The sequence below is a fragment of the Cibotium barometz genome, chromosome 23 (assembly GCF_041138505.1).
Source record: "Cibotium barometz isolate CiBa-2024 chromosome 23, ASM4113850v1, whole genome shotgun sequence".
Classification (NCBI taxonomy): Eukaryota; Viridiplantae; Streptophyta; class Polypodiopsida; order Cyatheales; family Cibotiaceae; genus Cibotium; species Cibotium barometz.
Genome location: NC_141068.1, coordinates 21,622,249 through 21,694,337, shown reverse-complemented (window position 1 = coordinate 21,694,337; position 72,089 = coordinate 21,622,249). Strand labels below are relative to the sequence as shown.

At 44.2% G+C, this 72,089-nt stretch overlaps 1 protein-coding gene across 7 annotated transcripts; it reads left to right on the top strand.

Moving 5' to 3' along the window:
• Window positions 1-26,164: 26,164 nt before the first annotated feature.
• On the top strand, window positions 26,165-64,055 carry LOC147625740 (uncharacterized). Of its 7 annotated transcripts, XM_086817279.1 has the most exons (9): window positions 26,491-26,523; window positions 26,749-26,791; window positions 42,561-43,732; window positions 44,572-44,661; window positions 44,850-45,080; window positions 45,345-45,427; window positions 45,509-45,608; window positions 62,076-62,177; window positions 62,267-62,784. In XM_086817279.1, the coding sequence occupies exons 3-9, from the start codon at window positions 42,617-42,619 to the stop codon at window positions 62,324-62,326; spliced, it is 1,782 nt and encodes a 593-aa protein (XP_086673405.1). In that variant the 5' UTR covers window positions 26,491-26,523; window positions 26,749-26,791; window positions 42,561-42,616; the 3' UTR covers window positions 62,327-62,784. The 7 variants fall into 7 exon arrangements, with proteins under 7 accessions (XP_086673404.1, XP_086673402.1, XP_086673405.1 ...); XM_086817278.1 differs by lacking the exon at window positions 26,749-26,791 and having other exon boundaries at window positions 26,165-26,531; XM_086817276.1 differs by lacking the exon at window positions 26,749-26,791 and having other exon boundaries at window positions 26,450-26,531; window positions 42,538-43,732.
• Window positions 64,056-72,089: the final 8,034 nt, after the last annotated feature.

The following is a 72,089-nucleotide window of genomic DNA, read 5'->3' as shown; positions in this document are numbered from 1 at the left end:
GAGGATTGATTGTGCAGGGTAGAACCTCTGCCATCTTGCTCAGCCCCCCTTTTTCCAGCTTATACTGTCTTCTAGAATCTTTAGGCATTCAGGGCTGTGGTATTGGAAGATAACCTTTCCTTGATTTGTTTGTATGTCTGTTTGGAGCATTGTCCCTTGTAAATCCTAGGCATATGGTCCCAGCTATGTCAACTTTGTGCCTCTTTGCCCCCTTTGGCGGCCGGTGATCCTATAGCGCTAGCTTGAGTGATGGTCAGGTTCCCTTCAAACTCTGGGTCGGTCAAAGGTTTCAGAGGATGCCATCTAAAACATTAGCAATAGAGCATCAGTCGTTGTTGATTGGTAGGAGCTCACGGCACATGTGTTGGCTTTTTTTTGTTTTCTTGTGTTAGTGATTTTCTACGTTTTGGAGTATGATGGAAAGAGTGTTAGTGTGGTGGAGAAATCCACAATAAGTGAGTGATGTGGTGAATTATTAGAAATACGTGAATTAGTATATGTCGTGAAGCAACAAGGTGCAGTCAATAAAATAGCACCATGTGTAGTTTAGGAGACTGAAGACCTAGTTTAGGAGACTGAAGACCTAATATCAAACAATAATTATCAGCATGTTGAGAATTAGGGAACTCTTACATAAATCATTTAAACATTGAAGATTGTCCATAAAGAAAGGAATATGTTCTCATCGTTGATTTGATACTATTTTGGTGCTTAAGCTAGATGGATAAAAAAGTTTGAGCATATCTCTTCTTTCATTTAAGTTTGAATCTAGGAGCTCTAAAAATGTGTTGGACTTTACCAAGAGGAGAACTGTTTGTTTCCCCATTTTCAAAGAAGCTTTTCCAAGACTCTTCAAGAGAGAGGAATTCTTAAACACATCTTCTCTCTTGTTGGGGAATATCTTTTAGACATGTTAGGTGGGACTAACAGACCTTTGAATTTATGGCTTGGATTAGGCTAAAATTTCCTTAATTATATGGGTTGAGAATTGAGTCCCTAAAGCACTACCATTATTTGGGAGTAAGAGAATTAATCCTCTTAATTAATTATTTGGGTTGAGAGTTAAGCCTTTAAAGCACTACCTATATTTGGGAGTAAGAGGAGTTTATCTCTGAATTTGGGGAGACTTCTAGAAGTCTTCAGGACATGTGAAGACCTTTGTTCTAGTGATCACACTTATGAGTGTGAATGTAAATCCCTTCACCAATTGACACAAGTAAAGAGACCTTTGTTCTAGTGATCACACTTGTGAGTGTGAATGTAAACCCTTTCACCAGTTGACACAAGTAAAGAGACCTTTGTTCTAGTGATCACACTTGTGAGTGTGAATGTAAACCCCTTCACCATTTGACACTAGTAAAGAGACCTTTGTTCTAGTGATCACACTTGTGAGTATGAATGTAAATCCCTTCACAGTTTGACACCAGTAAAGAGACCAGACAATTTGAACATATATAAAGGCAACCAATTGAAGTGAAATCACATGTCAATGGAAAATTAAAGGGAAGGTGGTTGTACACTCTCTTTCCTTGGGCATAGAAGAGTACAAAGTTGAAGACTCAACATTCAAGATGAAGAAAACTATGAGAGCGCCTTTAAGAAGACTTAGAAAGTGTGTATCTAATAAAGGATGGTCCCAAATGTTTTTGGACCTTACACAATTTCATATGTGATCTTAAACATATATTCATGCTTACATTCATTTTGTAAAGCAATGTACATATGATATATAATAGTGAAAATGAGAATAAGAGTGAGATGGGTTCCACATCCACCAGCATGCCTTCTGTAGAAGCATGTGAGTCTCAACGTGGAGACTAATTCTGTAGAATCTATCTTGTATATGAAAGTGAGAGTGAGAGAGTTTACCACTACTATGGGAAACTTGGGTAGAACTCTATGTGTGACTTCCCCATGATGTTGTGTGATTATATTGCAAGCATAATGTGTGCACACACATGCATAGAGCACACACAAAGTAGTAGACAGTCTCATGCTACTTCAAATCAAAAGAGCATGGCTAGTTGCCCATTCACTTTAGGATATCACAACTCACCTAACTACGGGATTCCATCACAACACTACCCAAATGCTGCTTTAACCTGACGGCTACTTACTAGCAGTCAGGTACTATATTTTAAGCAAAAGAGTAGCCTGTCAACATACTTTTTTTTAAAGCGTGCCATAGAGATGATAAGTCTTCAGAATGTGTTTTTTCCTTTTTTGCACATAGGCAACAATGTTGAATTTGAAGCCAAATCCTTTCAAGAAGGCCTCTTAGAAATAAGGGCTGCAAAAGAAGGCCACTATTTTGAAAGTTTTTCTAAATTTTATAGATAAACATACATATTTAGTTAATTTTTCAAGGTCCTAGCCTTGAAAGGAGGTTTTCCTTTTTGTCATCAGCTATTCACGGTAGTTGATAGTGGACGGGAAGATAGGGGCTCATGCCAACCTCCTCCTCTCACGAGAGCTTGAGAGTAGTGAAAGGACTATGATGAACTTGAGGCTTGCGCCAACCTCCTTCTCACGAGAGATTGAGAGTAGTGAGAGGACTACGATGAGAGTAGTGAGAAGACTATGATGAGAGTAGTAAGAGGACTACGACAAGAGGCATTCACAGATGTGTCAATGGTTGTGAAGCCCCTCCCACTCTTGGGAGCAGAGCAAGTCCCATCTTATGTCATTTCTTACACGAGAGCTTTGGAACCAGTTCTCTTCCATGAGAATAAGGGATATCCTCCTTTTGCAAAACAACAAGATTGATACCTTTAGATGTTTAAGGAACACAATAGCTCCCCTTTTAGGCTTAGATACCAACTGTGACATTTTGGGATGTCATGTTCTTGATGGCAATTATGACATCCTAGATGCCATCTTACATCAAGAACACCTCACACACACACATGCACAAAGCACAAGGAAAGTAGTAACCACAACAAAATTAGAGATAGAGATTGGGAAATTGTTGGTACTCTGATTAAGATGTGATTATAAGGCTTGATCAATACTCCTATGAATAGCCTGTCAGAAGATCATTGACTTACATCTACAACCAAAACTAGTCAACTATAAGGCTTGAACAATACTCCTATAAATAGCCTCTCAGAAGATGATTGATTTATATTACGCCAAAGCCTAGTCAACTATAAGGCTTGAGAAATGCTCCTATAAATAGCCTCTTAGAAGATGATTGACTTACATTATGACCAATTCCTAGTCAACTATTAAAGATGTTTTCCATGCTCCATCCAAGACACACACCACGAGATCTCTAGTTATCCCCCTAGGGGCTCACTTATAGGATATGCCCCACACATGTAATCCAATACCCCCTCTTGTCTCCATGGTTGTGAAGTCAGTGTAGATATGTATGCCAACACTCCTCAAGAACAAACTCTGTAATTTAATCCTAAAGGAATTAATGCCCCACACACATAGTCCAACACCCCTTCTCGTCTCCATGTTGTGAAGCTGACATAGATATGTCAATGACAACACTCCATGTTGTGAAGCTGACATAGATATGTCAATGACAACACTCCTCAAGACAAAAACTCTGTGCATTAATCCTAAAGGAATTTCCATGTATTCATGTCCACGTACTACTCCAAACCTCCTGATGAGAAACTAACATACTCCAAGAGTTTCAGCCATAATTAGCGCTAACTCCAATCTCGAGCTATTCCGCATCCAACCAACTAGCTAGGTCATGATGAACAACTCTCATCCTCTTAATCTCGATGCCGCATGGACTTCCATCGAGGACAAACCCTTTGTGTTCAGTCTAAGAAGCTACCCAATGATCAATCTAGAGACATCAATGCCTCACATCTTCCTAGCTCATGGCATGTACTCCCAACCTATCAACGAGAAGAAATTGACCATATACCAAGGAGGCTGATCCCCCTCTCACTTGCATCTTCCCCCTCAGAACTAAACAGAAGTGGAAGTCATCACCAAGACTAGAAAAGGTCCAACTCAACCAACTGCCACAATAGCAACTACTATTTCTAAAGAACTCTCATCAATGTTTGAAGAATCAACTGACTTCTCCTTCTTTTGCTTAGCCTTCTTCTTCTCTGTCCCTGTCTTTGAGGTAGTTACCACATTGAAAGCCTTCTCATCACCATCATTCCCATCAAACTATTGCTTTATTCTCATCTCCTCTTCCAAGAGTAGTGCACCAATTTCCTTAAAAGTTAGTGGCTTGGACCTTTCACCCACCTTAAGAGATGTCATGAAGCTTCGATACGATACACCTTGGGTGATTACTTTAACAACATAACGGCCATGCAATCTTGGAACCAATCACTGCCAACTTATTCGTGATAACTTTTAGCCAAGTCTCCATCCTCTTGCTTTAGTCCACAGAGTTAACTTTGAAGATTTATAACTCTACTAAGGTTAAGGGTCTCAAACTGCTCTTGCAACATAGTCCATGCCTTAACTATAGACTCCGCCATTTGGATGAGCGGAATAACTTGCTGTTCTCTATGAAACCCAAAGGTAAAGACAATGATGATGCCATTTCACAAAGCTTTCCACGCCATTCTTGCACCTATCAATATTCCCAATATCAACACTAAATCAACCAAGCAACCTGCCTGCAAAACACATCTAATCACCTTCAGAATAGCCGGCTACAACCTTGCATGTACTTGAAAGTCCTCTCTCTTTGTCTAATAGCTCATATGAACAATCTTCGGACTTGGGCATCATCCATGCTACACTCTCCTTGCAAGGCTACTCTCTCATTGTTCTAGTGCAAATTCCTCTTCTCCACTTGGCCTTCCCTATGGCTACTTGCAACTCTCCGACCTGCTTGCAGAACACATCTAATCACCTTCACAATAGCCGGCTACAACCTTGCATGTACTTGAAAGTCCTCTCTCTTTGTCTAATAGCTCGTATGAACAATCTCAGAACTTGGGCATCATCCATGCTACGCTCTCCTTGTAAGGCTGCTCTCTCACTACTCTTGTGCAGATGCCTCTTCTCCACTTGGCCTTCCCTATGGCTACTTGCAACTCCACTCTAGGCAAAGATCACTCCCTCACACCTAGGTGCTCTGATATCATGTAAGCTTAATTGAATCAGAGAGAGAGAGAGAGATTAAGCAATTGTTGGTACTCTAAGTAGTTGTAAGAATGTTGCTGTGATTAAATAGCCTCTCAAAAGATAACCGACTTACATCCACAACCAAAGCCTAGTAAACTATTAAAATATGCTTTCCATGCTCCCTCTAAGACACACACCATAGGATCTCCAATTGTCCCCTATAGGGGCTCACAAACAGGAGATGCCCATACACGCAATCCAATAATAGGCACTATCCCAACCATAGGCTCGCTTCATCAAGCCACCCTTCAGCTTGGGAGAGATATATGTATGCAACACCATAGCATGAGGCCTTCAGATTATCAGATTACCTTGTAGTTAGACCATCGTGCGCGGGGTCCCATACAACATGTGGTACCAGTCTCTACAAAGCTTGACAACCCTAGACCCATCTTTGGGCTAGTCTAGATCCAGATCCATACAAGGCATGTTGTATGATCCCTCCTTATGCTTATATAGGACGTTGGTGCTTTTGGCACTATTATTATATCCAATCACTTATGTGATAATTGTTTAGCTCTCTTAATAGCCAACTAGTTATGTGTGTCACTCCCTTGGCCCATGGATATCAACCCATGCCCATGCTAGGGATGAACACTATGGAGTTTGCTAGAGCTAAGGGGTGGTCAAGTGGATTAAGCTCCTGTAGGAGTGCTAGGAGTGTTATTTACCTCTAGCAAGATAAATAAAAGAATAGTTTGTTCAAAAAATATTTTTATGATATTGCAAGTTGTGATGTGATTGTGAATAAGGCTCTAGAGTGACATTGGTACACTTATTCAGAAAATCTATTTATGATATTGCAAGTTGTGAGCTTTGCTATAATAAATTAATTTGGGTTAACTCTTCATCGTGACCAAACTTTGCAATATATTCTCTTAGGAACTTAAAGCATTACATTGGACATCCATTTGTTTGTGAAGTTTGAATCCGTTTTCTCTCTTCTCCTTACGCTTTGAATCCGTTTTCTCTCTTCTCCTTACGCTTTGAATCTCCCATTCATTGGTTTTTAATTTGACTAGTAGTTTCCTTGGGGCACTAGTCTAGCTTTGAAGCCATTGATTGTTAGAAAATTGGGTTGATGTAGGCTAATTATTAAGGATTGAGTCTATTACTTATCTTACGAAGGCATATTCTTCCATGCTTAAATTGAATCAATTGAAAATCTCTCTATAATCTATTCACTTTTGATTACCATCTTTTGAGATGCCTTTCTTGTGGAGTTTACAAGCTTTGTTCACATTGCTGAGTGCCAACAATTTACCATCCTTGTCTTGGTGGGTAGCTTTCACCAAGTGAAGCATCACACTCTTTGACCACACCATTTGCAACTTTCAAGGGTGACCTACCAACATCTAACCTTAGATCTGTCTCTCCAAGGAGACCTTCCAATTAGCCTTCTTCTTGCAATTGCAAATTAGTATACAACTACGAAATTCCATGGCTCTTTTTCTTCAATGTTGGAAAGAAGCTTACATAGAAGGTTCTTGGATTTCAATTGGACGCTAGGGAGTCCCACCCCACCATGCTCTTTGGGGCTACACATTTGGTATGAAGAATTGGAATGCCTATGGCTCTTGTTTAATGTACATAAGGAAGCCACAAAGACTATAGATGGTGTGAGTACATGTTTTACTATTGTGATTCTTCAAGCAAAGTGAAAGTTGAGGCTATTGTAGGAGACACATTTCTTCTTAATCTTTTCATAGAGCTATTCAAAACATTGTGTATAGGAGAGAATTACTTGCATTGGTAGCCCATGGGCGTGTAGACAAGTTGGTAGAATAGTTGGGTCCCATTGCGAGGACCTGGATTCGATGTCATAAGGTTGCGCGATTCGATGTCATAAGGTTGCGCGATGTGGGTATGTGTTGTGATATATATATATATCTTCCGGCAAACACAGAATTACTTGCATTAGAGGAGCCTTATGACCTGGCTAACCTTAAGTTGTATTTTTGGCATCAGCAGTGTTGCTCTCCTGTATATAGGAGCAAGTCTTCAGCCAAAGAAGGCCTCTACCAATCCCAAGGATGCATTTATAAGAAATTCCAACCAACAGGCCAGCCAGCCTCCGATAGTTAGTCGAACAAATTCTCTAAAGGAATGACTATAAGTGTATATAGTGTGCATCTCCTGTTGCAGCTTCCGCTTCCTGCTTCGGCTGGGCTGGTCTACTTTCGTAGTATTTTCTTTGGCCTTGCGCTGCTGAACGTGCTCTTTCGTGTTTGATGTCCTATTTCAGGATATTGACTGTGCTTTAAGGATGCTGCTTGCTTGATCTCTGTGAGAGAGACAGAGAGAGAGTTTTTGAAATGAAAATAGGGGTGTATGAGAAAGAGATATGCCTCAAGCTAGAGAGAGAAGAACGTGCTAGTTTGCCAAGGTTAGACGGGTATGGGGTCCTAGGGAGTTTTGAAGCTGAAGGTGATGGATCCATGGTGCGAACTCCGGCAGGGGTTGCTTCTTCCAAACTCTTAGTACCAGCAACACAGGCTGGCAGCCTCATTGGGAGGCAAGGGACAGCAATCAAATCTATTAAGGATGCATCTGGTGCAATCGTGGGCGTAATTTCTGTTGGTAAGGTCTGCAAGCTTGGCATTGTGCAGTACTCTTTGACTTTATGATTTATCCGCTTTCTGTTTCAGCAGGTTGTTTCACATCTCTTCCTATCTGATTCATTAATGGACAATGGTTTGTATGACTTTATTTTTCAGATCTTGATGACTCTCTCTCTCTCTCTCTCTCTCTCTCATTTCATCTGTTACCAGATTTTGAAACTTTTTGTCTCATAGACCTTTATGGTCTTTTGAAGATGTTTAATAGAACTTTGTTTCGTGTTCTCTCTCTCTCTCTCTCTTTTTTCCTTCTTGTAATGGGTAATATATATTAATTACTAAAAAACAACATACAGAAGGTTGCACGACCGCTAAGAAACATGTACAAAATCAGGCCACATGGCCACCAAACAAGAACGTGCAACTTGGAGTGGCAAGGATGCTGTGCGTACAGCTGTAGACCAAGGATCAGCCTGCTCCCCGGTAAGACATCCAGCAAACACCAAGGAAAAGAGCTGCCACAAGAGCAAGCCTCTCAAGCTCTCTGTCGAGGAGGCAATAACACTGTACGCATAGCTGCACACCAGGGATCAGCATGCTCCCTAGTGAGATGACCGGCCAACACCAAAGATGAAATCTGCCATAAAAGTAGCCCTTGTAGACGGCCTACACGGCCATGAACTCCATGCTGAGCATCAAAGAGGACAGCATTCCTCATTGTCCAGTCATGCCATAAACCCCAGAATCTCATGAAATTAAAGAGCATGTCGAAGTGTTGAGGATGGTGGCCGTGTTGCTGCCCGAAAACCCACTAACGTGGAGTTAGTGTAGCATATGTCATGGATCTCTAGATAGTTGAAAGATATGTCCGAATATGTCTAGCCACTGGACACACGAGGAACCTATGGCGACTATTCTCCGGGGAGGTAGTGCAGAAGAAGCATGTACCATCAGAGAGTGTCTTTTATGAAGAGCATCCACTAATGGCAGCCCACCAATCATCACCCACCGGATGAAGACCTTGGCTTTGAAGGGAAGGGCTGAGTGCCATCCCTGAAACACGGTCGTTTGCCACCAAGAAGTTGTTTTTCATAAATGCCATGTTTTATTTGCATGTTGATGCATCCACGATTTCTTTTTGATCTGCATGTGATGAACATCACTTGCGGAAGCATGCAAAAGAGTCACACATCCCAATAATGCCCAATCCTCCCATGGATTTGACTGATGTAGATCTGGAATGGGCTCAAAAGCAGCCATGCAACTCTGCAAACTGATCCCAAATCTCCTTATAACCACGTGGGACATGAAAGAGGCACCTCGCTGATCGGAAGGAAATCAGCCTGTTTTGTGAGGCAAGCATAATGTCAGACAAACACACAACAACCAATCTGGCCATGCGGTTGAATTTGGGGCGGATTTCCTGCTTGTCAGACCATGTGATCACACGCGATGTAGCCAGAATCTCTGTCTCCTCATGAGCAGTCAGCCAGCATACATCCAGGCGGCCAGCATAAAAGTCCCACGACTTATGCAAATTCAGCAATAAATGCTAAAATAAATCCCATAAATGTTGCATTTTATTCCTAGCTAGCTGGGAGGTGATGCGCTTGCATTCCAATGGCTGGGCAAGCCTTTTGCACACATCCCAAGGGCTGTGGGCAGCCTGTATGGGCTGCCCCATACTTGCCCTACAGCCATGAAAAGGTTGTAAACTCCTGGAATTTGCCTTATTCTTGCCCTAGGGCTGTCCTACAGCCCCTCCATGGTTGGTGGGTTCAGCCTGGGCCTTCCTGGCCCTCATGGGGGTGGTTTCACACTATATTTGCTTGTTGTAAGAGCATAAAATACATTTATACATAAAAAAATAAAAAAGCACATAGGATGAAGAATGTAACCTTCAAATCACCACTAACTTGAAATTAAAAATGTAAACCTGCTTGGGATTGCCCAAAAGAAGAAGAAGAAGAAGCAACCACTTACAAAAATCGTTTACTAACTTCATTATTTGCTAACTTACCTTCCCCATTCCTCCTGTTATTGACTTCATCATTCACTAACTAGCCTTCCTCATTCCTTCCTTCCAAAGGAACAATGACCATTAAATATTCATGCAATATCATAAGCATCAACAAATAGCTTCTCGAATCTCCCCACAACAAAGTCTTTTACTCGATCACAAGGACATGATCGATAATAGGAAGGGGAGAATGTTAGCCCATTTTGAGGTTGACAAGAGTTTCCACTATAATTCTGTTTTTTTTTTTACAAACAAAGACAGAGACACCAAAAACATGTATGATCAATCTTTAAAGCAATGGTGTTGTCCAAATCTACAACTTGGATTAGCACCGAAAAGATGGAGTATTAGTGGCAATTTCTGTTAGTATATAGCCTCAACATGTATCTCACCTCTATGTTTGGTGCACATTTATAAAGCCCCCCATTTTGAGAAGAAACCATTGCTGCACATGTCCTTGGGAGAACCCCGATTTAGATGCCAATGGGGTTGATTGTGACCATTGATGGTTAGGAGATGAAAGGTATGGATTCATTATTATTAGTAGGTGGTGGGGTTAGTTATCAGCGTTTTGATGGTGGTGTGATCGTGTCTATGCCGCATAACCACCTGTGTTGTATACGTGCCTACGACACCACTTGGAACATTATATATATAAGTGAACATAGTTATCACTCACAAGTTAAGGCATCCAATGCTTGTGAGTATCCACACCCTCTAAAATTAGTAAAACCTCCATCCAGAGTTTGTCTAGATTACCATCTAAGCTCTACTTTTGAGAGTGCATGGGTGGACAGTGCCATAACATTGTACCTATCTTAGAATTTTAAATTCTCTCCATTCTCTATTTATTGCATTGCCTATTACACTTTGTTTTGCTATCTATCTTTCCACTGTGCTATATTCTTATATGGTATCAGAGCTTAGGTGCTTTTAGCAAAAATAGTGCATAAAGTCTAGTCTTTCTTTGTATAGAATACTAGGAGTGATGGCTTCTATCTTGGCTTCTGCTGCTATTGCACCAGTTTGGTGCATTAGTCCACCAGTCTTCATAGAAGGTAAGCTTGATGGGACAAACTAAACTCTCTGGAAATTCAATATCAACGCCATTCTAGACTCTTATGAGCTTCTAGAAACTATTATGAGAACGGATGCAGAACTAGTGGGAACCCTCGACTCCAACAATAATACGAATACACTTCCACCAGATGCTACACTTCTTTGGGCATGGAAGAGGCACAATGCTAACTCACTTTGTGCCATTATCACTAGCGTAAATGATTTTGTTCTTACTTTGATTCAACATGCAACTAAGGCATCGGAGAGACTTAGATCATATTGAGAAATCAATATGAAACTCGGAATGAAACCAGGATTCGGAACCTAGAGAATCAACTTACTTCTGGCTTACTACTTGTTGAAGGAGAAGCTACTGAAGCATGTATCACGTGGATCAAAAATATGGGGGCACTAAACACTCAGGTTATAGTACCAGTTTGCTTGGTTTGAGGCTCACTTTTTCCTTTACATAGAAGCCTCCCCCTTTGTAAATGCTTAATAGTGTTTATGCACTGTTACTCTACTCCTATCCAGAGCCAATTACATTGAATTCTCTTGATAATTCAATTGTTTTTTACTAAATCCTCTCCAAACAAATTGGTGGCCACTCTTGATGCCAACAAGAGTAGAACCCTCAATCCCTCAGGCCAAAGGAAAGCTCACAAAACTCCATGTAAGCTAAAAATTCTACTTTTTAATTTCAAATCTATGGTTTTCTGATTTCTTTGGTTTTTTTTTAGTTAATTAAAGTGAATCTTGATGTTATGCCTTGATGAAAAGGCGACCCCCTTCTCTTCCTTAAGAATTCAGCCCTTCTTTATCCTAGAATAAGTAACAAATAAATTGATTAAACTTTTCTTATTGTTTACTCCCTAGAAAATGCAAATTGAGTAGATTAGAGTACTTTACTTCAATTTGGGGTTAATTTTAAATTGGAAATAGAATGTAAAAATTGAGAAATGTCAGCCATACAAAGGAGGTTAGGTAAAATTTTCTTGAATTTTGTGGAAAATAAAGTTTATTTTTATGTTATTCTAAAAGAGTAATCCCTACCGTTTGTGCATTCTAAAAGAAATATTTTTATTTAATCCATGTAATATGCATGGATATCATTGATATTAATTATTGAAATTAATTTCTATGCATAAAAAGATGCATATTGGAAATCTTTTTATTATAAAAGTGTTATTTTCATTGAATTTAAATTCTATGCATAGAAAGATGCACAATAGAAAATTTTTTTATTATAAAAGTGTTATTTTCATTGAATTTAATTTCTATGCATGCAAAGATGCATAATAGAAATTTTTTTAATATAAAAGTGTTATTTTCATTGAAATTAATTTCTATGCATAGAAAGATGCATATTGGAAATCTTTTTATTAAAAGTGTTGTTTTCATTGAATTTAAATTCTATACATAGAAAGATGCATAGTAGAATTTTCTAAAGACCCTTGATAGAGGCTATGCTGCATTTTCGGCCAATGCTAAAGGCAAAGACAAAGGTAGCTTATGATGAAAAGAATAAGCCAAGGAAGAAGAAGTTTCAAGGGAGCTACTATTACTTTGACAAGGTCACGCTATCAAAGACTGTAGGAGGTTGATGAGAAGAACGACACCCCAAAGTCTTCATGGAAGGGAAAGGAGTACGTTAACAACACCAAGACCGAGTTTGAACTTTAGGTCATCATTAAAGAGGTATTCTCATCTACTCAGGCTCCAATTATTGATGATTCATGGATTTTGGACAATGGAGTATCCCGAGAAATGGCCCAGTAAAAAGTACTGGTATAATACTTGGAAGCCTCTCTATAGGAACCCATGTGTTGTTAGGAATAATGCTAACTATCCAGATGAAGGATTTAGAACTATCTCTTTTATGGTAGTTATAGGTGAAGAGAAGAAGATGTCATACACCTCAAATCAAGAGGAACCTGCTGCTTCAGTTGTGTATGATGAAAGATTGTGGGCTTGAAGTATGCTTCAAGAAAACTGAAGCAGAAATTCTAGATGCTACTAGCAAGTTAGTCAGCAAAGGAGTAAGGCACAACAATCTATATGAGCTAAGTGCCCTTACAACATGACTAGAGATAAGAGCATGAGAAGGCTTTGGCATGAGCGTTTTGGTCACATCGGATTTGCAGTGTGTTGAAGGAGATATAAAAAAAGGGAATGGTAGGTAATTTGCCAGAATTTTTAGAATTACAGGAACCATGTGAGGCTGGCATAATAAGCAAGCAACAATGCAAGGCATTTCCATAGGAAAGCAACCATAGGGCAAAGACTCCTCTAGAGCTGGTACAAGGTGATCTCTGTGGTAAGATGTCTACTATTATATTGGGGGGATCTTCTTACTTTATGTTATTAGTCAACGATTACAATAGGAAGATATGAGTTCATTTTCTTCATGATAAGTTGAAGCTTTTGGTAAGTTTAAATAGTGGCATAAGCTTGTGGAGAATGAGACAGGAAAGAAGGTGAAAAAGTTTCTTATAAATCAAGGAGGATAATTCCTTTGAATGGAATTTGAAAGTTACCCGTAAGGAGAATGGCATTAAGTGCGCTACTCACACACCTTAGTAAAATGGTATTTTTTTACTATGTGGAGATGATACATGCTGAAAGGAAAAGGGTTACAAGACACTTTTTGGGCTGAAGCAATAAGCACAACAGTTTACATCCTTAATCGGAGCTACACAAAGGCACTCAAGGGTATCACGCTGCATGAGGGCTACTCTAGTAAGAAACCTTTAGTGTCTCATTTCAAAACATGTGTCTCATTTCAAAACATTTGGCTATGAATCTTATGTACATATACTAGATATATCCAAGAGAAAGCTTGATGCAAAAGCAAGAAGTGTATCTTTCTTGGGTACAGTTAAGAGTCAAAGGCTTATCGACTCTATGATCCAGATGTGAAGAAGATAATCAACCGAGATGTGGTGTTTGTGGAGCAGCCACACTTAGTAGAGGAGACATGTCCATCCACTCTATCATCAGCCGAAAAAATAATCCACCATGAGCCCAACCCACCAGCTAGACTTCCTCTTAAGGAGGAGGAGTTTTCAGAGGATGAAGACTTTCACTTTTTTGGATACAGTTAAGAGTCAAAAGGAATATCAACTTTATGATCTAGAGGTGAAGAAGTTAATCACCCAAGATGTGGTGTTTGTGGAGCAGCCACACTTAATGAAGGAGACAAGTCCATCCACTCTATCATCAGCTAGAGAAATAATCCACCATGATCCCAACCCAACAGCTAGATTTCCTCTTAATGAGGAGGAGTTTTCAGAGGATAAAGACTTTCACACACCACACCAACCTGCTATACTACTGCACCATATGGAAAGCCACTTTCAAAGTGGGCACAATAGCTCTTGTTGTGATAAGTGCAACCCAGTACCTGAGATACTAGAATATTTAGTGGACGACCATGTAGATCAAGGAGAATCTAAGAGTAGAAGAGAAGAGCATCTAATCTCATTGTCAACATGGCCTTGATGGGGTTGAGATAATGGGAGCAGTGAAGGATCTAGCCACCTTGGATGAAGCCTTAGCACATCCAAAATGGAAACATCATAAAGAACAACACCTGGGAGCTACTTAACCAACCACCAAATAGAAAGGTAATTGGTACCAAATGGGTTTGGAAAGCTAAGTATAAGGCTAATGGCTCACTTGAAAAATACAAAGCTAGGTTAGTTGCGCACAAGGATTTTTAGAGGTGGAGGGTTTTGAATTTGTTAAAACCTTTTCTCCCACAACTCGCATGACAACTATAAGGGTGGTACTTGTCTTGGAGGGTTTCGACTTTGCTAAAACCTTTGCTCCCACAACTCACATGACAACTATAAGGGTGGTACTTGTCTCGACCAATTTTTCACCTGGATGTTAAATCAACATTTCTGAATGGAAACTCAAGGAGGAGGTATATATAGCTCAGCCACCAAGTTTTGAGATGCTTGGATCAGAAAACAAGGTTTGTAAGGCTGAAGAAGGCATTGTACATATTAAAACAGGCACTAAGGATATGGTATCACCACAGGATAGATCAAATTTTCAAAGAGGCTAGGTTTATTAGAAGTGCTTCTAATGCTCACTTGTATGTTCTAAAAAGGCATAACAAGATTGATTTGGTTGTCCTATATGTAGATGACTTAAACATCATAAGTGACAATGGAGAAATGATCTAGTAAACAATGGATATGTTGAGCCGTGAGAGTTTGAGATGGCAGACTTAAGTCTTATGCACTTTTGTTTAGGGATTGAGATCTAGCAAGAGTTGAGTAAGATCTTCATATCGCAGTAGAAGTATGCTTGGGAAATTCTCATAACAAATGGGATGATCAATTTTGCAAACCTATGTCAACGCCTATAGAGGTGAATGTGAAGCTTTCTATAGAAGATTGTTCACCATTAGTAGACATCAAGAAGTACATGAAGTTGGTGGGGAGTTTAATTTTTCTCACTAACACTAGACTTGATATCAGCTTCATAGTTGGTGTGTTGAGTAGGTTTTCCAACAACAAGCTACAGGAGAGTCATTTGGAAGCAAGGGATGTGAGTGCTTAGGTACATCAGGAGTACCGCACCACTTATAGTGCAGATGACACTCTTATGGGATATTGTGATTCAAATTGTGCAAGAGATTGTGATTCTAGAAAATCAACTTCTAGATATTATTTTTCCCTTAGTTCAGGTGCTTTCTCTTGGACCACCAAAAGAAGCAGCCTATACTAGCACTTTCTTCTACGGAAGCCGAGTACAAGGCATCTTATTTTATTTCTTAGAAGTAGTATGGTTGAGGAGGATTTATGTGGACATGGGAGATTAGATTAGTGGGGCTATAGTCTTGCAATATGATAATCAGAGTTGCATGGCTATTGCCAAGGACCCTGTGTTTCATGCTCGAATGAAGCACATTGAGATTCAGTATCATTATGTGCGAGAGTTGATTAAGGATAAGATAGTGGAGTTGGAGTAATGTTCTACGGACCAAAACTATGCCATCTTTACCAAGGCACTTGGGAAGCACTAGCTCACTTGGCATCTTCATTAACATAATCTTCTTGATTAAGGATGAGATAGTGGAGTTGGAGTAATGTTCTACGGACCAAAACTGTGCCAACATCTTTACCAAGGCTCTTGGGAAGCACTAGCTCACTTGGCATCTTCATTAACATAATCTCTCTTTGGGCAGACATTGAGAGGGGCTGTTAGTATACACTCAATGACCGCCTCTCAGCATGTATCTCACATCTATGTTTGTGCACATTTATAAAGTCTCCCATTATGAGGAGAAGTCATTGGTGCACATGTCTTTGGTGGAAACCCAGCTTAGAGTAGATGCTAATGGGTTGTTATTGTGATTGTTAATGGTTAGGAGATGGTCATGTGTTCAAGCATTAGTTGGGGCTTGAGGGTCGGTTGGCCGCATTTTTTAGGGCAATGACTATTTCTATGATGCCACATAACCACCCATGTTGTATATGCATCTACCACACCACCTGCAACACTATATATGGACATTTATCATAATTTAAAGCATCCACTGCTTGTGAGTATCCACACCCTCTACACTTAGTAAAACCTCCATCTAAAGTCTAGATCTACTTGATAGCGCACAAGTGGGATAGTACCATCACATTATACCTATCTTGAAATTTTAAATTCTCTCTTTCATTGTTTATTGCACTTTCTTTTGCTATCTATCTTTTGTTGCGTTATATTCTTATAATTCTCACTTCTTCAAGAGTGTGTGGCAACAGGCTAGAATGGATTCCTTGTAACCACACCCTCTACACTTAGTATAACCTCCATCTAAAGTCTAGATTATCATCTAAGCTCTATTTGATAGCGAATGAGAGGGACAGTACCATCACATTATAGCTATCTTATAATTTTTAATTGTTGCATTGTTTATTGCACTTTCTTTTGCTATCTATCTTTTGTTGCATTATATTCTTATGATTCTCAGTCCAAGAGCATGTGGCAACAAGCTAGAATGGATTCCCTGTAAATGTACTTCATGCATACATTATGAGATTAAGAATTGTATAAACAATAGGCCATTTATGAGCCTTGGGTGTTCTATTGACCACAGTTTGAGTGTGTGTGAACACTTATGGCCTTGTATATACATCATTTTCTCTCATAGTGTAACATACTCTCCCATTGTGCACTTGAGTCTTGATCTTGCCAATCCTCTCTCTAATCTTCTTCTCTTATGCATACTAGTGATGAGTGTGTGTGTGTGTGTGTGTGTGTGTGTGTGTATATGTGGTGTGAGGTGAGAGGAAGGACGAGGACCGGTAGTCCAATAAAATGCTATGGTGTGACAACACTCGTAGGAGAGTGTGTGACAGAAACGGCCACCCAAGGAGGTGTGGAGCTCTTGAAGTGGTGTGCTCGAGCATAGTCCAACACAACGTGATGGTGTGACAATGCTTGCGAGAGACGGTGTGATGGAAATGGCTAGCCAAGGAGGTGTGGAGCTCTTGAAGTGGTGTGCTCGAGCGTGGCCATTGGAAAGATCTCCCACAACAGTTATAGATTACTAAGGTAATCTCTTGTGAATGTGTTTTTAAGAGAGTCCAAAGCAGGTAATAACTCTTTACTTTAAAGGTTATATCATTATATTCTAAGCACACCATTTAGGATCACAAGATTGTCTTCTCCCAATTCTTAATGTCATGAGAATTATAATTACAAAAAAAGAGTACATCTCATTTTTTTAATGACATCATTCTTATATTAATATCAACATCTCTTATAAACAACATGGCTAACATCCTAGCTATCATGAACACCATCAAAAGATATTCTTCTCTAGCTTATATCTTGATCATCAAAATAGCACATCTCATTTTTTAATGAAAATATGTTAATAACAATGTCTCTTACAAATAACATGTTTAACATGCCCGTTAGTCATAAAGACCATAAAATACATACGATTGCCCAAAGTAATAGGTACAAAAGTGACAAACAATAGCCCAAAGCAAAATAATAAAAATCATAGTTAGTAACGTGCCCAAAGTAACAGGAGAAAAAGCGATAAAAAACCTAGTAAGAATTAGGCGTTGAGGGGAATGGTGCTTCTACTTGAAAACACTCTAGTAAGGTTCTCTTTCTTTAGGATAGGTTGGTATATAAACATGTTGTGATTGTCATCCATCCCTAAGATCCTGAAGTATAAAAAGTACAAGTGTTTGCATATGTAACAAAAGATTGTCCCTCCCCCCTGACCCGATTTGTAAGTACAAACACATGCACCCTAGGTTCTTTGCAATTGTCACTCCCTACTTCTCACCCCTTTTAAGAGTAGACTTAGTGGACTCAATGATAAACACCTTGTGTTACCCTTTATTTATCACACTTTGCTTAAGAATTGTTGCACTCAAGGCAAAGGCCAATGTCGAATCGCTTTGCAGCCATCTTTGATACCCCTCTCTATCGATGTCCTTGACTACTTGTTGTGCCCCCTCCTATTGTGCATACTGCCAATGTCAACTAGTAGCCTACTGTAAAGAATTACTTTTGAATCAAAGGGAAAGAGATGGAGTTACTATTACATCACAGCCTCACCATAGCCATGGGAGAAAGGAGGGGAAGAAGAGAAGATTTGTCCCTGATTCACCATACCTTAGAGATAATGTGTATATGCCTACACACTCACCTAATTATGTGTAGGCCCGCTTGTACACACTGACCGCCCCGACTGCCCGGTCACCCAACTATCCCACTCTATGGTGGTTGTGGCACTTTGACCACTAGAGGCATCTCACCCTTGAACCCCACTAGCTCTCGCCGGCCATGCTTTAAGGCACATGCTTTGTTAGTGATCGAGCCGTAAGCGTATTACACACTAAGTGACATCAACCCCCTTAAGAATAGTTTTTGTTCGCGAAAACAAACTGGGGAAAAGATTTGGTAAACGTTCTTAGTTGATTCCATGTTGAGGTTTTCTCTAGCCTATCCTTCCACTTAACAAGTGCCTATCCTTCCACTTAACAAGTGCCTATTGATACACAGTATACCTTGTGTTCCTGTCTTTGTTAGTTCCATGTTGAGGCTTCCTCGAGCCTATCCTTTCACTTAACAAGTGCTTATCGATACACAGTATACCTCGTGTTCCGATCTCTGAACCCAAGAATCATCTCTGGTTCATGTGGAAGGGATTGTGTCTCCAAGAACTTAACCAAAACTTAGGATGAATTGCGTTGTCCTGATGGACCACTATTTTTCACATTGTCATGAAAAACTGGATGCATTAGAGAGCTCTCTGACAACTCAATTTTGTAGGCCACACTACCATCTATAACTCTATGACTACAGGAGATCTACACTGGAATCCATATATCAAAATAAATGGAGTAAATCCGTTGAATGTTTCAATTTATTTTAAGCAAATTCCAAATATGGCGAGAACTCTTTCTAATTGGGTTGCCTGTTTCCTAACATATACACGAAGCATATCCCTAGCACTTGGTTGACTCTCTTTACCTGACCATTAAGCTACAGATGGTTGACCGTACTCATACTCAGATTAGTTTCCAACTTTTTGAAGATTTCCCTTCAAAAGAACTATCAAACTTCCTATCTCTATTAGACACTATATCTATAGGTAGGCCATATAGTTTGTAGAGATGTTCAATAAAGAGCCTAGCAAGCGCAGATGTTTTTACATCTTTTTAATTAGAATAACTTTGGCTATCTTGGTCAACCTTACCCCTCTTTTTAAGAAGGGTTTTATCCACAAAACAGTCAAAAAAGCTATAAACAAGTGTATGTGTGCAAACCATATGATCATCTATGCCGGTAACTTTCCTAAGTACTACAACAAGGAAAACAGAACACACGTCATGTATTCTCCTTAAGTACTATGACCAAGGAAACATGCTGCGCTAGTGTTTCATTTAGAAACACTCAGCCATAATTGCCACTTACAACTATGAAAGATGTCAATGAAATGCAAACCCCTACTGAGGCATAGAATAATATCATGTCTTTGTATACCCGAGAAGTTCTCGAATCCTCAAAAGCTTCATAAATAATGAATGTTCTCCTATATCAAAGGGATTTCTTTACACATTCTATGACATCAAAGATATTTCTCTCTTGTGGTTAGAAACCACATGGAGTTCAATGCAACAAGTTTGCGTAACTATTTACAAGAGATATTTCTCTCTTGTGGTTAGAAACCACAAGAGAGAAACCACATCAAAGAGATATTTCTCTCTTGTGGTTAGAAACCACAAGAGAGAAACCACATCAAAGACATTTCTCTCCATGTGGTTAGAAACCACATGGAGTTCAATGCAACAAGTTTGCACAACTATTACAAGTATTTAGCAAAGTGTTCTATAATGTGGTACAATTCAATTGACATTACACATAGTCTAGGGATAGCTACAGTTTCCCCTCGCAAAAAGTTCTTGTGTTCTTCTAAGAACAGTGTACGCATCTTACAATGAAGATAATGTCCACACATACATCGTCTATGTGATCTATAGTGTCTACATACTAATGAAAAATCAAGAGTGACGTGCAAGCACTGAGTGTCATACAACCCCCAAGCCCATGAGTAAAGATATACATATCCACATGTCTACTCTGGCGACCACTTTGGGTGCTTGACACTGGAACCACAACCAACTATGTCTCTATGGACATGTCTATGGGCTACCATCTTGACACATCTAAATGTTAGTAGCACCGTCCAGACATACCTCTACAAGTGTGGGCTCACTGGACACCTCTACTAAGTAAAACAATAGACAAACTAGTCATAAATCATTCTCAACCATATTCAACAATCCGTAAACCATTTTCAACCACGGACAATGGTTTACTACGAATCAAGAATTGAGAATTTCTTTCTTGTTTAACCAATTTGTATATATATATGCTACGTTATGTGGCCTCCAACACACCTTACACAGATAGACAAACAAACTCAATCTGTATACTTCGAGATTGCTATGGCATGAGCATCACTCCTCCAATTTGGAGTTATTACCACTATGAAGTCTAACATATGTTGCCTTCTCATTATAGTGGCAATGCACTACCTACCCCATAGGTGGCAATATATAACCCAACTGCAACTTAACAAACAAGGAATACAAGGCCTCTTGTATAGACTTCATAGAAGTATCACAAACACAAATTGATACAAATTGGGTTTTTTCTCTTTTCTTTTGTGATGTCTACTCAATAAAGTTGAACTGCATTCACTTTACCCTGTTGATCTAAGATGCCAAATTCTTTCCTTGATTTGGGTGAGTAACTCCATACTCATGGATATACTCTTTCTGAGTTGGAATATCCAAAGGAGCCATATCTTACAAGATGCTCGAGCCACTTACTCCAAAATGCTCATTAGATTGAACTTAAACCTTTGGCACTATGGCACAAAGTTTGGGGCATTTTGGCACTAAATCATTGTTGATCAAATGATATCCAGTCTCAACAACTATGGCAATCTTTGAACTATATGGTTCAACATCAAAATATAAGTCTTGCTATGACGAAAAATATCAAAGTCCTTCAAGAACTTGCCCAAATACTTTGTGGATCCACCTCATGGTGGCTGCCTACCATGCTTGAGCATAGTGTGAAAACACTTCCACACCTACTTGACTACACACTTAACACTTTGTGGATCCACCTCATGGTGGCTGCCTACCATGCTTGAGCATAGTGTGAAAACACTTCCACACCTACTCGACTACACACTTAACACTCTTGATGATTTGGACACACCAAATTGTCAAGTTCAAGGCTCTACCTAGAATATCAAGCAGCTAAGGTTTGTGACTTCCATAAATTTTGAGCTCGTTTTGGAAGCCAACACCCAATATCGATTTAAATAAACTCCCACTTTTTGTTCAATAAATTTATCACCCCCATTTGACACAAGGTCAACTAGACATGAAGGGTCTAGGCCTGAGCACTCCGTCTCAGTACATAACCCAAGAGACTCATCTAATTGCTCCAAATCAGCACTCACTCTTCTTCTCATAGAAACCTCGGCTAATCATTTTGGATCAACACTCCTTTCTGACAAGGAACGTGATGATTTCTTAAAAGTGCACACATGTACAACAAACCATGCTTGGCAATAGAATGATCAAGTTAACTGTGGGACACTCCGTACCACCATTAAGATCGAGATTTGAGTGTAATCATTCCAGACTAACACCGAATTTCATGTGGTTTTCCCTTGATCTCTTTGAATCAACTCCCGTGAGTTTACTTCTAAACCTCCTTGTTTAGCTCTAAACTCAATATCCATGTCAAGAGACTCCTCTGATCACTCTAGATCAACACCCCCTCTAGGCACAGTAGACTATGGCAACAACCACCAACGGTTAGCAAAGTCTATCAATAACATGGATCATGTGGACATAATCTACGTAGTGACTATGTACCATGAAAATAAAAGCCAAGAAAGTGAACTTTTATGTGTTTTCCTTGGTGTCCCATACCACCAAGGTCATAAGAGCCTATGTAGAACATTTGATGTCTCATACCATCAAATGATTACAAAAACTACTGTGGAACAAAAAGTGAACCTTCTTTCTTTTAGTTGCATAATTTCACATCCCCACAACTCAAGTGATGCAAAATATCACCATTTATATTAGGCACAATTTATTTTAACCATGTGTGCACCATTTAGGACATTCAAAACCTAATCTCAAAATTCTACAATACTTACTCTAGAGTATACCGATAGAGATAATCTAATAAATCTTGGGCTAAGTGTAACCCCAACCACGTGAATGGAAACTTTTACGGAGTTACAGGATAAAAACGAGGAAATTCATAGCTAATATTTGCTAAGATGACATACCATGTTATACACACACCCAATTCATCGAACAAATGGAACATATCCTATTCCACATAAAATAGAGTAAATACATACTCAAACGTAAACACGATGAATAACAAACAATAAATGTCCTTTTTACATACTCGAAATGTATTGATTCCAAGCCCAGGATTACCTTTTCCCATAAATTGGGTAAAAAACCCAACAAAAGATATCCGCGCATTGAGGTAATGTCCAAATCCAAACATTATTTGTATATTTTGTGAAATATAAATTGTTGGCATGTTAGAATGCAGTCACAAGGGCATGCATCTTTGTAGACCATGCACTAGGGCCTGCGTCTCTATGGACCAAGCAAATAACACTCTAGTTGTTAAATAACACTACCCAAAGACGCTTTCTTGACAAAATAGTGATAAGAAGAGGTCACACTATGGTAAGTTTTCAAAACCAATGCAAAGTAGGCTTTTAGCTAGGGTAAACTCTCTCTTAACCAAGTAGTCAAGATAGGTTTCTTTTCGAAAACATGAGCATCTAGGTCATAAAACCGTCTCCGAATAAATATGGGCAAAATAGTTATAATTAGACCCAAAACAAGCATATTTCTAAACCATTTTGCAAGCATAAAAAATGCAGAGTTTATTGTAGTTTGAGCCCGAGAGAATTTGGGAACAGGAGTAATTTATGAAGGTTGGAAAAGTTTGAAGGTTTCCACACACAACCAGATGCTGTTGGTTTATTTTTTCACTTTTTCCTTCTCTACTCTGCAGAAGGCGATAATGAAGAGAGAGCTCAATTGTGTTCAAGAGCTCACACATGGTGCTGACATCATTCGCTAGTTGAGCTATGGTGCTTATTATGCTATTCACACACATAATTGATTTTAGCACTTGCTTGATTATGTTGTGCTATAGCCTCTCTTCTTTAGTTTGTGCTCTTCTCAAAACTACATTGTTCCTCTTTCTTCGGTGATCTGAGTGCAAGGCAAACTTGGTTCACACACACTATGAACTCTTTGATTGTTGTTGCTGTAGATTATGCCTTTGGAGCTTGCTCTCTGTGCTTGGTTGTGAGTGTAAAACAACACACACACACACACATGAGTTTCTTTGCTACTTGTAGTGTGTGCACACACAAACACATAGAATAATGATTCGATATGCTGAGTTGAATGTTTTGCTCTTCCTTATTAGGCTATGTTCATTACCTTGTGTGCGGCTAGTTTCAAAGAAGGAGAAAGCACCTTCTTCATGTTCATTTTCTTATTAAAACCTTATCCTCTGGTGTAGTACCTTATCCTCTAGTGTAGTGCAGCATGAAAAAGGAGAAAGATAGATAGCCATTCAAAAACTAAATTAAAAATTGAGATTATTCTTATCTCTTTCGAAGCCCAGTCACGCACGGAGAAGCAAGCGATCGATCTAACCATGCTCTGATACCAATGTTATGTCACTACCTCACCATAGCTATGGGAGAGAGGAGGGGGAAGAAAGACTTAGCCTTGATTCACCACCCAACCTTAGAGATAATGTGTGTATGTCCAAACACACTTACCTAGGTATGTGTAGGCATGCCCGTACACATTGGCCGGCCATCCGACTGCTCGGTCACCCAATCATCCACTCTATGGAGGTTGTGGCACTCCGACCGCATCTCACGTGTGAACCCCACTAGCTCTGACCGCTAGGCATCTCACCCCTAACCCCACTGGCTCCCGCTAGCCATGCTTTGAGGCTCAAACTCCACTAGTGGTTGAGCCATAAGCGTATTACATGCTATGTGATATTACCCCCCCTTAAGAATAGTTTTGGTTTGAGAAAACAAACCGGGGAAAATATTTGGTAAATGTTCTTAGTTGGTTCCATGTTGAGGCTTCTACCAGACTTTGCTAGTGTGGTCGAGCAGTAAGTGTTACACACTACCTGACATTACCCTTTCTGTACCAGACTTTGCTAGTGTGGTCGAGCAGCAAATGTTCTTAGTTGGTTCCACGTTGAGGCTTCTACAAGACTTTGCTAGTGTGGTCGAGCAGTAACTGTTACACACTACCTGACATTACCCTTTCTGTACCACTTCCTTTGCTTGCCTCTTGAACTTTTACATATATCAACAATACTATGAGAAGAATAGGGGGGAGAAGGTGAGCTTGAGCTCCTTACAAGAAAACTTCTTCACACACACACACACACACACACACATGTAGATAAGCACATAAGAGAGAGATGGATGGCTGAAATTTATTTTATCTTCTTTATTTCTCTATAACCATAACATAAAGATAAGAGTACATATTATATGGGAAAGTACTCTACTATATTTGACTATAAGGGCCATAGTGTGAACTCGAATTTTCTTTTATGGGAAACTACTACTACTACTACTATATTGAAAAGTACTACTACTACTATATGGGAAAGTACTCTCACTACTTGATTGCTACAAGGTCCATATTAACTACAAGATCCATAGTGTGAACTTGAATTTTCTTCTATCTTCTTTACTTCTCTATAACCATATTATATGAAAAAGTACTCTACTACTAAAACATACAAGGTCCATAGTGTGAACTCGACTATGTGAGCTGACATGCTATATGGGACCCCACTACTAAAATTAACAAGGTCCATCATGTGAACTTGATTATATGAGTTGACGTACTATATAGGAAAGCACTCTATTACTAAAACTTACAAGGTTCATAGTGTGAACTCGATTATATGAGCTGGTGCTATATAGAAAAGTACTATACTACTAAAACATTTAAGGTCCATAGTGTGAACTTGTCTATATAGGAAAGTACTCTACAACTAAAACATTTAAGGTCCATAGTGTGAACTTATCTATATAACTATGTCATAATTCCAGTGGTATAAGTATGGAGGTGTCGTTTTGGCATGTCATTCATATCTGTACTAGTCGATATCTCAACATCTCTCTCTCTCTCTCTCTCTCTCTCTCTCTCTATGTGTGTGTGTGTGTGTGTGTGTGTGTGTGCAGGTTTTAGATGATGCTGCTTGAGTGGGGAGCTTTCATCATATGGAGCAGTTAGGAAGCCTATGGTGTCTCCCAAACAAGATCTCTTTCGAGCTGCACATAAAGAAGGCAATGGTTTACCAAGAAGGAAGGGAAATCATTCAAGAATTTCGCAAGAAGCCAAAGCCAAGATCTAATTCTATTGAGAATACTCTAGGTTAAATGGTTGGAACACTAACATTTTTTTAAAGATCATAAGTAACCACATGTTTGCAAAAACAAGTAAACATATTAGTTTTCACAAATGTTTGCAAAAACACATAAACATATCAATTTTTTGTACAAATGTTTACATTGGTTTATATGAGAGGCTTTGTAGACTTTGGTCAAATCCTCGAGTAAAAGTGATGCCTTTTCATTTCGAAGTAGATTTAAGACAAGTACCAAGGCTATGAAAATGCTATATTAAAGCAAGAGCTATATAATGCATAAGTAATTAGCTATGTATTGATGATGACTCATTGAAGATTAAAGGGCTTGCAAATTCCCTCGCCTCTATTAGAGCACTAATTGATGATGATGACTCAGTTGGTCACTTTGAATGGGCTTGGAAAAGACTATGATCAGTTTCAGACATCTAACCAAACAAGCAAAAATTTCCATGCATATAAGCAACCCTCTGTGCACACATAGATGTTGAAAGGCGTGCCCAATTTGAACATACGTGTGCACGCAATGTAATACACAAAATTTAAACAAATGAGTAGCCTCCATCCCCACACACACACGTGCGAAGGTGTATCCCGTGAATCATCAGCTATGGGCAACTTTTAGAAACCTATAAAAAGTAAGCGGCTGCGGATTTTTGAATCTTCTTATAAATTTTTATTCCATATATATTCAAAACTCGGGTCGTTTGAGCTGCAGGCTTGGGAGTTAACCACAGTTCACAGTTCAGGTAAGAAGACCAGATCTTATTCTTAATCTTCTTTCTTTTCTGCTTAGTCCTGTACTTAATCTTCGTGTTAAACCGCGGTTCTACGATTTAGCGAGTAATGTTTTAACTAAAGCTCTGAGCGGCTTTTTTGCGTTAGTGTTTTCTTGGGTTAAGAATGAGATTGGATCCCTAATCATATAATTTATCAGTTAGAAAGCTCAGTAATACACCTCAATCAGATTGGTTACAAATGTTTCTACGGAGATCTAGTGTTCTATCAGGTGAAATTTAAGGCTTCACGATGTTCTCTGTATCAAAATAATGTGGAATCTAAGCAGAATGTGAATATTTCTCTTTAAAAAAATAATTATAAAACTATGATATCTTCTATCACTTTGGTTTTTTTTTTTGTTCTTTTTCTCTTCAAAAAACTGCATAGCTTTTTTCTTTTCTGAGCGGTCTTGCCCCCCCCCCCCCCCCCCCCCCCCCCCCCCCCCCTTCCTCTTCAACACCGAAAGGGGGGGGGGGTGTGGGGCGGCGACGGAAGGACCCAATACCCGTGTCCTGAACGCATGCCCCCCTCAACACACCACCACCACCACAACCTCAACCACCACTACAACACACCACCACTACAAACCACACATCACACACAAAAGAGGGGGGGAAATGACTCGATACCTGTGTCATGCCCGGTGTAAAATAAAACAACTACATGCACATAAGAGAGAGAGAGAGAAAGAAAGCTGTATTAACGTCTACTAGAGGTTGAACTCGACCTATGAGATAAATCAATGTACAATTGTCAATGTCTTCTGGATGTCTAGAAAAAAAAAGGACAAAATGAACATGAAATAAAGTATGAAAGTACTCAGCTAGTGGGGGGGTGTGATGGATAGAGCACTACTGCTAGAGGCTCAGTATGCAACCTATATGCGTAGGGTATACAAGAACGCAATGCAGATTTGTCTAGCTCCAACCAGTATCATAATGGGGGTGTAATATGTGATACATAGGCGATGGCGAGGCAAGAATACCTTGGAGCATGATCTCTGGGTGTGAGTGTAAGTGAGCTAGCCGCTCCTGGATATGGTGCTGATGTCGAGCCCGTATCTCTGTGATCTCCCTCTGATGTAGTCTGGGAGTTTGAACTTTGGTAGCTTGGTGCTCTCGGTCTCCGTCTCCGTCTGGCTCGGAGGTCCGCAGTGCGTTGAAGTGTAACCCCCTCCTGTGTCAGGGTAGGCACTGGAATAGATCTATGGAAGAAATCAGTGAGCTGGAGCTGTCGCCCACCTCTCCTTGTGGTATGAGTCCGTATCAGTGTCTCTGTGTGGCGTTGTGTCTCTAACAAGAACTGGCCAAATCCGCGTGGTCTACGGACTCCATGATTTGGTGGAGTGAGGGATGTCCACTGAAGAATGTGGTGTATCTCTCTCTAATGACACTATATGCTCTGCATCTGCATACATAATGTTCCTCACTCTCAACCTCCTCCTGGCATAGTCTGCATATCCTCTTTGCTCTGGGGATCCGTGCTGCCCTACCTATCTCAATCTCAAGTTGGTGTGATGACACTCTGAGCTGGCCAATCGCCACTCGGGCACTGTGAGGCATGTACACATCCATGTATCTAGGTCTCTGTATGAATCCATCCGTTGAGATACGCATAAACTGATCTTTGTAGTATAGCATCTTCGACGGTAGAGGCTGACTGGGTGTAATCCAAGTCTCTTGAGTGTATTGCTGCCATAAATCCTGCCGAAGGACTCTGTTCCTTTCACTGTGAGAGAGCTAGATGTGTGGTGCATGTATATCATACTGGAAAGGTGGCAGGTGATCTATGTCGAGACCATGCTGAGTGAGCCACTGTATCATCTATGAATACCATGATCTCCTATCTCCACTCTTTGCGAGTTGCTTGGACGCCTCAAAAGCTCTATGTGAGAGTCGATTTGATGGCATATCTCTGATCCTCTATATGAAACAGATCGTCTGGAAGAGGGCCTCTACTAGCATAAGAGGTGCAGCAAACTCCGTTCGGACAATGTCATGTGGGACGGAGGGTTTGCTGCGGATCATCCGTGAGAGCATGAGAATCTGAGGCCTCTCTATCTGAGACCATGTGGAGGTGGCGAGCCCAGGTGCCCATATTGCTGCAGCATACATCAAAGCAGGGGTGACTAGTGTGTCAAACAACCACCCCTTCGTGCGGGGCTCTTGGAAGTGTGCCTGGTGACACTCTCTCTAGCATGGCCAGAGCTGCATACCCTTGTGTGAGTCTATCCCTGGCTGCCTGTGCCATAGTAAATCTTCCTAGCGGAGTCGTAAATGTAATCCCTAGGTACACACATGAGTCTACCACCTCTACCTGTCCTCTTGCTAGTGTGAAGATGGCCTATCGTCGAACCAACCCTGAGGTGTGGAAAATCATGGCCTTGGTTTTCCCAAGGTTCACTGTAAGCCCCCTTTGTGTGCAGAAGTCATTGAGTGCATGGAGATGGTGCTATAGTCCCATCTGCGACTCAGAGACCACAATAATATCATCTGCATATAGCATAATGTGGACTGTGGTACTTGAGATGTCTACCCCGTCCCCACCACCGTGACCAATGAAGTCAGCCACCTCATCGATGTATAGCCCAAATAGTGTAGGAGAGAGTGGGCATCCTTGCTTCACACCTATGGTGCTAGCAATAACATCAGATAGCCCCCCGAGGCATCGTATGCGCCCGAGGACCTGCTCATATAAAGCATAGATGCCCCAAACCATCTCTGATGGGATCCCCAATGACTGTAGGCGCTGGAAGAGTCTCTCTCGTGGCACTGTGTCAAATGCTTTGCGGAAATCCACAAAGCAGCAGTATAATCTCTTCTCCCGTGCCCTAGCCTGGTCAATCAGACATCTCAGAGTGAATATATGGTCAATAGTGGAGAAAGCTCGTCGGAATCCAGCCTGCCCTGGTGCTCGCAGTCCCTCCTTCTTTGCATATGAGCTCAACTCTGCCTCGAGCACTGTGCCATAAAGTTTGGCCAATGTATGACCAATCATGATAGTCCTGTAGTTGCTGGGGTCTAGCATGTCTCCCACTTTGTGGAGAGGCACGATGGTGTGCATAGTCCACTCAGCTGGTAGGCCCTCCACTAGTGCCCTATTAATGAGGTGAGCAACAAAGGGTCCCAGTGTGTCAGCTGCATAAATAAGATGCTCACTCTGCATACCTGTGTGGTTAGCCGATCTCCCATGCTGTAACCAGCGGATAGCTCTCTCTACCATCGAGGCGGTAAAGAAAGTAGAGGTGGTAGGGCGGGACTTCTGTGGTTGTGGTATGGGTGGCTGCTGAGGGATATGGTAGAGGCTCTTTGCATATGTGTGCCATGTGAGTGGATCCTCAATCGGCGTACGAGGGCGAGGCTCTCTCATCCTGCGCCATGCAGTGGCTGCATCTCTGCTCATGAGAGTAGGTGGTATATATCCCAGTACTGTGCCTCCTCATATGCACGCCTCTTACGGCGTGTGAGGGTCTTCATCTGTCGGCTCTCCTGTCTCTATGTAATGGTCCCCAGTGCTCTTTGGGCACGGAGGTGTCTATATAGTTCTGTGCACTCATCATCATACCATCGATTTTGGGGCATGCTCCCAGATCTATCTGTGTGTGCAATGTGTGTGTCCAGAGTGCTCCATTGTAGTTCCAAACTGCTATGTGTATCTGTGAATCTGGATCCTCCATGGCCGATGTCCCATAGGCCGCATGGCGCTAATCGGTGGCCTTGCCATCGACGATGACACGGCCATCGTGATAGAATGCTCTCTTGCCCTCTTTCCAGGCCTGTAGGACTCTCGGCATGCATGTTTTCCTGTGTTCTATCTGCAACCTTGTAAGGTCGTCATCCAAATAGATGGGATCTCCCTATAATCCTCGTAGAATCACCCACTTCCTCATGAAGGTGACCCTCTCCGTCTCTCCAGCAAACTGTAGGATGAGGGCTCGCTTGCGTGTTTAGTCTTTCCCGGCTCTCCATGCTTTGGTGAAGGGGAGAGGGTCCTCTTCCCTGTAGCCGAGCTTCATGCATAGAAGTTGTCCATCTTTCTTAGGAGTGGAGTCGGGTGTCTTGGCTATACCTGTGACTCAAATGTTGAGGCGGCGGGCATGCCTCATCTTCCCCTCGTCAATGGTGGTGTGAATGATTTGGTGTTCTTCCCTTGAGTCTCCTCCCTCACTTCTTTACGGATGTTCTTCTTCACCACTTCAACGCATCCTGATTGCTTGGCTTCTAGTTTTCCCTCCATGTCCTTTGTGATCTCCTTGGAGATCTCTTCTTTGATGGCCGTGAGAGTGTTGTCATTGATCTCCCCTTCTTCCTTCTCGGTGTTCTTGACGGCTACCAATTCCACTCTCAATGCACTCACCTCCTCCTTGAGTGCCGTGTTCTCTTGTTCAAGGTCCGTGACCCGTGCTTCGAGGACCATGATGTGTCGGTGTAATTTGTTCTCCACCTCATTGAGGTTGGAATCGGATGTCTTCTTGTTCTCCTTGATTAGTGCCTTCATTGCCGTCTCGAGGGCCTCGAGCTTCTCTTGGAGACTTGGAGCCATTCCTCGAGATTACTCTGCAGCGCTTCCCACAGGCCGGGGGGGGGAGAGAGAGAGAGAGAGAGTTATGTTGCTGCCTTGGGGGCCTTAGGAAGGGTGGGTGGGATAAGGGAGTCGAACATGGGTGAATGCAGGCGAGCGGACAGGGAGACGGGTAGGGTGCGTGAGAGAGAGAGTATTTCTGGCAGCGCAAGCAGGCTAGCACAGCAGCTCCAGGCGCAGCACAGGGGGTGCGCAGCACAAGTAGGCAGCTCGGGCGGGGATAGGCGTAGCATAGCGCGAACAGGGCAACGCCAGCCGCAGCACAGCCAGGGTGCGCAGCACGAGCAGGGCAGGAGGCGAACATGGGTGAACGCAGGCGCGCGGACAGGGAGACGGGCAGGGTGCGCGAGAGAGTATTTATGGCAGCGCAAGCAGGCTAGCAGAGCAGCTCCAGGTGCAGCACAGGGGGTGCGCAGCACAAGCAGGGCAGCTCGGGCGGGGGGGGGGGGGGGGGGGGGGGTTGGGGGCGAACATGGGTGAATGTAGGCGGGCGGATAGGGAGACGGGCAGGGCACGCGCGAGAGAGAGTATTTTTGGCAGCGCAAGCAGGCTAGCACAGCAGCTCCAGGTGCAGCACAGGGGGTGCGAAGCACAAGCAGGGCAACTCGGGCGGGGATAGGCGTAGCACAGCGCGAATAGGGCAACGCTAGGCGCAGCACAGCTAGGGTGCGTAGTGTGAGCAGGGCAGGAGGCGAACATGGGTGAATACAGGCAGGCGGACAGGGAGACGGGCAAGGTGCGCGCGCGAGAGAGTATATTTCTGGCAGCGCAAGCGGGGTGCGCAGCACAAGCAGGGCAGCTCGGGCGGGGATAGGCGTAGCATAGCGCGAACAGGGCAACGCCAGGCGCAGCATAGCCAGGGTGCGCAGCGCGAGCCTGTAATGATGTCTCTCTGTGACGCTGTATGTCTAGAATGAATCTCCCTAGTATGCGCTGGTCTGCTGCCTCAAAGATCTGGCGTAGGGAATGTGGCTCTCTAAATAAAATGGGATATCTCTCTCTGATGGCTGTATATGCTCTGCATCTGCATACATAATGCTCCTCACTCTCCACCTCCTTCCTCCTGTAAATCCCCATTTAAGAATGCAGTTTTGATGTCCAATTGATGCACTATCCATCCTTTATGTGCAGCCAATGCAATCACTGATCTTATTGTGGTCATTCTCGAAGTAGGAGAAAAAGTTTCTTCATAATCTATTCCCTTTTTCTGGGAGTAGCCTTTAGCCAGAAGTCTTGCTTTGTACCTGTCAATAGTACCATCAGACTTTCTTTTGACTTTGTACACCCACTTTGTTCCAATGACATGCTTGCCTTTAGGCAAGCAATTCCACAAGATCCCATGTATTGTTCTTCATGATGGAAGAAATTTCAGCTTGCATAGCTTGCAAGCAATGCTCATTCTCATGTGCTTCTTCATAAGAAGAAGGCTCTTCTGAATCAAAGAGACCACCCATTGCTAATGCAGACTCTCCACGATGTATATTCAAAGCATGGCTGGAACTAGCCCTTGTTCTACCTGTGAGTGGAGCTGCAAGTTTGCTTTCTTGCAAAGTTTTCAGCAACCATCTTGGCACTGACTTGGCTGTGTCTATGGCTGTTTGCTCTTCCCTGGCAAGATCTTCCACTTCTTCCATAGAAGGGGGCTGAATGGGTGGCTGTTCCACATGTTCTACATGAGGATTTTCTTGTGTAGGGGCTGGCTGATCTGAATCCCCCCTAATTGCAATGGGTAAAAGTCCATCAAACATGTCCTGTATGCCTGTATCATTGCTTTTATACAAGCTGTCCATGGGCTGTTCTGAATTTTCAGCAAATACCACATCTCTACTTACAAAAATCCTTCATGGAGTTGGATTATAAAGACGGTAACCTTTGCTCTTATTGCTGTAGCCCACAAAAATGCATTTCATTGCTTTGTCATCTAGCTTTGTTCGGAGTTGTTCTGGCACATGTGCATATGCCAAACACCCAAATGTACGCATATAATCCACTGTTGGCTTTCGGCTATACCAAGCCTCAAATGGTGTTATGGTTTTCAAAGCTTTTGTTGGACACCTGTTCAACACATGAGTTGCACACATTATAGCTTCCATCCAAAATTTGTGAGGCAACTTTTGTGCTTTCACCATGCATCTTGCAATCTCCATGAGAGATCTATTTTTTCTTTCAGCTACACCATTCTGCTGCGGTGTATAAGGCACAGTACATTGGTGTTTGATGCCCTTTTGAAGCATATAATCCATGAATGCATTTGACATGTATTCTCCACCTCTATCTGAGCGGAGTGTTTGGACGTTACATCCACACATATTTTTAGCCATTGCTACAAAGTGTCGAAAGCATGCAAACACCTCTGCTTTCCCTTTCAAAGGGTAAACCCAAGCAAACCTGGAGTAGTCAAGATGCCCCCCTATGGATGGTGTCCGCATTGGATCACATACATCACTATGTATGAGCTGTAATGTACTTTCAGCTCTAACAGCTCCATCTTTGGGGAGTGGTTTTCGTTGCATCTTTCCCAAAATACACCCCTCACATACATGTCTTGGTGGAGACTCAAGAGGCGGCATATTATCAACCATATGATGCTTCTGCAAAAGCATCAAACTCCGAAAATTTACATGCCCAAAACGAGCATGCCATAGCTCTGCATCATGCATAGCAGGAGTGTGGGCAGCCACTGTATTTGCATCATAAGTACGCTTGTCATAGCTGTCCAGCTTATACAAGCCTTTGTATCGCGTTCCAGAAGTGACTATTCCCATCTTCAAATTCAACCTTTAAACCTTGGTCGTTTATGGCTGAGGCGGAGACCAGTTTTTTAAATCCCTGGAACATACAATACATTTTTCATACAAATATTGGCACCATTGGCTGCAATAAGTATGACATTGCCAATTCCCTTTACTGGATATGTGGTATGATTTGCACATGATACAGTGCGGCCATTTGAAGCATAAACCAAGTGCTGAAATACATCTTTGCATGAAGAGATGTGGCTCGAAGCACCACTATCAAAATACCATGATGCATTTTGTCTATCAGATGCAATGCAAGACATATCAGTGTCTGAAGCACTTGATGTGCCACTAGTGCATGTGACCAAAAAAGTGTACTCTTCTTGGATTACATTAGCTGATTGCTGTGCTTTGTCATCAGAAGAGTCTGCTACTGCATTGCCTGCTTCTTTCCTTTTCTCTTTTGCAATCCGCTTCCTACATTCACTGATGTAGTGACCAGGCTTATGGCAGTAGTGACATTTGCCCTGCTTTTTGGGCTTGTTTGCATCCCCTTTGTCAGACTTTTCACCACCAGAAGAGGGCTGTCCATGACCAGCCTTGCTAGACTGTTGTCCCCCATTCTTAAAGCTCTTTGCTTTACCCTTATCCTTGGCTGTAAATGCCTTGTCTCCACCACGGTTGCTTGATAAGTTTGCTCTTGTTTGCTCTTCCTGCAAGAGTAAACCCACCAGCTCTTCAAAAGTGACAGGATCACCACCTCCTCTCATTGAGAGGTTGAGAGAGGTGTGAAAGCCCAAGTAGGAAGGTGGTAAAGAATGAAGAGTGTTGGTGACCATCTGTCTGTCTAGATAACCTCATCAATGTTGAGCAATTGTTCCTGCAAATCTTTCACTTTGGTGAGATGATCTGCCATGGAGTCACCCTCATCCATAGAAAGAAGATCCAATTGCCTCTTCAAGTAGGCAACTCTTGCCTCGTTGCGTACCTAATACATTGCTTCCAATGTGTCCCATGCAAGCTTCGATGTCTTGCAAGAACGAATGTGCGGAATAATAGTCCTTTTCACTGAAAGGGCTATCAATGACATGGCCTGTGCATCTCTAGAGTCCCATCTCTTCTGCTCTTGTGTTGGAGCAGGTTCTACATCAGGAGCTCTTTGAGCACCTCCCCTTTGAGGCGTGGCTGGCTGTATGGTAAGTGGGCGTGTGTCATCACCACACACGATCCCCCAAAGCCCTTTGGCTACCAGCAAATGACGGATCATGAAACTCCACAGGGAGTAGTTAGATCCATCCAACTTGTCCTCCTGGGTGAGCACACCAAATACAGCTGTAGCATTTTGTGCCATGTCAACAAAATATACCTGCACGCAAACCAAGCACCAATGTGCACTGCCAGGCAACCAAATGTCCTGTGCAATTGTATGCCTGCAAACCAAAGCAAGTGTAAACCTGCACCAAATTGTCCAATTACACACAATGTGTATACATACGCGACAAATCACAGCTGTAATGCCCAATTACATGCTCCAATCTGAAAATCCCCAATTCTTATGCACTCCAATTGCTTCAATGTGCATTTAATTGGCTAATTTTCACAAAAGCCCCAAATTTTTGCAACTGAAAGAGGTTCAATTTGCTGTTTTTGACTTCAATTTTGAAAACCCCCAAATTGCAAGCAAAGCAACATGCCCAATTTTTTCAATTTGTCCTGAAATTGAGAAATCCCCCAAATCGCCTGAACCGTTTACCACATGCACTGTAGTGTCTGCAAAATTGTATCTGACCTGCACTGAAATGGCTGCAAATTTTGTATTTGTGTTTGAACAAAAATGTGTACAGAGAATACCTTCAGGCAAGGGCAGCACGTGTGAAGCAGGTGCTAGGCGGGGAGCAGACATGCGCGTACGTTGAGGGGCCTGCAGCCAGGCGCGCAGGCGTGAAGATGGAGCGAGAGGGAGCGCAGGGTCGACGGGGAGCTGTAGCGCAGGCAAAGGTGGAGAGCACACAGGCGCTTTTGTCGATGGGCCAGCAGCCAGGCGGAGGCGTGCAGAGTGCGCCGGAGCTGCAGGTGTCGATGAGGAGGAGCACACGGAGGCCACGCAGGTCAGGCGGGCGAGGCGGTGGGCGCAGGACGAGTACAAAGGTCGCAGGCAAGTCGCCGGGAGGCCGGAACGAGCCGGAGTCGACAGCTGGGCAATTGCGGAGCAGCGACGGCGTCCGGAGGGAAGAAGCGACGGTTGCCCGGCCGGAACGAGGCAGTGACGTGTCGGCGGTGGCTCTGGGCGGCCGGAATGCAACGTTGAAGGCGGCCAGAGCGGAACAACGAGGGCGGCCGGAACGGAACGGCAAGGGTGGCCGTGATTGGGCGGCGGCGGGCTTATGCGCACTATCGCCGTCGGCTGGGCAGGGAGGTGCCGCCCGCGGGCTGAGCGGCGGTGGTGGGCTCCCCAGTAGTGCTGCCGGCTTTTGGTGGCCGGAAGTGGCTGACGGAGGCGGGGGCGACGGAACTGCCGGACGGACGGCGATGGAATTCTACAGGATTTCCTCCAGGGGCAGAATTTCAGGGCCAGCTCCTTGCTCTGATACCAATTGGTGGTGTTGGACTCACACTCACACACACAAACCTGCACATTAGGGTAAGGTGCAGGATGGAGAAGCTCACACACAGAAATGAGAGAGAGAGAGAGAGAGAGCCAAAAGTGTGGTATTCACAAAAATGCAAGTCAACTCTTGCATGTGTGACACATCCATATAATATAGAAGTACAAAATATTATATGTTAGAGTGTCCTTTCACACTTGATATCCAAAGGGAAAAACCACATGGGAAAAAGTGCCCTTGGTTAAGCCCTGTTCACACATAGCACTACCATAAGTGAGCATATGCCTACACTTCACACCAATGGTGCTAGCAATAGTCTCGGACATACCTCCTGGACATCTGACTCGCCCAAAAACCTGCTCATATAATGCATAGATGCCCCATGTCATATCTGCTGGTATGCCAAGAGACTGCAGGCGCTGAAAGAGCCTCTCTCGTGGTACTGTGTCAAATGCCTTGCGGAAATCCACAAAGCAGCAATAGAGCTTTCTCTTCCTCACTCTGGCCTGATCAATTATACATCTCAATCTGAATACATGGTCAGTGGTAGAGAAAGCTCTCCTGAAGCCTGCCTGCCCTGATGAGCGTAAACCTGCTCGCTCAGCATATAAGCTAAGCTCTTGCTCCAACACTGCACCATAGAGTTTGGCCAGCACGTGGCCAACCATAACCGTAACTGTCCTGTAGTTGCTCGGATCGAGCATATCCCCTATTTTGTGAATCGGCACAATGGTGTGCATCGTCCACTCCGCAGGCAAACCCTCTGCTAGTGCCCTATTAAACAGGTGTGCAAGAAAAGGAGCCAAAGAATCTACTGCATATATGAGATGCTCACCGTGCAGGCCCATATGGTTGGCGGCCCGTCCATGCTGTAGGCGGCAGATAGCTTCCTGTACCATCGAGTGGGTAAAGAAGCTAGCTGTGGTAGGTCGAGGCTCCTGTGGCTGAGGTATAGGTGGTTGCTGTGGGGCGTGGTATAGGCCCTCTGCATATGTGTGCCATGTCTGTGGGTCTGCAACAATAGGTGTCGGTGTTCGGGGCTCTCAGAAGTGCCGCCATGAGATAGGGCTATCTCTACTCATGAAGAAATGAAAGATCTCTAGCTCCTGTATCTCTGCGAAGGCCCGCCTTTTGCGGCGAGTAAGTCTCCTCATCTCTCTCCTCGATTCTTGCGTTGTGATGGCTCCCAAGGCTCTTTGTATGCGGAGCCGTGAGTATAGGGCTCTGCACTCGTCATCATACCATCTGTCCTGGGGCATAGTCCCAGAGCTCGCAGGCTCTCTTGAGTGGACACGATGTGGGAAGCTCTGTAATGCAGCTGTGTGTAGGAGTGATGCTAGCTGGGTTGTAATGGTATCCATAGGTGCCAGGGGATCCATGAGTGGGAGCCCATCCTCTACTCTGCCAGTGTGTATGTCTGCCATGTCATGTGTGAAGTAGATGGTAGTGTGTGGCGTCGGTATGTGGGGGGCTGGTGATCCGGCTAGTGAAAATGCCAAGTATGTATGATCTGCCCCAATAGGACGAGGTGGAATGGAGAATGAGGTGACAAGCTGTGATGCCTCCAAAGACCCCATAATGTAGTCTACCACCGTGCCTCCGGTCCGTGTATGACCCCCATGTGGGAAGCATGCCAGCCCTCCTGATCCCGGCCACTGTAGCATCCCGTTATAAATAACGAGACGATGCCTGGCTCCCAACTCTAGTAAGTGGTCCCCATAATGTCCTCTGTCTGGTCCAGTGTCCTCTGATGCCCGACTAGCCCCTATCTCCTCTGGATCCACAGGGTGGAGGATCTCCATGTCATCATAGTCATACACCTCACACTGTCTGCACTGTGTGTGGGCATTGAAGTGGCCCGTAAGAAATACTTCCCCTAGTGTAGAATAATGCATAATCTCCTCTGACAGACAAGTGTATGGCGAGGCTCCTGTCTCCTCCTCCTGTGGCATGTCCTCTGTAATGACATAGGAGGATCCTGATGGAGGAAAGTAACATAGAGCTATGTATATAACCCTGTCCTGTGAGAGATGTAAGCTGATCCACATGTATCTGGCCTCTGGATCTTGTGCTACCACTCTCAGTCTCCCCTGTAGCTCCCGTCTGAATAGAACTGCTACTCCCCCTGACCCTCTCGAGGTACCCTGGCATGTGGTCCTCCTGTATGCTGACTCCCACTGGAATCCCTCTACTCGAGGTAGCCCTCTCTCTGGGCTCTGATGTGTCTCTGTCGGAAGTATGATGTCTCTCCCCACCATAACATGCTCCAGTCGTCCAGGCTGCACCCATAGTAAACCATTACAGTTCCATACTGCCATGTGTATCTCTGTTAGTGGCGTGGTCTGTGTCCCATAGGCCCCAAACCGCTAATCCATGGGCCCATGGGCCGGCCATCAATGATGACCCGACCATCTTGATAGAAGGCCTTCTTGCCTTCTCTCCTCGCGTGTAAGACTCGTGGCATGCAAGCTCTCCTATGCTCAAGCTGCATCCTCGTGAGATCATCATCCAAGAAAATAGGAGCTCCCTCTAAACCTCGTAGTATGACCCTCTTCCTCATGAAGGTGACCCTCTCCGTCTCTCCTGCAAACTGTAGGATGAGGGCTCGCTTGCGTGTTGAGTCTTTCCCGGCTCTCCATGCTTTGGTGAAGGGGAGAGGGTGCTCTTCCCTGTAGCCGAGCTTCATGCATACAAGCTGTCCATCTTTCTCGGGAGTGGAGTCGGGTATCTCGGCTATACCTGTGACTCGAATGTTGAGGCGGCGGGCATGCCTCATCTTCTCCTCCTCAATGGTGGTGTGAATGATTTGGTGTTCTTCCCTTTGAGTCTCCTCCCTCACTTCTTGACGGATGTTCTTCTTCACCACCTCAACCCATCTTGACTGCTTGGCTTCGAGTTTTCCCTCCATGTCCTTTGTGATCTCCTTGGAGATCTCTTCTTTGATGGCCGTGAGAGTGTTGTCATTGATCTCCCCTTCTTCCTTCTCAGTATTCTTGATGGTTGCCATTTCCACTTTCAATGCACTCACCTCCTCCTTGAGTGCCGTGTTCTCTTGTTCGAGGTTCGTGACCCGTGCTTCGAGAGCCATGATGTGCCGGTGTAGTTTGTTCTCCACCTCATTGAGGTTGGAATCGGATGTCTTCTTGTTCTCCTTGATTAGTGCCTTCATTGCCGTCTCGAGGGCCTCGAGTTTCTCTTGGAGACTCGGGGCCATTCCTCCATATCACTATGCAGTCCTTCCCACAGGCAGGGAGGAGAGAGAGAGAGAGTTATGTTGCTGCCTTGGGGGCCTCAGCAAGGGTGGGTGGGGAAAGGGGGGCAGCCAGCGCAACGAAGAGAAGGCGCAGGGGGCTAGTGGGTAGCAGTGAACAGAAGGCGCAGAGAGAGAGAGAGAGAGAGAGAGAGAGAGAGAGAGAGAGAGAGAGAGAGAGAGAGAGAGAGAGAGAGAGAGAGAGAGAGAGATTTTAACGTCCTCAAAAGACCCAAAGGGTATAGAGACCAAAAAGTGATACATAGTTCCATGATAATGCTAATCCATGGAAAAAGAACTGAGAAAAAAGACTGGTACCAGTTCTAAACATGTGTGACAGTACAAGTAGGTATGTAAAAAAATGGTAACTGGCTTCATCATAGTATCTTGGGTATGAATATTACATTCTAAGAAAGTATTGGATATGGGGGTTTCAAAACATGGAAAACTCTAAATTATTAGCAAGAAAATGAAAGAAAAAAATATCTGGTGTTCATTTGATTGTAGCATTGTATGAAGCATTGCTGGTAACACATTTGCATCAACATTACATATTGATAGGGAAGGCTTCGTCTCTATGTTTGTAAGTGATGCATGGTGTTTGAGCACTTATATATATATATATATATATATATATATACACATATATATATATACACATATATATATATACACATATATATATATATATATATATATATGCACACATATATATATATGCACACATATATATATATATGCACACATATATATATATATATATATGTAACACGCGGAAGCTCTGGGGGTCTTCTTTCAGCCCTAAACACTCCTGAGAACATGCTGATGCAAAACGCAGACATGAAGAAAGAGTAGAGAGAGAGAGAGAGACATGGCTGGAAATTCAGTATATATCATACAGTACAAAAAGGTACTTTGTCCACAGCCCTAGGCTGCCTCATACAAAAGGTGATAAACACCCAAAATCTAGTCCCTACTTGGACCCTAAGGACCCATCCCCATAAATTAATGAATGAATACAATGATGAGCCTTGAGTGCCTTTTATAGGCCCTTGGGAATAGTGAAGTGTTGGCCGACTGCTGGAATAGTGAAGTGCTGGCCGACCAGCAGCCGGCCAGCCGACTGGCTAATAAATCATAAAATGCTACGTTTTGCAGCCGTCTTGCCATGTCATGATGCTTCTTTAGCCGCCTTGGTCTCTGGTTCAGGTCTCTGGTTCAGCCGACGTCTCCTGGAAGCAGCTGACAGTACCCTTTCATGCAGCCGACAGCATCGTGGTCACCAGCCAATCTGCACTCTGTGCTCCATAATCCTGGTTCTATCCGGTTCTTATACTCTTTTTCTGGCTGCCTCTTTAGGACCAGCATCTGAGAATGTCCATGGCACTTTATGCACATGACATCCCCCTCTGCTAAACTTGATGACGGGAATCCAACCTGTTCTTGGATGATTGTCATCATTCCAATCTTTTCCCGAAGTCCCTCTGTCATCCATCCATCCCTGGCAACCCTTTTCTGTGAAAACCCGGCTCGGTCTCCAAAACCACTCTGACTCAGATTAATATCTATGCATCTGTTCCCTCCAGCCCCCAATCCATTCCTGCCCTGACTCTGAACACTGTCTTGGTCTTCATTCCTGAGAAATGAGTCTGGCACTCTCACATCACCCCTTGGAGGATAATCCTCCCTTGGGACCGTTGCCCGAGAACCTATCTGGCTCACAGGACTGTCATCTCCTCTGGCTGTGTGGAACACCACCAACAAACCTCTTGGGAGCTCTTCCCGATTCTGTGTTCCTTGCCTTGGGCTTCGTATCCGTGTACTTTCCTGTACCTTGGACCTGTACACCATCATATGGGATTGATTCAGTGTTAAGCTTTGCTGAGTCTAATGCTCTGATATCAATGTAACACGTGGAAGCTCTGGGGGTCTTCTTTCAGCCCTAAACACTCCTGAGAACATGCTGATGCAAAACGCAGACATGAAGAAAGAGTAGAGAGAGAGAGAGACATGGCTGGAAATTCAGTATATATCATATAGTACAAAAAGGTACTTTGTCCACAGCTCTAGGCTGCCTCATACAAAAGGTGATAAACACCCAAAATCTAGTCCCTACTTGGACCCTAAGGACCCATCCCCATAAAGGAATGAATGAATACAATGATGAGCCTTGAGTGCCTTTTATAGGCCCTTGGGAATAGTGAAGTAAATCATAAAATGCTACGTTTTGCAGCCGCCTTGCCATGTCATGATGCTCCTTCAGCCGCCTTGGTCTCTGGTTCAGCCGACGTCTCCTAGAAGCAGCTGACAGTACCCTTTCATGCAGCCGACAGCACCCTTTCATGCAGCCGACAGCATCCTGGTCTTCTCCAAATCCACACTAGCCAATCTGCACTCTGTGCTCCATAATCCTGGTTCTATCTGGTTCTTATACTCTTTTTCTTGGCTGCCTCTTCTGGACCAGCATCTGAGAATGTCCATGGCACTTTATGCACATGACAATATATATATATATGTATGTATGTATGTATGTATATATGTGTGTGTGTGTGTGTGTACCTAGATGAATCCAGGAACATGCTTTGATGATGTAGCGTTGCTATTTGGTCCCCTATTGTTTATGTTCAAATATTACTTGCTAGTTGCTTGCTCTGCTCGAGTTAATGGTGAATGCTAAGAAAATTTATATTTTTCAATTCTACTACTGGTCACAGTTGCAGGTTTGTATTCTCTTCTTGATTGCATTGAATGTTGGCCTAGGAAAGTAAATCCATTAAAGGTTTTTGTGCTTATTCACAAGCTGCAATGATAACCCTGACAAAGGTTTGAGCCCATATCTGGTGAGGTGAAGCAGCACCATAGGTCTTCAAGGAAAAGACATGGTTGACTTACAAGCAGGCGTATCTCCTGTGGGAATCCAAGGACAACATATCACAGTGGAAGAACGGCAGCTGGGGAGGCCGCCTTCAGCTTTGAATCAGAACAATGATGGCAAGGATTACCATGTACGAGTTGGAAGAGTATACCGTTTCAGACCTGGCCACTTAGATACAACGTCAGGTTCAGGCTCAAGTGCCGGAGCTATGACAGGACTCACTAGCTCTGATACCTTTCCTGTGTCAGCATCTAAAGAGGTCACTAAGGCAGTCAAAGGAAAAGAAACTGAGTTCCCAATCAGAGATGTTGTCGACTTGACAGTGGACAGTCCATTGCAAAATGTGAAAAGATCAGCGTTTGCTTTGGACAGTGGATCAGCAGAGAGGCCAGAATTCCCGGCTTTTAAAAGGCAGCATTGTCGCACAAGCCGGACCCATAGGCTGCCCACACTGTCTAGTCAAAGCAATCTACATCAAATGCCTTCTGAAGAGGAGAGTTCAGTATCAAGTATAAGACTGACACTTAGATCGGAGCCCAGTAGGGTAAGTCTAAGAACTTCCTTGCCGGCAGGAAAAACAGATAGTGGGATGGAGTCCTGTGAGAAGGCAACTGCATTGCAAAGTGAGCCAGATGATGTTTTGGGGGATGCTCAGCTGAACAAAGGCTCTTTAGGGGCCTCTTCCTCAGGGAAGGAAGATACTACCAGACTTTTGCCAAAAAATGAAGGCATACTTGCACCTGCTGTAGAGTCTCATGGTAGAGGTGGTGAACCATCGGTGACCACTGGTCCAGACTGCCAGTTGATGGGGCATATTTCATCACAACCAGAAGGGCTGCTGCCATCCAAACAGAAACGCTCTTCGTTGATCGATCCAACTAAAAGTCGTCAAAGGTTTAGGCCTCCGCGAATGGTTAGTGGTCGCAGTGCAAATGGGACCTCTTTTGGAGGAATGCGAAGGCCTATTGAGGTGGATGATTGGGAATCTCCAAGGAGCTTAGGTGTCAATAAGGATTTCAAGATTCCAGAGACAGCAAGACAGATTGAACAAGATGAAATGTTGGCAAAGTTTCTACAAGAAGATTATAGTCTCGAAGCTGGTGGAGGAAGTCCTTCCCTGGTGAGCTTTTCTTAACATCCTTGTTCTCCTTTAAAGAGAGTTTCCTTAATATTATCATTTTGTCCAGCATGCTTCTTCAGAAGACTTCAGTCAAGGGGCCTGCAGTAGGAAAAAAGATGATAATATTACATCAAAAGAAGCAGCAGACTCGCTTCCATTGTTGTTAGTGGGCAATTGGGGATTTTAAAAAAACTTTTATCATGATTTTTCCCATTCTTTTTTATGCCTATTCTTGCATTTGCTCGAGGAGCTACTGTTCATGCGCATGCACGGGGATATGCGTGTGTTTTGAGCACATGACCTTTGTGATTCTATAACTGGTTGACGTTTTCTAGCTTTTCTTGTCTCTGTTCTTTAGTTGAAGCAGTCAGTGTAGAATTCTGTTCTTTCTTGCATTTGCTTGACAAGGGTGCTTGTGTGTGCCTAGAGCAAGGTGAAACGATGGCTTCAAGAATGTGTGTGTGTGTGTGACATGATGACTAGTAGTGTTCCTATTGCTGGTTGCTGTTTTCTACCTTTTTACATGCTCTTTAGTGCGTCATTACAGCAGATTGATAGGAACTTAGTTTAGCTGTTCACTTACATGTCCAGTAAGGTGGACATATCTTTATACATAGTGGAGATGTACCACTTGGAGTCTATGCTATGTGTGAGGATTGGTGTTTTTACATTTTTGTGGCTAGTCATGTTAGTACAACCTAGACTTGCTTCATGCATTTCTTAGCTCATCATGGAACAAAGAAAGGGAAATGCCTTGTTAAATCAACTGTGGAAGTATGATTAGATTACTTTAAAATGAAAGACTGCCGCTAAATATTTTTATGGTCTAATGGTACCAGAATGATGCTGATGCTCAACTTGCACAAATGCTCCAGGAAGAAGAGAACGCAAAAAGTTTGCAACATAGAGCTCAACCGTCTTTTCATGCTGTATGTATTGTGCTCAAACATCTTGCTTATGTGAAAGACTGCAGCTAAATAATTCTATGGGTTAATGGTATCAGAATGATGCTCAACTTGCAGTTTTTAAAACTGTTAGGCATGTATTCAATGTACAGTTGGAACCATAGTATGGAAGGTTAGCATGGGTAATTTGGTTGTATCAATCCTTTGTCCAGACAAATGCATCAGCAGCAGTGCAAACTGCTAGGAGGGAATTGCAGGGAGTTCTGCCACCTGCTCGGCCTCTCTCAGCTAGACCTGCTCCTTCTTCCTCAAGGATGCGGATACTGAGAAATCTTCAAAGAAGAAGTAATCAACACGTGATGAGAGGCCGTCAGCTTGGAGGAAGGGCAGTGAATGTTAATGAAAGTTTATTTCATTTTCCAGAAGGAGTAGATTTGGATACAGTAAGGCATCTATTTATTTAGGCTTCTAAAAGCATCATGCCAATCATACACACATATGTACACATGCACATTAGCATGTATGTACATACATACACATACATATGTACACACGTACATAAACAAATATATACACATACATGACATACGTACCACATGCATACATGCATACATACATGCATGACTACATACATGTGTGACATAGTAATTACTAGGGCTATAACATTCTATCATCCTTAGTTTCATTAGCTAACTACATTTTTGCAGAGGCTAGGGTTTCTGGCAGCTATGGAGACGGTATCTCAAGGAAGCTTCCCGATGTTGGCCCAAATTGACCGTGACTTTAATGAGTAAGTTTTGAAAGCTTTGTGCTTCATAACCATAAATCAAATCAGTAAAACTATGCTTATGATCGCTTGATTTGCTACCAGAAATGACTATGAAATGCTGCTTGCTTTGGATGATACCAATCATGCTTGTAATGGTGCTTCCTATAACAAAATAGAGCAGCTACCTATTTCTGTAATCAAGGTAAAATTTAGTCTCCATTTGTAAACTTGGGTTTCGACAAATCAATGTGACAAGTTTTCCTTTGTTTTTTTTTTGTTTGGTAGGTTGGGGGTGTCTGTATATGTATGTCACTGAGATGTTTTTGACCAAAAGAGTGGATAAAGGAAGCAAGCAGTGCCTAATCTAGTGTTAAGGCTTTTGACCCTTAAGGTTAATGTATTTGTGAAGCAAACTATATGAAGTGTTTGTCTTCATCCAACTTGTAATTCCACTGGTCGGTGTGGAATGCTTGGTTGAACACAATGCTGATCAATAGACTTAAATACACCAAGATTTAATGGACAATAAGCACAATACAAGATGTAATTTGTTGAATTGACAAGAGATGCACAATGAGCCGGAACAGCCGGCTCCTCTGTCAAATAGCATATATTAATCTTGGGAGAATCAAGTACATAGTGTCATGGGCATTTTTGACTAGATTTCCATACCAATGCATATGAATACAGTATTGTAAGTAGTATGGTTGTTGGTGAAGATCTACAATTCACACTACTCTCTCAAGTGCCCATGTTCCCTACCATTTGCTCTCTATTGTTCCATTAACACATGGTGGCAACAATCTACAAGAGAGCACGGAGGACAAGAGAACACTACATAGGGTATGTGAACATGGAATGGTGCTCCTCCCTCCTGCTACTTGCTTGCTTCCATAATTAAGCATTAAAGCTTACCAATTGCAAGTAGAGTCGATGACAACGGAAGTCTTTGCAATGGAAGCATTTGGAGGGTTGAAATCTTCAATCTGTCGCGATCCTTCGCGACAAAAGTCTTCAAGAGGATGAAGGGAACCTTGGGAAAGCTTCCCCTAATGTTCAACTTGAAAAAGAAATTTTGAAATCAGGGTTTTCAGCCAAAAGACTAGAAATTACAACAAAAGAAAGGACTTTTTTGTTGAATTTCAGTCATTGAGAGTGTATAGGAGAGTGAATACCACATGGAATCACTCTTGGAAACTTGAAAAACACATAGCAAGATTGGATATGGAGTTGGGAAGGAGAAAGTGCACAAAAACCAGTCAAAAAGCCTCATGAAGGGAGGCGCCTACTTCTAGAGAGAGAGATGTTGAGATGTCCACCCTGGGTGTTAGGGAGAGAGGACAAGTGACTTGTGGTGCAAGTTGGGAAAGACAAATGGTTGGGTTTGTTGGAATATATCATCTCCAGATAGTATACTCCATCATTTTCATGCTTGTACTGGCCATTTATGAGGCCCTGCATGTGTATATTTATTTAGATATTTTTTCCTTATGTTTTATGCTTTTATAGCATTTTTATGCTATTGTGGAGCTGTCGGCTTCTACAGCTGGCCGACCAACTGTCCTGGAGAGTATATAAGGACTGTTCCCCTTTCCTCCATTTCATCTCATTCTTTTGCATCCTGTTGAGGTCATTAGCAGTTGCTTCTGCTTCTTATTATTGTAAAGCACCTACGGGCTTCCCTCGTGCTCAGTTTTCAGCAATAAACATCAGTTTCCAACATTTGCAGGTCTTGTACTTGAGCCTACATCTGTGTTTTCTATTTGCTTCACTTTCTTTCATGGTATCAGAGAAAAATGTTGACATGTAAGCAGAAGAGAGCTGCATTTTTTGTTTTGGAGCAGAGGCTTTGACAGTTTGCTTGGTTTTTCGTAGATTTTAGCGTGGAAAGTGTTGCGTTTTCTTTCGGGAGGAGAGGTTTCCTCAAGATTGCTGCGTTTTCTTCATCTGACGCTTGGGATTGTTGTATTTCTGAATTTTTAGCAATAATTGCTGATTTTTCTAATGATTGGATTGTTGAAGCCCTCTTCTAGGTGTTGAGGATAGGGATCTACAGCTTGTAGAGATCTTCCTTCTTCCTCTCCTTTCAGTTTACCCACCCTCCCTCTTGCTGTGCTCAGCCTGAGAGGAGGATTTGCTGATTTTTTTATTTAACCCCTTTCTTAAGAGAAGGTTTCTTGTCAGAGGACATGTCTTCAGGAGATTTCTCTCCTGCTGCTCCTTGTACAGTTTCTTCTCCAGTGCCTGGATCTCCCACCCACCCTCTCTTCTAGTCTTTGTTGAGGAGGTTTGGATTCTTGGTGGTAATGGCTTTTGGAAACCCTCCCCTCACTTCACATCGGATGAGGTTGAGTATCATCCACTGATTTATTTCAGTTAACATTGTAGATGATCATGCCTACCCTCTCCATGGTGTTGATGATATTTCTCTAGGTTCCCCTCCTATGCTGAAAGATATGCTTTCAGAGGAGGATTCCGCTTCTTATGTTCCAAAGGAGGCATCTTCAGAGGGTTCTATGGAATTCTCATTGGTGGTTACTTCCAGTATTTTAGAGTCTATTTTGGTTCAGACTTCAACCCTAGCAGATTCAGTTATCCCTGATGATCCTCTTGTGCCAAAGGTTACTTCATTTCCTCCTTCTCCAGCGGAGGATTTATCGTCTCAAGATCATCTTTCTCCTGTTGTTGGAGAATCTTTATCCTAGATAATATTTTCATTTAGAGTACCTTTGGTGGATTTTGGAGTTGCTACCTCTGCGGTTTCTCCGGTGACTGCTGTATTGGTGGTTGTTCCTAGCTCTTCTCCAGGCATTTTGGTGTCATCGACTCCTACTTCACCAGTACCTACAGTTGTTTCTTCTTCTTCAGAGGAGGAGTCTACTACGGTACCGGTACTTGTTGTAGATACAGAGGAGGTACCATTCTCCTTGGAGCTACTAGTGGTTCCCTTTCTTGAGAACAACTTCTTTTGGATTGATACCGATACTGCTTTTACATCACCTGCTTTGGATGTGTCCATTATTGCAACTTGTACCTCTTCCTTTCGATTTGAGAGGAGGCAGTGTTCTTCGTCGTCCAGTGTTCGTCGATCCTTTTCAGTCTTATATGCTTTACAAGACATTGATCAACCAAAGGATCCCTCGGACCGAACTTCGGCTACTTTTGGAGTTCTTACTTTAGTGTGTTGGTATTGGACGGATCCTCTGGCGCTGAAGAGGAGGTGTTGGTCTCCTGCATCATTTTCATGCTTGTACTGGCCATTTATGAGGCCCTACATGTGCATATTTATTTAGGTATTTTTTTCCTATTTTTGATGCTTTTATAGCATTTTTATGCTATTGTGGAGCTGTTGGCCTGCTACAGCTGGCCGACCAACTCTCCTTGGGAGCATATAAGGGCTGTCCCCCTTTTCCCCATTTCATCTCATTCTTTCGCATCCTGTTGAGGTCATTAGCAGCTGCTTTTGCTTCTTATCATTGTACAGGGCTTCCCTCGTGCTGAGTTTTCAGCACAATAAACATCCGTTTCCAGCATTTACAGGTCTTGTACCTGGGCCTACATCTGTGTTTTCTATGTGCTTCACTTTCTTTCAGGGCCTTGCTCTCCTAACGGGACATGCCATATTATCCATATACAAATGCCATAACTCAGCCCAACACGAGGTAACCATAAAATTCAGCCGGTACACATGTTGTAAAAATGCCAAGCCAACAATATAATCCATATACCTCCGTGTGGGTATTGATTCTTCCCCAAAAACCATGGGTCTTCATGCAATAGAGCTGGTACTGCAAGTTCGGCTCTCCATTCAGCCGGTATAACAATAACATGCACTGGTACAGTAGGTACAATGGTTGGTACAATAGGTGTAGTGGTTGATACAACAAGTACAGTGGCTGGTATAGTAGGTACAAGGGCTGGTACAATGGTTGGTACTGTCACAATCCTCCAGAGATCTGTGCCATGCGAAAGGATTTTCTGGAGCATGATGGATTCACTCGTGTAAGAGTTGGTGACTTTAATAAGTGATTAGAGTTGGTGACTCTAAGTCAGTAAGAAGAGTTGGTGACTCTGACTTACTGTAGTTATGCATTCATGCAAGGGTTGGTGACCCTAGTGTCTTCATAAACTCATGAAAGAGTTGGTGACTTTGTTCAGTGAGTATGTTAACTCATGGAAGGGTTGGTGATCTTGGTGAGTTAGTTGGGCTCATGCAAGGGCAATGGCTCTAGTGAGTACAACATTTGGATCCAGCATGGGTAGAGCCCATGGTCGTGACAGTTTTTGTGTACAAGATGGCAAGTTGGGAGATTTAATCCAGATCATTGTGCACAAAGCATTTGCTTGTGAAGTGAACTTGCATGTGTGACTTGTTTTGTTTGCCTGGACATTGCATGGTATTTTTCTTGTGAATGTCCATGGGCATCGGGGATGCCTGGACACCCTGTGGACGTGCGTCAGGTGTTCCCCAATGCGCGTGGACGCGCGTCAGGTGTTAAGTGTGCACACTCAACCTTATTTAATTATTATTTCTTTGTTTACTAAAGTCTATGGTTGCAGGTTCACATTCATTAAAGTTTGGGCGGACAAATAAGAGAGTTCACATTAGGTTGGACTATTTTAATGAACTGGGACCAATTTTTAGGTTTGGGCATGGACCAGAAACCCACAAGTTGCTATAAGTGACCGTGGGGGCTATTTTTGCCAGACACGAGTTGCTTTTTTGGGTGCTTGGGGTGTGGAGCAAGGAAGGGCAGCCGAGAGAGCTGGTCTACTGCATCTCTAGGGAATATAGGGCCATTGAACAAGAAGGAAGAGGCTTGTGTGGCTGGCCGACTCCCATCTATTGTTGCCAGACAGTTGGCCGACTCATGGAACAGTGAATATGTGGCTGGTCGACTGTTGAAACATCAGCTACAGGGCTGACCGACAACGTTTCCTCTTCTCTCTAGTACTGGCCGGGATGTATATACTACAGGGGCTAGTGGAGTTGCATAATTGCTCCCTAAAGCTGGTCGACTTCCTCTACTGCTTCTCTTTTGGCTGGCTGTACTGAATTACAGCAAATCTCAGCCATACTTCATGGGTTTCCTTGAGATGGAATAGACACAGGTTGTGCTAGGCTTCAACGCAGCTTCATGGGATGCAAAGCAATTGGTCTAAGTGCTGTTTTGGCGTGTTTGGAGCTGCTGAATTGCACAATCGTGTGGACAGCCGTGAAACTAAGGAACAGTTGGTGACTGTTAAGCCCAGGTTGGTGACCAAGGACTTGGTTTCATTGGACAACAGTTGGTGACTGTGTTGGCCCCCTGGTTGATGACCGAGGGCTTTTTTTGGACAGCAGTTGGTGACTGCTTTGGCCTTGGTTGGTGACCGAGGATTTGTATTCTCTATTGGGCAGTTGGTGCCTTGCTCTGGTTGGTGACCAAGAGCTTGTATTGCTTTGTTTTACACAGATTTGGATAAATCTGGTGCCATCAGAGAAGTGGAACTCCTGGGCACTTACATCTTGTACAAGAGATTACTCTTTTGGTAATAAAGATACCTCAGGGGGGCCCTAGCCCAACTTCGGCCCCTAGTGCTGTGTCATGTGCAAGATTATCATATTTGGTTTCAAGTTGTATATGTACATGATGTATGTGACAGATGTATTGATTCATGCTTATGTTTGAGATGTATGTTGAATGTATGCTGTGATTCGGGCCATTGGTTTTTCGTATTACACGTGCCTGCTTGTGACATTTTTATTAGAGTAAAGGCTTCTTTCTCTGCTTGAGAAAGGACTATTTTTGGGCATACAATATTTTTCTTGGCTAAGCATATGGAAGAGATAACATGGGCACTCAAGCTGAGTCTCTTGGGTAGGAGAGGGCACATGCCGAGGGATTTGTTGGAATTGCTTATACTCCTCCTGAGCAAGAGATGGCAAATGCAGGAGAGATTGCTGGTACTGGACATACAAATCTTGTTGATGTAAGGTTTGAGTTGGAGGCCTTGAGGCGCCAAGTTAGACGATACCATGATGAGACTATGCAGTGGAGATCTTTGAGAAAGGATCTAGATGTGCAAAAAGTCTTGAGTACAAAAAGGAAACTTTCTCCAAATGATGCAGCCTTTGAGGCCATTGCAGCAAAGATGGGATATAAAGATCCTTGTGAATTGGCCAAGTCTTATCTAAGAGGACAAAGGGATGTATCCAAGGACTCCAGTGGAAGAAAGGTTTCTCGCTGGGAAGCACATGCTAATTCTGATGATTCAGAAGAGGCCATATCTCATCCTTATCATGTTGCTTCATGCCGAGAGCGTTCTCTTCATGATGATTCCATCCGATCTACGAGTGATGCTCGGGATAGTGGAAAGAGAGTCCCCTATGGCTAAACCTGATGGGCATGGTAGATCTCATTCAAAGAAGAAAGCCAAAGAGTTTAAGTCAGGGGATAAGGACATCAAATTTGAGAAATTCTTTGGGAAGTTGGAAGTTACCGAAGCTCATGCTTTTATTTGACAGTTTGAGGTAGCTTTTTGCAATGAAGTCTTTCAAAGAAGTCTAAACTGAGACACGTGGGTATGCATCTAAGAGATAGAGCTAGTTATTGGTGGATGACCAAACTCTTCGACCACACATGGGCTGAATTCAAAACTTAGTTTTATGATCAATTCTTACCACCGAAGTTTGTTGAAAATGTGCACAAAGAATGGGATTGGCTGAAACAGGAAGAAGGGGAGTCGGTGCAGACTTACATCGCCAAATATTGGAAGGTACTGTTGAAAGTTACCCCTTTCATGACATTCTTTGATAAAGAGAAGAAAAGAAAGTTTGAGTCTGGGTTGCATCCGATCATTCAAGAGAGCCTTGAAGTGTACCCAAACCAAACCCTTCGGCAGTTAACGCATTTGGCTACCGTGGCAGAGACATTGCATATAAAACATGATAAATCTAAGCCAATTTTAGATTCTTTCAAGGCAAAAAGAGGGTTGGTTTTGACCAGAAAAAGGGCGGACAGCCCTTAAAAAGTGATCAGAAGATGCCCAGGGTACAAAGGAACGTCCATTCAAGAAGCCATGGGGCAAACACAATGATCATGGGCTGTCAAAACAGCAAAGGATTGAGTATGCACGTGAGGGCAAATGTTTTGGATGTGGAAGTAAAGATCACTTGTATTATGGGTGCCCACGAAACCTGAAAAATGCAGATAGTGGCACCGAAAATCCTCATGTAAATGCTGTGCCAGATGTATTGGGAAATACAGGACATACTTCCACTGAAAGACTCATATGTAAAGCATGGGGACAGCTAAAAGATCAACCCGCACTGTTTCTTTTTGATGATGCATCCACAGACAATTTCATTTCTGTGCATATCGCTGCCGCAATAGGATTGGATGTATCAAATTATGGCACTCAAATGGATGTATATGCAGCTTTTGAGGATAAAGGAGGCCAATCATTGGCAAGCTCCGCATTCACATACAGGGCTACCTTGATCACGAGCGCCTTATGGTTGCTCCTCTCATTGGTTGTGATGTTTTTGCTGGGAATGCCATGGCATGCTCGTATTGAGCCAAAGAAATCTTACAAAGAAAAGAAAATCTTGTTCATGCATAGAGGTAGAGAGATTGTTATAGATGCTGGCACTCTAGGAAGTACCATACCTATTGTTAGTCATGTATAGGTCAATAAGGTAATAAAGAAAGCAGCTTGTTTCTACTTGGTTTTTGTAAGAGTGTGCTGAGCATGAAAGAGTGAATGTTGATCAACTAACTCGAGAGCGAGTAGAGTTCCTGTATTGCTATAGTGATTGTTTTCGCGAAGCGCTGCGTGGTGAATTACCATCTGAGCGTCTCGAAGACCACCGTATTGATGTGATACTTGGTAGCACACTGCCCAACTGACCTCCATATAGGGTAAGTGCTAGCCAGCAAGAAGAGATTATGGCGTAGGTAAATGACTTGCTTGAGAAAGGGTTGATACAACCCAACTCATCTCCCTATTGTTCACTTGTGTTATGGGTGCAAAAGAAAGATGGAACATACATGATGTGCGTCGATTATCATGTCCTTAACAAGGTTACTATAAAGAACATATTTCCTATTCCGTGCATTGATGACATTCTTGACAAGTTGGAAGTTGTAGCTTCTTTTAGTCGAATTGATCTCAAGAGCGGCTACCATCAAATACGAGTGGCACCGCAGGATGTACATAAAAGTGCTTTCTGAACGCAATTTGGACTTTATGAGTCCTTGGTAGTGCCGTTTGGACTTACCAATGCATTGACCATGTTCAATCGGATGATGGACATGATTTTCAGGAAGCATAGACAGTTTACTAGAACTTACTTTGATGATATCATTGTGTTTTCCAAAGATGAGGAACAACACAGCGAGCACTTGGCTATTGTGTTTGAAGAGCTTCGTAGTCACAAGCTCTACATTAATGGTAAGAAGAGCGAATTCTTCTTATCGGAAATTCACTATCTTGGTCACATTGTATCTAAGGAAGGCGTACGCATGGACCCGGTCAAGTTGCAGGCAATCAAGGATTGGCCAGAGTTGCGTACGGTACATGAAATTCGAAGTTTTGTGGGATTATGCTCGTATTACCCACGCTTCATTAAGCACTTTGCTGAAATTGCTTAGCCATTACATGATCTCACCAAGAAGAAGGCAATTTTTCAATGGAGTAATGTACAAAAGAAGGCTTTTCATGGTTTAAAACAAGCCATCATGTTTGGACCGGTTTTGATTGTGCCAGATTTGCATAAATCATTCTCCGTTGAATGTGATGCATCTAGAGATTGTATTGGTGCCGTATTAAACCAAGAAGGACATGGTGTTGCATATGAAAGCCGTCGAGTGCAACATGTGGAACTTCACTTGCAGGTTTATGAGAAAGAGCTTCTAGCAATCATTCATGTCCTCACGATGTGGAAGCAATTTTTTTTTTCCATGAAAAGATCCTTTCATTAGTTATAAAAAGAAAAAAGCCCAATGGGCTACAAACCCTCTCCTGCTCATAAGAAGGCAGAGCAGAGATCCAATCAAGGCAGCTAGGGAGACTCTCCCTAGGTGCAGAAAAGTACAAATAACTGAGAGGCTATATCATACAATAGGAGGGGGGAAAATCCAAACAGGTGGCCTGTAGTGCCAGCGGGGGGTACCCGTGTGTAGAGTATAGAAAGGGCCGCTGCGCCAAGTGGTGTGGAAGGCCTGGCGTCGCAAGATCGCTCGATCAAAGAAAAGAAAAAGGAACGGAGCGAGAGGGCATCCCTGACGGACTGATCTGGTCAGCTCAACACTCGGCCCCCGTCCTCCTGCCACCATCAACACCTGGCTACGAGGTGTGGAATATAGAGCCGCCACCCCTCGAATCCAGTCTGGCTCAAAACCCAGGCGGAGCATAGTGCCCTCCAGAAAAACCCAGTCGACTCTATTGTATGCCTTCTCAAAATCGAGAAGCATAACGACCAAGTCCTCGCCGAGAAATCTAGCTCGGGCCGTCGCCTCCCAGAAGGTGAAAATGTTGTCAAGGATACTGCGCTCCTTGACAAATCCTCTATGGGTAGCATGAATCAAATCCCCAAGGAAGGGCTGGATCCTCAAACACAAGGCCTTGGCTAGGACCTTGTAGACAGTATTGAGGATCGTAATAGGCCTCCACTGCCGAATATCATCTGACACTCCCCCTTGGGGATAAGAAAGATCAAGCCCTCTGAAAAACTCTGTGGCATCACCCCAGTGTCCAAAACATGCTGAAAACCCCTGCGGAGGCCTGGCCCCAAAAGGTCCCAATAGCGCATAAAAAAGGCAGGCATCAATCCATCCTCCCCAGGGCAACTATGGCGCAGGAGGGCCCTCAAAGCCTCACCAAGCTCATCCTCTGAAAGGGGCTCACCCAAAGCTGTGCGCATACGATCTGTGACCCTCCTCTGCACATGGGTCCACACAGTCTGTCTGCAAGCATCACGTGTCTCCGTGGCTGGCTCCGCTGAAAGCTGGTCTCTGTAGAACTCAGTTGCAATAGCTCTAATCTCCTCGGGCTCAGTGGCTAATGATCCGTCTTGCCTCCTGAGCTGGCGTACTCCTGCTCGAGCATGGCGGGGTCCGGTGATCTCAAAAAACCCCCCAGTCACTCTATCACCAAGCTGAGTCCGCTGAGAGGCCTGGCGATGATAGTAAAACTCGTGTCTCTGTTCCTCTGCCTCTCTAACCTCCTGGCGTGCTTGACTCAGCTGGGACGCCACCCACTCACATGTAGGTTTCTGCTCCTGAAGGCGCTGGAGCGAAGCAAGGCTACGTCTCAAGCGACGCTCCCGCTCTCGTGTCTCTCCCAGCCGTGTCAAGGCTGTAGCGTGCAAAAAAGAGCTGAGCTCGATGAGCCCCTGGGCACACTGGCCTGCTGCATCCACGTCAGGGCTCTGGCTATCCTGCCATATCCTCTCAATGTCCTCAAAAAGACAGGGGTCTATAAGTATCCTCTCTGGGATCCTCAACTACAAGCTGGTCTCCCGTGTCCTCTCCTCAAGAGTCAAAATAACTGGCGCATGGTCTGAGAAAGAGGTGCCAGCGAGAATGCCAATGGAGCCACCACGCTCCCCGAACTTGTTGCCCACATAGAAGCGATCAATCCGTGATAGATTAGTCCCTCCCTGCCGGCGATCTGACCGAGAAAAACTAAGACTGTCTTGAGAACGGGAGAAAGCCTCATGCTGCCATGCATCAGTGATCCGCAGTGTCATACAAAATCGCTCCCAAGCTGCAAGCTCCGTGCCGTGCACTGTAACATGACTGCCTCCCACCCTATCGGCCGGGTCCTCAAGCATGTTGAAGTCTCCCCCAACACACCAATGTGCGGCCTCGGGCAATGCATCTGTAACAAGGGTCCAAAACTCTGCTCTGACACTAGCATGATTGGGCGCATAGACATTGAGCACACCAATGTGCTCATAGTGCATCCTCAGAATAACATACTGCGCTCTACCAGGCACAGTGACCCCGCGATCCGCAATGGCCTGCCGCCATGCATCCACAATGACCATACATACTCCTCCCTGCCCACCCAAGGGGCCAAAATCTGCAGACCAAAAAGTGTCCCATCTAGGCATCACCGAACCATATCTCTGAATCCTGCTCTCACTCAAATGGTGCTCCTGCATCATCAGAATATCAATACTGCCCCCAACCAGGCATCTCTGAAGCTCTTGCCTCAAGCAACCACGATAACGTACATAGTGTGCACCGCCAAGGCCCTGTACATTCCATGAGATGATCCTCATGGATGACCTGCTGAGGTGGAGGTTGTCTCAACCATACGGCGGGCCTTCGCAAGTGGCTTGGATGGAGAGTAATCCCCATCCGAGCGACTACGAATCTGCCCACCCGGTGTGCTACAAGAGTCTCGGACCAAGCGCCAGTGGCTGTGTCCCATAGCGACTGCCTCTTGCTCGGAGAAAGAATCCTCATGTATGCATACATAGCCAGGGTCTCGCGCTAGGTCTGCCACTATGCGAACCACCAAGTGTCGATTCCCGGAGGCATCCGCACTCCCGGTATCAAAGAAATGTGCCAACTCCCAGAGTCGGCCTACCATGTCTGTAATCTCCAAGTCGCTCACACGGTGAGAAAACTCAACTGCCTGTGTTTGCAAAATACTAAGAGCAAGATCCAGAGTCCACTCCCGGTTGCGAGTGCCGCAAAGAGGGAAGGAGAAGGCCACCGCTGAATCAAGTGCCTCCTCCCCTCGGGCTGGAAGTATCACCACATGAACTCTGATAGGTGCTGGCTCATGGGGGCTCTCCGCTCCAATTAGGCGTGTAAAGGAGTAGTCGAAAGTCTCCGAGCGCTGTCTAGTGTCGAGACTACTCAGCCGATTGCGGATAGAGGATATCCGTGAAGCACAAATCGGCATGGTAGGTCTCCTCTGTGGTACACGAGCAAGGTCGGTGCTCAGTGCCCACCGGACTGCAGGTGATGAGCGCCAGGGCACTGCCAGTGCCTCCCGGGGAGCTGAGACGAGCGGAGGGGGAGGAGGGGGGGGAGAAGGGGGTGGGGAAGGAGACGCTGAAAATGCGGGAGCGGGAACGGGAGGAGGCGAGGGTGGAAGCGAGGCGGGAGGGGGGATGGGGGAGGGGGGAGTGGAGGTGGAGGTGAAGGGGGGGAGGGGGGGGGGGGTGGGGGCGGGGGGCGGCGCTGGCATCTCCTGATCCTTAGTCTGCGTTGGGGTCTCCTCCTGGAGGGGAGCAAAGTTGTTCCTCACTGGAACCCAATGATGCTGAGGCTGTGTCTGCTGCTGCGTTGGTCTCTGGGCATGCTGCTGTGGCTGTCTCCCTCTACGGCGCCCCTGTCCAGGCTGCCAATCAGAGGTCTCTGTGGGCTGAGCAGGTGTCCCGGAGGCTGCCTGCCGAGCCACATCTGTGGACGGGCCATCGGAGGTCTGTTTGCTGCGGCGGTGAAGGTCGGGGTCTCCTGCGAGGGAAGGCCTTGGCCAGGTGGCCGACCTGCCTGCATATAAAACACTGGTTCGGGAGCCCCGAAAACTCCACTCTCTGATCGATCCATCCCCCCCCTATCCTAGGTAACTGAATGACCTTCGGAAGGGAGGAGATGTCAGGAACCAAAACTCTGACCGAAGGAAGGCCAGCTGCTCTAGCCACCACTGAAGCTGTTGTGGGGCCAGTCTCAAGCACGGAGCCCACCAATGATCCTATCCTGGAAAGGAGCGGAAGGTACTCGCGGCGAAGTCCAGGAAAGCAAACTCTGACATGGAATAGGCGCTCTCCCTGCTCGGCCGCTGCTGAGTCGAAACCATGCTGCCAATGTCTGAAGAAGGCCCGAGCGCCCCTGATGTCAAGGGGACTCATGGCTAGTACCTGGGCCACGCTCAGGGCTGTCTCGAACTCAATCTGGTAGTGTCCCCGGCCCAGTAACTGAACGTCCAGGATCTTGCCCACATCTGCAAGAAGGCGGGCATGGAGAAGATCCCGGATCTCCCCTCTGTTGGGGCGGGTGCCAACTATACGGCAGATGGTGGAATGTACCTGGAGGCATTCCACCTCTGCGGCGAGGCTCGCTTCCTCTTCTGGCAAAAGCACTTGTCTCACTTTGATCCAATTTCTGACAAGTGTAAGGCCACTTGTCTCACTTTGATTCACTTTCTTGCCACATGTCCCAATCTAAGAGATGGGTCTTTCCATAAACTTTATCTCTAAAAATATCCCAACTGGTAGCCCACTTGTCATAGGTACTCTTGCAACTCTTGGTATTTACTCAATTCCAGACGTAATGACGCGAACAGAATTTACATCGGAATTGGGCCAAAAATAGCAACCCTCCTAGATTTTAGGAGTGTGATCCTTTGTATTCCAGGATAATCCCCCATTCCCAAAGCTTGTACTTTCCAAATATTTATACATCTTGGAGTCCACTAGACGCCTTTCATACTGGGAAATGTCTAGGCTAGTGACAGTTTGATGCAGTATTTTCTTGGCAGCTGTAGCATGATATTGGAGTATTTGTCTTGGACCTGGCTGACAATAGGTCGGCTAGTCCATAGAGGGTTTCCAGCCCTATAAAAAGGGCACACTTGCTCATGGTTAGAGCATTTAGCTCTTTAGGAGCTGAGTCATAGATTTAGACTTAGATCTAGGTGTTTTACCACCTTTTGATGGGGCAGCCAATTGGCTAGCCAAGATGTACCTTTTTGTACTATAGAATATACTTAATACTGAGCTATTTCTCTCTCTTCTTTCCATCTTCTGTATGCGTTTGGCATCAAGCATGTTCCAAGATGGTGTTTAGGGTTGAAAGAAAACTCCCAGAGCTTCCGCATGTGACATTGGTATCAAAGCATTAGGCTCAGCAAGTCTAAACACTAATTCAGTCCCAGATGAAGGTGCGCAGTCCAAGGAAAGGAACACAAGACATGGAAGAAGTTCCCAGGTGGTTGGTTGGTGGTGTTCCACAAGAGCAAAGAGGAATGGCAGTCTTGTGAGTCGGGTGCCACTTGGGGCACACCAGGAAAGGCTTTTAAGCAACGGTTCCAAGGGAGGATGATCCTCCAAGGGGTGGTGTGAGGGTGCCAAACTCAATAAATAGGAAAAGAAGACCGGAGAAAGTGTTCAGGGATAGGGCATGAAGGGATAGGAGACAGGATGGAACAGATGCATAGATCTTCATCAGAGTTGGAGTAGATATGGAGACCGAGCATGGTTTTTAGTGAAAAGGTTGCTAGGAAGGATGATAGGTTTGGGACTTCGTGGATAGACAATGGAATGATGACATAGATAATGGGATGATGATAGTCATCCAAGAATAGAAGTTGGAATCCCATCATCAAGTTTAGGAAAGGGGGATGTCATGTGCAAGACATGTGTAGACTAATCCCAAGGCTAATCCTTGAAGGGCAATGGATAAAGAGCCAGATTAGAACCTAATTTCGGAGCTTGTGCTGCTAGGTTTGGGCAGGAGAACCTTGTGGAGAGGATAGGAGGCTGTCAGCCAGTGTTTGATGCAGTATTCTTTGTTGGTTGTAGCATGATATTGGTAAAGCATTGGAAGCATGCATTTCATTGTCCCCGTCTCTTGTGTTGGCATCTTCAAAATTCAATGTATAGCTGTCCATAGTGTTCTAAATGTAGAGATAGCTAGTGTTCGTGGTGATTGTCTTTCACTATAGAAGTGAAAGAGAACCGTATGCTCTAATATCAATGTAATTCCACTAGTTGGTATGGAATGCTTAGTTTAACACAATGCTGGGCAATACACTTAAATACACCAAGATTTAATGGACAACAAGCACAATACAAGATGTAATTTGTTGAATGCACAATGAGCCAGAACGGCCCCCTTCTTCAAATAGTGTATATTAATTTTGGGAGAATCAAGTACATATTGTCATGGGTATTTTTGACCAGATTTCCATACCAATACAGTATTGCAAACAATATGGTTGTCACTCACTACCCTCTTAAGTGCCCATGTTCCCTACCATCTGCTCTCTATTGTTCCACCAACACATGGTAGCAACAATCTGCCAGAGAGCACGTAGGACAAGAGAACACTACATAGGGTATATGAACATGGAGTCCTACTACTTGCTTCCATAATTAAGCATTAAAGCTTTCCAATTGCAAGTAGAGTCGATGACAGCGGAAGTCTTCGCGATGGAAGCGTTTAGAGTGTTGAAATCTTCACTCCGTCACGATCCTTCGTGACAAAAGTCTTCAAGAGGATGAAGGGAACCCTGGGAAAGGTTCCCCTATTGTTACTTGAGAAAGGAATGCTGAAATTAGGGTTTTCAGCCAAAAGACTAGAAATAACAACACAAGAAAAGACTGTTTTGCTGAATTTCAATCATTGGAGTGTGTAGGGGAGTGAATACCACTTGGAAATACTCTTGGAAACTTGGAAAACACACTAGCAAGCTTGGATATGGAGTTGGGAAGGAGAAAGTGTAGAAAATACAACCAAAAAGGCTCATGAAGGGAGGCACCTACTTCTAGAGAGAGAGGGAAGAGAGAGATGGTGAGATGTCCACCCTGAGTGTCAGGCGGAGAGGACAAGTGACTTGTGATGCAAGTTGGGAAAGACACATGGCTGGTTGCTCCTTTTGAACTAAGGGGATAAGGTTTGGCGGTGGGCATTGAGCTTTGTTTGCCTCCGGACATCAGTGTGTGCACACATTGGGCTGGTTATAGTTTATAATTGAGTTTTGGTCATCCGAAACTTAAAGAAGTGTGTATACACTCACTTATAAATTAATGCTAATTCCTAAGGCTAAGTTTTGACCAATACTTACTACTTGTCACATGCCACATAACCATATCAGAAGACAGTTTCACATGTACGGTTCATGGGTGGGCATCCCCTTACCCGGAACTACACATTGGTCAGGGAAGCATGAAAACATCATGCAAATTCAATTGCAGGCAAGCACATAAAGATGCTATGCGAAGCAACATTGGTATGGACAATCCACGTTCATGAGACTATACCAAAATAGACGTGTTCGACGCAAGTACACGATGTAGCAGACCCAATGGAACACCAATCCTCCAGGCATTTCCGGGTATGTACACACAGGCACAAGTCCCAGCGGAAAGCCAAGTCCACAACATCACATGAGTGGCATCAATCCCTAGCATATGCAACTCCCATGGACGCCAATCCAATGTACATACATAATTAGAAAGCATTGGTGGACTAGTTGGCTGGCCAAATTGTAACACAACCTTTGACCCACGCACGTGCACACACACACATCTGCACACATAGAGGCTGTGAGCAGTGAACTTAACATGGGCCACACCAGCATTTCTATGCAGGTCCATGATTCCTTCTTGGAGATTTTAAAATTTTCATACCATGTAGAGTTTGTTAAACCTTACCTCGTTTATTTTAGGAATAAAATACAAAGTGAAGCCATAGCGTTGTGTGCCTTTACGCTAGGCATGGGTGAAGAGTTAATGACCTTTAAAGGACCGTGACCATGGGCTGCCAATGTCAATGCAGCCATATTTAGAATGGGCGACTCATACACAAGCCTTCTGAAGAGGGAAGATTTGGGTTGTCAAGGCTCAAGATGTATATTCTTAAGATGTGTTTAGAGCGGTTCATTGAATGTGGTATATGCTAGGGAAGAATGCAATCTGACAGGTCATCTGCTTTGTGAACAGCCCACAGATGTTTATGAGGAGATCTGCTCCATTTGTCTTGAGACTCCAGTTGTGGATGATGTTGTTCGCCGGCTTCCTTGTATGCATGGGTTCCACCAGCAGGTTGTTGCATTTCTCCTCCTACAGATTGGTAGAAGAAATCTAAAGAGGATATTTTACTGATGGAAATATTGTCAATGGCTCCTTGACAGTGTATTGATGCATGGCTGGAGCGGCAGGCAAATTGCCCCATTTGTAAAGTGGCTTTATGAGGTAAAGAACTAATTCAACTATCCTGCTTTTGTAGGAGGCTAGCCTTTTTAGTTAGACTGCAAGAGGAGGATGTTTGTGTTTCAAGCATTCAACCAGCAGACAACTACAAATTGTTTTCTTTTCATCTTGGCTTTGGCGATAAAAATAAGAGGGATGGTGGTCATGTAGGAGACATTGCCTCTAGAGATTGAGAATGTTGGTGTATTTTCGTCTAGGTATTGCAATGGCGGCTGTGAATATTGTGTGCTATTTGCCTTACATGGTAAGCACGGAAGTAAAGTAAGGCCGTGTGCTATATTTGACGTGTGTAGTATGCTTGTCGACCATTTTTAAGCCTCTGAAAAATGGTGCGGGAAGTTATTGCCCACAATCTTGTTGCTTGATACACGCATGCATTTCTCCCGAAGTGTGGTCTTATTTTTTTCATGTTAATATGCCAATGCATTGTGGATGTACATACAATTATCTTATCTACCCTTGTGGTTTCCCTCCCTCCCTCTCCTCCCCTCCCTCCTCTTCCCTTTCCTCTTTCCCACATGATTGCACATACTTGTATTATTGTACATGGGGGATCCATGTGGTACACCTGTTCTAGTAGATAGGTTGTTTTTTCCTTCTTTTTCCATGTTCATGACTCCTAGTTTATACATAGATCACATGCACTACTTTTTGGTCTCATAGACCCTGGGGGTCTATAGCTGATGTTCATTAAATATATCTTTCTTTCTCACGCACGCATGGGTGTGCATATATGTTGATTCAAAATGCTACAAGGGCTTACTTTATGCATTGAGCTATGTAGTTATTTTACCGACTTGTCTTTGGATTCTCATGGCGAGGGGCATCCTCTATCTTATTACAAGTGGGGTGGCTTCATAGTTGTCAAAACAGCTTTAATCAGCACACATGGAAGTTATCTTGGGGAATTTGTATGTTTTTCCTACCTCGCTTCTTGTTATCCTTTGCATTGCGAAAGATAAATGCGCTGAGTGTGTGGTTTACAAGTGCTCTCTCTAGAAGTCAAAGGGTCATCTTTTGGAGTTGTTGCCTCAAGGACATGCATCTTTTGGAGGGGTCCATGCATCTTTGTTTGGACTTCTTAGAACAAAATGGTCTCTCTTAGATCTTTTAGTATCGGGCATTTTGATATCGCTTCTTGGAAGATGTTGGGATCCATGTAGCCTTCTCTCACATCTCAGATTGGCATGTGACATGTCTTTTGTTAATACTTAGGTCTTTGAATGACCCATGAATGGTATATGTAAGAATTGGTCCATGTATGATGCCTTTGACAACCTTCTCATACAAAGTTTTATATGCAAAATTTGAGGCATGTTTTTGTTAAAAAAAAAAAACAGAACCTGTATTATTGCATCTTTGTTGAAGTGTGACGATGATATCATTTGACTTGCTCTCAATGAGCTTAGAGAACATGATTTGCTATTTATCAATCCTTGTGTAGTCCTTCAACAAAATATAGGTTTTGGGAGGACTTTTTGGTCAAAGTTTGATTAAGGATCTTGAAATAGGTTTGGAAACATTCTCTTTCCAATTGTGCAAGAGAGCTATATGCCTTAATAAGGTGAGCCTCAACAATCTTTCTCATGGTAAATTGTGTGGGCCAAAAGAATCAAATCATAGGTACGTAGAGCACTTAGTCACCGCTATTCTTTTCCTTTGTTAAAAGATCACCACTTTCCTCTTCTTGAGTTTTAACTCCACCTCCTTGTACTTACAAGATATCGTTTTTATGTATTTTAATGCTTTTGAAGTCCTTCCGATGAAGAGGAAGTCTTCTAACACAATGTATATGCATACAATCTAATAGTAACAAGAGCATGTCCCTACAAAGATAATTTGTGCCTATTTTCAAATAAACAAAGGGGTTTCTAAATCTTGTTTTGAGTTCGATAGTGCTTTTGATGTCCTCAATTATATCCTCCCAAGTTCCATCAAATGTAATAATTTGCTCATAGAAAATTATTTAGTGCACATATTCGTTGAAAATACACGGCCTCAATGATGATCAAAGAGCTTTTTGCTCGATGATGCAAGGCTTTTGAAATCCCTTAAAAAAATGTTGATACAAGCTATTCTATGTTTGTAGCTCCTTGTGATCTCAAGCTCTACCGTGATATAATTTTTAGATTAGGTGTCTTGTAATAGTTGTGAATAATGAAAATGTAGAAGGTGTGGATGTGTGAAATGAAATGAGGGATAGTTGCAAACTTAAAGTTGTGTGTGCATACACAATGGCTCGCATTGGTATGCATGATGGGTGTTGGAGAGCGTCTTCATGAAGGATCCTCCAAGATTTGATGGAGCATACATGGAAAGAATAAGTATTCCTCATGCTTCTTGAAAATTTGCGCAGGAAACTTTCTTCACCCTCAAAACCTTTATGATATTCCTTGCTTTAGCTCATTTTGTATAAGCTTTTTATCGTCATACCATTGAGACTTTGTGGATTATTCCTTGTTCTTGATGAGTTGAATTTGAACTTGGTAGTGAGAGAAGTTTATGATTTGATTGTGTGAGCTATTGGATTCTATACTAAGAGTCGGAAAGTGGTGGGTAGGGTTGATATCTGTGATCCAACACAAATACCCTTTAAGAAAGTTGACAAGTGTGTGCTCTCTTTGAGCTCCCGTCGTCCAGCTTGATCCCCCCCTTTCTTTCACGATGATCCGCCCCCCCCTTGCCTGCCCAGCCCGCTTCCCCCCTCCCCCCCCTTCGCTGCTGCATCGCCTTGCCAAGCTTCCCCCGCTTCGCTTAACCCCCCTTCCTCAACGCTTGCCCCGCCCCCCTCCCTTGTTCGTTTGCTGCCCCTCGTCCCCCTCTATTCTCTACGCCACCCTCCCTTCCCTCTTTTCTGCCCCCCCCTTTCTTTTTGGTTCCCCGCTTTCCCTCCTTCGTGTTTGCCACCCATTTCTCCTCTCTCCCTCTTCTCACAATCAAAGTTTTTTGGTTCTTCGAGTTGTTTTCATCTCTAGTTTTCACCCTCAGGAGGATTCTGTGGCAGCCGCATCGTCGATCCCAATCGAGGGAGCCGTTACTTATGTTTTTCCGAAGCAGACCTTGAAGTCCTCGCCACAACTGTTGCAACATTAGAGGCCTGCACCCTAGTTTGCAAAATTGTTTATATCCGCCTTGTGTGTCGGATATCTTTTACATGCCTCATTGGTGAGCCTGCAAAGATCAGAGACATTCACCCTGTGGGGCGTGGCCATTACCAGTTGGAGTTCAACCTGCAAACGACGTCAGACCTAGTCATGCAATTGAGCCCCCTTGCATTGTGTACGACATAGGCCTTCTTTTCGCGATGGCAGCACAGCTTTGGCCTTGCGTCGTCTAACCCTCTGGCTAGTGTGTCGAGCTTCCCACCAGTGGCAGTTTGCTTCCCAAGCCTTAGGAAGGAATACCTTCCTCTTCTCCCGGTGATTAGTGGTGCCCTCGGGAGAGTGATGGAATCTCCCCCACTGTTGCCTTGGCTCTCGCACGCGTAGTCGGGATTCCATTCCTCTGCATCTGTGTTTCCTTGGCGGATTCAATGCCTCACGTTATATCTATTCCTTGCCTTCGAGGTGACCCCATCATGCAGCGCCTTGAGTATTCAAGCCTTCCAGGTCAATGCTTCATTTGCAAGTAGATGCGACATCTAGCTAGAGCTTGCCCCTCGATGTCAGTCTGGGAGACTGCCTTCGGTGATTCCCCTTTGTTTCCTCTTCAGATCCTCCCAAGGGGGCAGAGAGAGAGAGAGAGAGAGAGAGAGAGAGAGAGAGAGAGAGGTTCCTAGGCAGTGGAGCATCAGATCCCGACGACCACCAGAGCTGAGCGTTGTCTTCGCGCATGCACCAGGCTAGTAGAGTAAAGGATGATTCGGTTCTGTTATTACAGAATTGTTTCAAGCATTTATCACAGTACCGACTTGCTGTTGGTGATGAGCCCCCTCCAGTCACGGAGCCGGCCCCTTCGGCCCCTCTAATTTGGCGGTCGATTCTCCGTCAAGATTCCTCCCTTGGCTCTCACTGCCCAACGAGGCTAGTAGACCCCATCGACGGGCCTCTCCCAGCAACGCCCCTCTCTGGTCCCATCCCCCCACCAGCTCCCTCACCTCCTTCCTCTCCTCCATTCTCGTCTCCAACTCTACCCGTAACAGTTCCTTCTGCCTTGTCCTCCTCAGACCCTCCCTCCCCCTCCACGTCTCCAGAGCACTCTCGCGTCGACCCCCCGAGTAGCCCTTGACCCGGAGCGGAGGAATCGAGGGAGAGTTTCGTTCACTTCTTGATTCTCTATTTCTCTGAGCTGGTTGAGATGACTATTGAGAGCTCGCCCGCGAGAGTCCCCAGGTGGGCCTCCCAGGATCTTGGGGTAGCCTATGGAATATAGTTTCTTTCGATGTCTTCCGGCAAAACGGAAGGGATTGATATGTTTGAGGAGACAATAGCTCCTATTCGGATATGTGTGGTTTTTCACCACTCCAGATCCTCTACACTGGAGAATGGTGTGATGATCTTCTCCTTTCCTTTGAGTGCAGCCTTAGGGAGAGAGTGGGACTTAGAGTCAGTGGGTTGCCGCCATCTAGGGCTAGGAAGTTGAGTTCTCCCATCATCTTCAACGATCTTCCCATCATCGACGTACTCACCTATCTATGGTGGCCATTGGTAAGAATGGAGCTTGGAGGCTCAGGCCATAGAGACTAGGACAAGGAGATGGTGGCCTCCAACCTGGAGGTTTTGCTTTTTGTGTTCATGCATACTTCTGTTAAGTACCTCTTCCCCTTTCTTATAGGTACCTTCATTGTGATTAATGGAGTATGGAGTACGCATACCCTCGCGCTTGGACAAAGTGGCGTCACATGGAGGATAGCATCAACGCCCACTTGTTGGCGTGCCTTCGTTCCAAGATGAATTTTGATTATTCCCCGTCTAAACCCTCACCCAAGACTCTTGGAGTGGAGGGCAGTTCCGTTAGTTGCGCCTAACACAGAGATTGATATGCAGATAGTCTCATGGAACATACAGGGTTTAGGGGGGCCTTAGTGCTTTTAGAGACGAGGCGTCCTCAGAGGAGAGCTTTAGAGAGCCATAGTTGGGGGACTTATTATCAACGTTTTTTTCCTCCAGGAGCGTCACCTTTTTGAGGGGCGCACCCGCGGATGTGGGGGGATTTTACCAAGGAGTCATACTTTCTGGTCTCCATCCTTCGGCCCTTCAGGGACGCAGGGAGGAGTTTATATTTCTATCAGTGAACAGCTTTTGCTGCTCGTAGTGACAGGCTCAGGAGTCAAATTTTCGGGGCGAGCACAGTGGATTACCATTTTGATTGGAGAGGATAGCGTTGGCTTACTCAATGTTTAGGCCGTGAACGCCGTTGTAAGTAGAGCCCTCTTTTGGAGCACAGTTCAATATGCCCTTCCCCACGCTGACTTTTGGTGCATGGGTGGTAACTTCAACATGATAGAAGTAGCAGAGGGCAAACATGGAGGAGGCACGGCCACAGTCTCAGGAGCAGAGTACTCTGCCTGTTGGGAGGAGATGATACTAGTACTTAGGGGTAGGACCCTTGGCATCTTCCAAAGTTTGGGTGCACCCTTGGGACCCTTAGCTTTTCGCGATCGAATAGGAGGAGCACATGTCCCAACCTCTCTAGACTTGACAGGTTTTATGTTGATGAGTGGGCTTGTAGCCACAGGGGCATGATCGGTATCTTGGCATGCACTATGTTTTCAGCTCATGCCTTGGTTATTCTGTCCCTAGAGGACCCACGGAGGTATGATATGCATGAGAGCTCTGGGATTCCGGATAGCCTCATTCAGGACTCCGAGATCTGTAGTAGGATAGAGTAGATATGAGCAGGACTGGACTTTATCTCAGGCTGCATGCACATTGGGGAGATTGGCGGTTTCTTGCAGGAGACAGCCTAGAGCAGTTTGGAGGGATTTTCGGAGCAGGAGAGGAGTTTGAGGAGGGGGATGGCCTTTTACAGCGGCTTCAGGAGAGTTGCCTAGATAGCCCGTGAATTGAGAGTCAGCTTGTTGCCGCCCACGGAGATTAGATCCATAGAGGAGATGAGGGTGGAGTATATGTACCATGCCAGAGCTTCATTTTGGACTCAGGTCGGTGATAGAGTCACAGGGGATTTCTTTGAGATAGCCGGTCCCCACAAGAGGAGAGATGATATTCGCAAGTTACGTGGATTGAGTCTACTTGCTGTCGTCAGAGAGGAGATTAGATCCATAGAGGAGAGGAGGGTGGAGTACAAGTACCATGCCAGAGCTTCATTATGGACTCAGGCCAATGATAGAGTCACATGGGATTTCTTTTAGATAGCCAGCTCCCATAGGAGAAGAGATGGTGTTCGCAGGTTGCATGGCCAAGATGGAGCTTTTGTTTATGATCCCCCCATGTGAGAGCCATCGCCCACTGACTTCTTTTGATCTCTTCTCAATGGTGCCCCATTTCTTATTGATTTCATTCATTGCGGGCAGGAGTTGGTGGAGGTGTTGACGGCACTACCCAGGGGCAAATGCACGAGGACGGACTGTCTTTCTCCGTTTGGGACCTCATGGAAGGCGGCCTTCGAGCTGCCTTCAATGAGATTATGCTCACAGGTGCCATGCGAGAGAGGCTTTCAGAGGGTTTGTTACATTCGATTCCTAAGGAGGGTGGTGACAGATTGGAGATCCGACAGTGGAGACCCATCACTCTTCTAGGGACCGCATATGAGATCTTGGCCCAAGGCCATCAGCAGGAGAGTGCAGCCTTTCCTCCCAGACTTGATTCATGACACTCAGAGTGGCTTTGTTCAGGATCGTAGCATCCTAGACAACATCTTCACCTTCTGGGAGGCGACAATGTCGGCTAGGATGCGGCAGGTCCTCATAGTGCTACTACTAGATTTTGGGAAAGCTTATGATAGAGTGGATTGGAGCTTTCTTCAAGGCATGATGAGCCGGATGCGATTCCTCGTGGAGTGTATTCGTGGGGTTTAAGGACTCTACTCAGCCTCGCAGAGGTAGGTCATCTTGTGGTGACAGATTTCCCCTTTCTCGCTCGGTACGGCATGGCTGTCCTTTGGCACCTTACCTCTTCATATTCATCGCCGAGGGCATGAGTAGTTTTCTCTCAACCCACGAGACTGGATTTCAAGGGTTGCGTGTCCCCTTCCGCCCTCAGGAGGAGCTACTTGACTCAGAGTTTGCGAATGACACAGCACCTTACTTTTCAGGTGATGTGGGAAATCTCCACAGATTTGCAGATGCGATAGAGATCTTTTGTTGCTCATTAGGAGCATTGATCAACTGGCACACGGCGTGTAGTTTTTGGGTAGGCTCTGCACCTGCCGCCTCGACTTGTCAGCTAGTTGAGGCTTTCCAATGGATGCCGTGGGGCACTCCAGTTTGCTATCTTGGATGTTGGGTGGGCATTGATATTTCTCCTGAGTAGCAGCTTGCCCCTCTTCTTCTGAGTATTCAGAAGAAGCTTTTATACTGGAGATTTGTGAGACTCTACCTAGTAGGTAGAGTGGTAGTGGTGGCGAACCAGGTGCTTCTTTTGCCACTATGTGGTACATCAGTTCGTGTTGGGCCTTCTCTCGAACTTGTATTGGCAAAGGTACAATGGTTGATCTTGAACTTCTTATGGGCCGGCAATGACGGGAGGCCTGCCCCAGAGCCAAGGTGGCATGGAGAGTGATCATTCAGCCCACGACGTAAAGCGGGGCTAGGCCTCATTGACCCTGCTATTTAGAGTCGTGCCCTGTTGGGCAAGCTGATTGTTTGAGGACTCCTTCCTGGTGGTAAGCCTTGGAAGGACTTCCTCTTGGCCTGGATTTTAGCCCGCACCCCAAGTCTAGGGGGCCCTTGGCTACAGAGTATTAGACGGATCTTCATAGAGATACGGGCCCGCGGTTTTAGCCAGATTACTTTCTTGGAAGTCCTACCTCTTGGAAGGACTTCCTCTTGGCCTGGATTTTAGCCCGCACCCCGAGTCTAGGGGGCCCTTGGCTACAGAGTACTAGACGGATCTTCATAGAGATACGGGCCCGCGGTTTTAGCCAGATTACTTTGAGCTTGGGATCACCTCGAGCCGGGCCCTTAGGCAGATAGCTCCGGTAGCCTTAGAGGAGAGGCTTCGACAACCATTGGTCTGGAACCCCTTGATCCGTTTACCTAGTGGCCACATGTTGGGGGCTCGACCTCATGTATCATGGTGGGGAGCGTTGACCCTTGGAGACTAGGTCGCACATGTACAGTTACCCTCGAAGGTGTAGGAGAGAAACCTGATAGGGATCTGGGGTAGAGACAGGATCAACACGACATTGACTAAGCTATTCCTCAGGAGTGGCTGACTCCTATCCCAGACCCGGCTCCCCCTGTGCGGCTAGGCATGTTTACCATGCATGATATTCTTGTGGCAGTCCAGAGATCGGAGCTCCCCTTAAAGGATTTCAGTGAGTGCACCTTACTGCGGGTGAGGGTGATTGGATTTCAGGCTTAGGAGTGGCACATAGACCCACCACCTACTAAGGTGGCCAGAGAGAGATTCTGGCGGCTATGGATATGGGAGTGCCGACCTCTCACGCACCTTTAGTGAGACTTGGGCGAGTGGACTTGGCGTCACCCCGCTGATCAGGAGGAGACTCTGGATGTCTCCTCTTTGCATATACAGTGTGACTAGGCTGTAGGATCCAGATGCCAGAGATTGATGACACCCCGGTGTAGTAGTAGCACACTCGTAGTCACAGGGCCTCTAACTAATAGAAGGATCATTTTCTTGAAAAGAAGAAGAAAGAAAGAAAGTGGTGTTATTGTTAATTACCATGTATGTCCTCTAAGCTATGGACAAAGTGAATATCAACATGCTCTGTGTTATGAATTTTACATGAGTATATGGTGTTTTGTAGAGGTTGAGGCTTGTGTGAGTGTGGGTGTTCAAGTCAAGAGCTTACATTAGCGAAAGCATGTTTTATTGGGTCTTGCCTTAGAGCTACAAACTGCAACTTCATTACGTGGGTGCGCTAGTCATCTATGGCGTCGTCACTCCATTGTCACACCAAAATTCTCCTTTGCTAAAGAGCTCTCTATGCCTAGATGGAGGCAACAAGAGATGGTCCATTTTTGTGATGGTTCTCTCTCACACAAGGTGGGGAATGAAGGGGAAGCTAATTCAAGAAGACAATCTACAACCAAATGTATCTAGTATGTATCCATCAAGCAAACAATATTTAATAGCATATAAGAGGAAAGAGGAGAGCTCACAAGAAAATTATTGCAAGGGAATAATTATGAATTGCTTATTAAAACAAGTGATTAGTTTTCACACTAGGCCGACCAAACTTAAAAATGGTTTGACCTCTATTACTAGTCTTAGTAACTATGTACATGGAGGCCATAGAATTTTCTTGTTTGATATTTAGCACAAGGTATGCCGTTTTATATGTTCCAATATGGCGTCTTATAAAAGATAAGTGTCTGTTCGAGTTTGTAAGATAAGCACCTTATGTGGTAGGTCACGCGGGTGGAACCGTGTTAACTTATGGAGTGGTTAACATACCCCACTTCCTAATGGTGATTGTTTCCTTGTGTCACCCAAGTCAGTGGTGAGTGAAGGAGGATAGACCATAAAGGTAGCCACTGAGGTTAAGTGATATAGTTTGGGATTGATCCACATTCGGATGTAGAGCAAAGTGGTGCCAAGCTTTGGGTAGCCCTAACGGTAGGCTGTGTGTAGTAGAGGTGACATGGAAAGTGATAGGTGA

What these genes read in the sequence shown, in the direction of transcription:
- LOC147625740 (XM_086817281.1), top strand. Translation starts at nt 42,617, where the DNA reads ATGGTTGACTTACAAGCAGGCGTATCTCCTGTGGGAATCCAAGGACAA. An exon ending in AAGGAGTAGATTTGGATACA is followed by an intron (nt 45,081 to 45,344) that starts GTAAGGCATCTA and finishes ACATTTTTGCAG; the next exon opens with AGGCTAGGGTTTCTGGCAGC. An exon ending in ATTGACCGTGACTTTAATGA is followed by an intron (nt 45,428 to 45,508) that starts GTAAGTTTTGAA and finishes ATTTGCTACCAG; the next exon opens with AAATGACTATGAAATGCTGC.